This window comes from Schistosoma haematobium, chromosome 1, assembly GCF_000699445.3.
Source record: "Schistosoma haematobium chromosome 1, whole genome shotgun sequence".
Taxonomy (NCBI): Eukaryota; Metazoa; Platyhelminthes; class Trematoda; order Strigeidida; family Schistosomatidae; genus Schistosoma; species Schistosoma haematobium.
In genome coordinates, this window is record NC_067196.1 from 10,102,159 (window position 1) to 10,174,247 (window position 72,089).

The following is a 72,089-nucleotide window of genomic DNA, read 5'->3' on the forward strand; positions in this document are numbered from 1 at the left end:
ATGCTTCTCTTCATTTGTTTTTTTTGCTTCTATGTATTCAGCTTGTGCCTTAATATTCTCTTTTCTCGTTCGACTGTTGTTAATCACTGTCTTCTTTTTCTTCCTTTCTTGAATCTTGTCCAGGGATTTGATAGAGGTCCATTCCTTATGATGATAATATTTGTGGCCCAGAATCTCCTGACACATTGAGGCTAATGCTTCTTTGATTCCTTTTCAGTTGTTCTCCATAGAAGTTTCTTCTTTGAGTTGATCCTGTAAGGCTTGGAACCTGTTGTTGAGAGTTATCTTGAATTCGTTGAGTTTGTCAGTATGTCGAAAGCAGGATGTACTGAATATTTTCTATTCTGTTTTTCCAATCGTCCAGTGCTGCGTTAGCTTCAGTTTCATCTTGGCAACCACCAAGTAGATGGTGATCCGAAGCTGTCAGCTTCCCTTCCGCTTCTCACATCTCCCACTGACCTGAGTTTTTAATGATGCAAGTATGATCTATCTGGTTCTCAGTGGTGTGGTCCGGTGAGATTCATGTAGGTTTGTATATGTATTTATGTGGGAATATTGTGCCGCATATAACCAAACCGTTGAGTGCATATAGGTTCGCAAATCTCCCATCATTTTCGTTTCTTTCTCCTAGTTCATGTCGTCTCATGATGTCTTTAAATCCGGTGTTTTGCACTCCTACTTTGAAGTCTGGGTCTCCCATCAAGATGGTGAGATGGTTCCTAGGCACTTAGTTATGATTGATTGCAGCCTTTCTAAGGCTGATCTTTATTGTCGTCGTTGATATCAATGGTGGGTGTATAACACTGGATAACATTCATCACGATTCCCTACTTCTTTGTTTTAAAGGATTCTTTGATGATCCTGAACCCATGAGATTCTCATCCTATAAGTGCTTTCGTGCTCCTTTGAGCAGTGTCAAAGCAACTATCTGACTTTGCAAAGCATTTTCTTCCTCGTGTATAGAGTACAGCAGCATCTTTCTCGAATCTACTGTTTTCTGTCTGGCTTGAGTCCGATAGGTTTTACTGAGCACAACCAAGTTGTATCTCCTCACTTCTGCAGCTGTTTGATTGGTCCTCCCACATTTTCTGGACATTCTGTGTACTTTTATTAGTTGACGCTCTGGTTGTTAGAATGGACACCGGCCTCTTGACTTCCGAAGAATCTTGACATTCATTTTGAGGCGTAATAATTCTTACTTCAACTCCTGGGACGAAGTTTAAATGGTTCGTTTTGTTTGATCTGGTTGAGGTTTTTTAGTAAGATTTTTTTTCCCACTGGACGGGGTTGCCGACTGCATGGTCGATCCTGCCCCTTTATCTGGGCTTGGGATCGACAGTAACTTTAGAAGAGCTACAGGCGGAGTTAGGCACAGTTAGAAGCAAATCGAGCTGAGAATATAAACACATCTCATCGAGAGATTTGCTCAAATGACAATTCCAGCCAACTGATCGATAACTATGATTCAGACCATGTGACAAAGTTTAAAATCTCATTAGCGGGGTTTTCACGGATGGTTCTGAAGGTCAGTAACACCTTCGATAGGAAGCAACTTTTAGAAACCCTCTGAAATCCAACAGTTTGTTAAGGTTGACTGTTACATGTTGACGTTTTTTAAAGATATGACGCACAATTCTGTCAGATTGTTTGCATCTTAATTTCGTTTGTCTTTTTGGACTTAGAATGTTTACTTATGAAGAGGTTTAAAGCACTCAACACTTAAAAACGTCAAGTTATAGTAGATGATCGCCATTTAATCCAGTGTTCGATGTCGAGTTCATTTTTGTTTTGTAGTGCTCTCTCTATTTTGGGGAAATTTTTTGTCCGTTTTGGGGAAATGGCACAAAACCCCCAAAATTTCTCCAGGTCTGGGGAAAATCCCAAAGCGTTTAGGGAAGTTCAGGGTTTTTTCCGATATAACACGGTTTTTTCTCAAACATTTGGGAAAACCCCAAAGTTTGCCCAAAGTTTCCTCAAAATTGAGAGATTGGGAATGTCTCATTACTTCATCATCTTATGGTTGCATGTCAATTTTAGGGTGTTTCGTATCTTCATTGATTCTAGAATAAATAGTTTAGACGTAAGTAATATGACAAAGTAGTTGATACTCGATTTTCCTAGAGAACTTGCAGTCCTGTCGGATTTCAAGCCCTTTAAACCGTATTTCTAGTAGCAGTATAATATCAGTATGGCCTACAATGTTGGAAAGTATACACGACTTTAGTTGGCGTACATAAATTCCCATCCTTTACATTGCTGAGGAAGTGTGTTTCATGCAAGCTACAACGTTACGAGACTAGTTATAAAGTAAAGTGAATCAGCTTTACAATTCCATTTTCGTTTAGGCACTTCTCATTCTAATCAGTCGTACTGCATCCAACAATAAAGTTCTAAGGGCCCAAATAAGTTTTCAGAATTACGATGGCATCCCAAAATTTACTTTGATACTTTGGATGAAAGTAGCCTTGATATGGACAAGTGTTCATCGGTTATAAAGTTAATAGCAATTCGCAACATTACGATACCAACAACTTTTCTCGTTCAATTAACTAAGACAAAAACATATCGAAAATTCATCGTTATCGATTATATGTATTCTACGTGTTATTTTGACAAACTAAAACATTTACATTACCCAGTATTAAGGACAGGTATTTGCTTTCAAAACATTTTTCATAATTCTGCTTTGTTCCGGCAAGCTAATCGTGTCAGGATGTGCTAAGCCTCACTAGGTACGGTTTCCACACTGAAATAGCACTGAATAATGACTGTGGACTCCTGTTCGTGTTATACTCTGCCTCTTGAAACTTCTAGAGGATATTCAATTGAAGTATCATAATACCTGCATCACCATATTAATCGGGTTTTCCATGTTTCAAGGATTTCTTTTAAGAAATCAGTTTACTTATTTCCAGTAATGTTTTATTGGCGTTATCTGTGATTTACCGAGTAAGGAATTCACTTATTCAGTGGTAATCGGTCCTTATTTTCTTAATAGTTGGGCACTCATTCAGTTGTAGTTCAAAGCTTTAAATTCTAAACGCCAGGTTACATTTTCAATGCGTACTTTGACAGGTTAACCTCCTGTTTGCTTAATTTCTGCTAGCTAAATTAAGTTCCAATGTCGACAATCGCTGTATTATTTGATTACTAATATCATTACGTTGGTAAATGCGCTAAAAAACAATCCGATCAAGTTTAAACCACCGTGTTCACATTCCAGTGAACATTACTTCACAAACAGTGTCTGGTCCTACGTTGTAGCTGACTGACTGACTGCATTGTTTTCTAAACGCTCTCCGAATACGTCAGGCTAAACAACGAGTCTGTTGTCAAGTCTTTTGTATAAGCTACAAACAAGCTACAACTAACAGACGGAGTAACTAAGTGTTAACTTAGGACATTGAATTTTAGTTTAAGAAAGTCAAATAATAGAGTTGAAAACATGAATCGTCTAAATTATTTGGATATCATGTGTGTGTGCTCACCGATACTATAGTGTTTATGGTCCATGAAGTTTAAGATACGTTTCAAGGATACCAAACAATAGTTAAGCGTAGAATTTGCGATGATTAATCTTATTTTTTAAACCAACTCCAATGATCCATTTTTCAATTAATTCTTATCCACCTCAATATTATTTACAATCGCTACTTCAACTTTTTTCTGTTCTTGCCTTATTCTCCTAGTTTATTTTGGTTCGTTTTCTTATGTCATAGAGATAAAAAACAAGCAATCTAAATTCAATTACATGGTAAAAATACTGTTCACTGACGGTTACTATTTGTCATTTGGATCACCTCATTGAAATGCCGTTCTCAACCTTATTATTATAGGTACTTAATACGTTCACGCGCTTCTACAAATATGTGATTCCCACAGTTGGATATAGAAATCAGTTTACCGGGCAAAATGTAGTATTTGATAAATCTGTTAAAGAAAAACAACGCGCACGATCAGCACTTACTGATGATCCTCACATGTATGACTACATACGTGAAGAAGTTGCCGACCGACTAGCTGATCGCCTAAATGATATATCAAGGTTATCATTGTTTTATCTTTGTTCTTGAGAATGTGATTTTGAATGCAGTTTCATGTCATGTTTTTACAGAAGTTGCGTTGTACAATCAAATATTTGTGTTATTTTTAGTTTATGTTGCCTAACTTGACTTAGTTTTCTAACCGTGATTCTCTGTGAATACCTAATTAACTACCTTGTATGACTTCTCAAGATTATTTAAATCTGCCTAAGTTGATTCTAGTCTATAAAAATCAAGATCGAGTCGTTATTGTGTAAAAAAACTTACATAGAATTTAAATTTTCGACTTCTCTGTTCTGAATGACAACCCAAAAGCAACTTACCCACCTATAGTTTTCTCCTTTGAGGCGTCGAAGGCTGTCGAAGAAATAAATGAGATTTCATCCTGATTACAGTAAAAATGAGTTAGACTTTCCAATCAAAATATGAGAAAGGCTAGTGTCATCTCGTCAACTACAGCATTCGTTAAAGAAACAAAAAATACCACTTTGTGAAAACCATTTGTATGTTTCGAAAATTCGGAGTTCAGACCATTGAAGTTTTACACATATTTGGTTAAAAAAGGTCGACATGCAGCCCTGGACCTAGGTTTTGTACTAGTTGTCCCCTATCAGGAACTTGTATTTTCAGTTTTAGACAAAGTGGCATTCTACCCGGGACTCAAGCCTTCCTCATTCGTTATATTGAACAATTGTATTACTATTTAAATTTAGACTAAAGACCATAGTATTGTATGGTCAACATCAAGAATTTCTTTAATTTACAGTATTTAGAACGGAATAATAAAACTATATATTTATGTGATAAATCTACAAATTCTTAATAAAATTGCTGTGGTCATTATTGTTCACCGTTTTGTTGATATATGAATTCTTCAGTTATTTTAATATACGTAAAATCAAACCGCCTGTACAACTCAATTGAACATTGTTGTAAACATGAAATGAAAAGGTACTTTGATTGTTTTTTTTTAAACCATAGAAAATTCGATGTCGCTTTGGATATTGGTTGTGGTCGAGGGCATTTATCTCAGTTTGTCACATCAGATAATATCGGGGTTCTCTACCAACTAGACAGTTCATCTGAGGTTCTAGTATGTCTCCTTTTTGTTAGTTTTGAGTTTGTTTTCGGTCATAACTAATTAATACATACGATGTTTCTATTCTGTCAATCAGTCTATTTTGATCCAAGAGAAATCTTTTTCAGTTTTCATTGTATTTTGAACGGTGGTTGGCAGTTGGAATTCATATTTCCTTTTATTTCGGACTACTTATATTAGTCCCCACTAAAACCCAGTACCCAATCTTCGAAAATCAAGTTGCTTAATTGCAAAGAAATAGATAAATATTTGTAAATAATTATATAAAGTTCTTAAGTCCTGATAACATAGTCACGTAAAAGACCGTAAGGATACCATTATATTTGGGAATTACACTCGAAAGGATTCAAACATTCATAATAGTTAGTGTTTTTGATTATCTGTTTTGGTGACATTTTTTGAGACAAATCTCAACTTAAACATTACATTTGTTCTTTTTAACGTTATCAATCCAACCATGTCGGTTGGAGAGTTGTCCTCCCTAAAAAATACGTAGCTCACTTTGGCAACTTGGACTAATGCATATGTAGCTGATTAACTGACCCATAGGTCTCCAGTGCCAGTAATAGTGTCTGAAAAGTGCGGGGCTTATATAACAAAATTACACACAAAAGTGTATACATGATCCATGTTAAAGAGTTGTCTCAGTGGTCACTCCGTAGGTTGACAAAATGACTTTTAAATCAGTCATTTTATGTCTCCTCAAGAAGAGGTATCCTCCCATAGTGTGAAAAACTCAGAAGTTAACCATCCCATATACCCCCCCAACAACACAGCGGTCTTAGTTTAAAGTATGCGTGAATGATAGTACAGGATATATGTTTCACCGTTTGTACAGGTTCATCAACGAACTTAAAATTAAATTATTCCATCACTAATTAATTTTCTCCTAGTTGCTAGTGTTATTTGCTCAAAGCAATTAACAGATGTCCGTATAAACCTAATTAATTTTGAGAGAGAATTTTTGAAATTGCCCTCTAACTAAACTAGATACAGTTGTGATATTTGTTATAACCTTATTTATTCATTTATTTAAACACATAAACATTGGTACAAGAGGGCATCAAATACGTATGCGCCACACTTCGTCATTCGATCTGTGTGAGAGCTGCCCGGGTGCCCAAACTGAAACATAATTTTCTTGGAGGGTCACTCCCCGAACCTTTTACCGAGAGGTTTAACCCACAAGGCAATGGGGCGTTAGATGTAGTCCCATGATAGCTGGTGACTAACATTAGGTTCATACGCCTTTTGTTTCCCCAGGATCCTGGAGCCCATGTGCACCATTGGTTTGAATTCAGGGTTTTCCTACTCCCCTAGGTGGATCCTCCATAAACACCAACCCGGTTAATGCTACGAGCATTCGATTTTCGACCTCTTAATTTCTTAAACAACAGTAATACTGTGAGAAGATAGTGAGTAGGACTTCTCTGACAGTGGCTGTATACGCGTGGCCATCTGAGAGAATTCAGAGAGAGACCTGAATCTCCCACCCTCTGCCGTACCATGCATTTGGGGGATTGTTATAACTAATTATACTCAATTCATTTACCAATTCCCCTCTTATTTATTTCAAACTGAAATAATAATGAATAGTATACAGTAGTAATTTGACCAATCAATGTGAATTACATGATGTATTTTTTATTCTATACATAAATCTCCATCATTATTTACCTAAATTCCATTAGAAATCATTTCAAACATCAAGGTGTTAGCCACTAGACTAATCAGTTACCAGATGACTTATAGGTTGATAAACCTTTCACTGAAAGCTATCATACTCTATTATTATAACAACATCAAAATACTTCATAGCAAAAACGCCTTATATGTTGACTAGAAAAGAATAAGCCATACCACCTTACGTAAACAATTGAGTATAAGTTCATTATGTAGTAATCTGGTTGGCATTTTGATATGTCAGATGAAAATAAGCCGTGATTGGTCACTATACAAAGATAAATACCCAGTCTGTGATTTGTAACATAAGGAAATTTTTATAGTGTAACCATGATTTCTGCTCTCAGTTTCACCGTGCACGAACTGCTTATATTTGTCTAGCCTACAACTTATTTCCAAATCGGTCAAAATTGTGTATCTGTGCTTCATGTAATCTAATCTAGTGTATTGTCTAGTATCCCCAATCTGTTATCCAGTTTAGTATTAGCCTATCAGGTGGATGAACGTTGAATATATTTTTTAAATGTTATATGACATTGCTACAAAGATTTGAAAGAGATACAGAAGAGGAAATATAGTGAGTATATGAAATTCAAAATTTTCTATCATTTTAAATCTAATATTATTAGGGTTTTTTTATCAAGCACCAATTCATATACTGTAGGCATCAGGTTATTAAATAATTCACTAATCGCTTAATCTTTACCTAATTTATAGTTTATACACGTAACAACAACAACTTTTTATTTTACTAAGTCATCATTCAACTACAATTGTAGTATTTTTAAGCAAAGTTGGGTGATGAGTCCTAAATGAGATGAAACACTTTAATCACTATTCCCTATACAACTTTGCTCAAAAACAATTGTAACTTAACGCTTATATACGTCGAGTCAGCTCGCTAAGGATACACATATACCAAAAGAAATTGATTAATTCCAGTCCTTATCATCAGTAACGAAAAGACTCACACCTGTACAACTAAACCTCGATGATAATAGTTTTAGTCAGTAATTTTATGATATACTTGTAATTAAGGTTTTCTTGATATCCTCCCTTTTGTGATTTTTTTGTTTAGAAACAGATTAAGCCATCTGCAGAAGTTTGTACGTATAACATAAATTGCCATGAATACTGTCTACCCTTTCGACCAAATACTCTAGATTTAGTTTTAAGCTCCATGAGGTAAAGTCGTTTTTATTTTCTTAATCTATGCCAGTTGATTGTGTAGGCATTTCAATTTCCTCTTACAATTAATAATGTATCATATAACGCTGAATAAAATTTTACTGGTTATTTTCACTGAATGGTGCACAATGTTTCAGTGTTCCAGGCGATAGGTTTTGATTCCGAGTTTCTAGTGGGAACATCAATATTGGAATCGGTTTATATCCAAATAATGAGTCTTAAATGAAAGATAAATGCTTTTCTCGAATTTCGCTACCTAACTGCTATTTCGCATTCAACTATACTGACAAGTGTATGTCATTAAATTAATTATATTAAAAAGGGAAAGGACGAAAAGGAACCCATTAAATGTGAATCTAGTTTTCATATTCCCTAGTTCGTTAATTCTTTTTAGTCACTTTTCAGCCTCCCAATGAATTTCAAGTATCCTTCTTACAAGGTTATCTAAACTATGTTATTTAATGACATAGTCATACTATGGTTTGGTGTTTAAAGTATTTGACTTCTATACATAACTGCTTGACGTTATAATAATACATCACTGACTGGGATCATAATTCACTTCTTTATCACTGCCTTTACAAAAAAATATAAACATGAACTCCATTTTTGTTATTACAATTGTTTGCAGCTCGCCAGGTACAGACACGTTTACTTCGATTCGAGCAGCATTCCAAGTATAAGGGCTAGTGACAGTATCCGGTTGTCCAACCGAAGTAAGTAAAGCAGTACTTGAACCTGTGAGCTAGTGGCTGAAAGTCGAGACCCTTAACCAACTGGCCCATTGCTCTACTGCAATTGATTTCAAAACACAATGTAACTGCTAAGGAGAGTTCAGGTTATCTAAGTTTATATTGTTATTACAGGTTGATTCTTTCTTTATAGAAAAGCTTAGATGACATTTTTCGAATTCATATCCCCGCAATAATCTTTATTGTTACGTGTTTGGTTGATATCCCCTTAGTTCGCTAATCCTGTTTTGCCTCAAGGTCGTTGCATGTAACCATATAGACAGAGTTGTTCCTTTTCAATTTTCAACCTCTATACGGTATATAAAGTTTTCTGAAAGTCTCTTTGTCTCTGTTAGCGTTTAGATTATCAGTTCTGACGTGGTTTGTGTGATAGATATCCAGTCTATTCGAGCCCTTATTCGTTACGCCATATTTAAGGGATCCTCAATTGTCTGTAAATAGAATTTACTGTCAACTAACCAGAAATCTCAATAGACATAACTCTTCTTATGCAAATTTGGCAGTTACATAACGTTCTCAACTATTGATTTAGTCTATCTTGTTTATGAACACTGTACAGTTCATATGAACTGATCATTTGTTATATTATGAAGATGTCGAAAGTTATTTCAAAATTCCCCATTTATCCTCGAAAAAAATGTAAAATATTCTATCTAGCCATAGTGGTTACATCCACTTAATTATAAATCATCACTGAGATATCATAAAGCTTGATTTTTATACATTATGTCCATTTATACCACTAAATTATACAAATAAATTTATCATGATACTCAGCTTTTGTGTTATCTTATACCTTTATTCCAGTAAGTGATTATTTTGTCTATCTGATTGTTGTTGTTTTTTTAAAATTCATTTCCATGTAAATTTGAAAGCCTACACTGGATAAACGATCTGCCTGGTTTATTAAAACAAGTAAATATTCTAAAATGAATTATATATTTCGTTTTTATGTTCATTCTTTTTTCATCAATACACTTATATTTATTACCAGTGATATTGAACATTTTACTTTTGCCAATTCATAAAAACCAGATTATAACATTAGTTGATTGTTTGAAGGGGTTTTGTAGAGATTTGTTTGTTTCACAGTTAGTATTCCTCATAAATATTGATCTTATTTGAGGTACTATTGAGAATTGGAGAGCATTGAACAGATTCTTGATCAGAGTTTGATATTATTAAATCTATTTGAGTGTCTGATCACGCTACATGGTAGCGTTCAGAAAATCATAGTTTATCACCAAGATTTCGTTTAGGAAGCGAAAAATAAATGCAAAATAGTTGCGAACTTTAATTTATGGGGTATCCGTGAAGTTTAATACATCAGTGTGCCTAGGAAGGAAAAATACCCATAAATTAGTCACTTAAAGATCGTTTACAACATACGATAATACGAATGACAGCTAGTTGCTGTATCTAAAGTTAACAATGACTGTCAACAATCGAAACGATAGCTTAATAGCTCAAAATATGGGAACTGTTGCATGTAAACAAAGAGTCAATAAATGCACGAAACTTGGTAAGTCACAATTACAATTATATGTATATTGTATGACAAATTCCTGTAAATACTTAAGGAGTTGTTATACAACAAGAAAAAAGCATGGTATACTATGCCTTTAAAATGATGTGAAATTGAACTAGTTACTGAATATTATTCAGTAGTATAATACGCCACAAAAGATCATCGAATATGATACGTATGCAAAATTAACACCTACCAATGGTCAAACCAAAAGTTTGGATACTCTGTATGGACGATACATTCGTCATTATCAAAAAGACTCGGCTAGAAAATTATCACGGTTTGGTCAACAACATTTTCGACGACCTAAACGACACTAAAAACATAATCGAACAACAAACTACGTAATGTTGTCTACCACGTTCTCCTTCGAGGGCTACAGTGATAAAAGACATCCGTCGCAGAATCCCAAAAGTTCCATATCTGATATAATATCAATTAGCACAGAGTGTCTGTTGTTAAAGTTTTGCATAGTAAAGTTCGAGTCACTGAGTTGATTCCATGGTAAATGATGCTAACGAAATATAGATCCTATTAACTTCGTATAGATTCTACCAATCGACCACGTTAACACAACGTAGATAATAAAAATTAAATAAGAAACATATTTCTGGCTAAAAATATTCCAGGCATTCAATTACCCAGTCATCTGACCCGCATCCAGATAGGCAGTGCCGCTTCCTCATAGATCTAAGCAAACGTCATATTATGTAGACCGCGTGTAAAGTACAGGTAAGTGAAACGAATAGAAACATGTACACATACTCATATGTAAAGAACGCTCAAGGTTATCAGTAAATAATTTCCAAGTTCATAATATACGTGATCAGGCTAAAATGATATATTTAGTAGGTAAAAAGTAGATTGAATAGAAGTATAACAAGAACTGCTACAGATTAGTAGGCTAGGCTACAGCCTAGTTTAATTATTCTTTTTAAAATTTTCTTTTCATTCATTTGTTTCCAATTATCCCTTCTTTACTTCAACAAACTCTACTTAGATATTAACATGTTTACGTAATGATGGGTGCTTATTAGGTGTGATGCCAGCAATGGATACATTGTATGAATTGCGTGTATCATTGCAATTAGCTGAATTAGAAAGATTAGGCGGAATCTCATCGCATATCAGTCCATTCGTGGATAGTGTAGATATGGCTAATTTGTTACAATGTGCTGGATTCAATTTAATCACATTGGTAAGTATATTATGTTGATAATGTCTATTTGAACGGTGTTCTTTTTTTCTATTGACCATATTTATTCTGAAGTCACATTCTAACATTTTTGACTGATTTGGAGATACTTTTTTTCATCATATTTTAAACAACATTGGAAGTAATAGAAAATAAGAGTTTTTTTGGGACGGTATAACCATCAATTGACTTATCAAGTACAGTTTTGTGTTTTATGGAGTAGATATGCAAATTTTGTCTGACGTTAAAGTCTAAAATCTTTGTTTCACTTAATTTGAGACTCGTCATCCGGATGTACTTGGATCATAGCGTCGGTGTCCACAGTAAAATTTGAACTTGTTACCTTTCTCTTCAAACCCTAACGTGTTATCCACTGAGCTATTGTGTCCAGATTGATAATCTGCACAGAATGTACATTTACCAACAAAGACTGTTCAAAATTCAGTCTTGAATGTTAACAGCGGGATAAATCAAAACTTTGCTGACAATGATGTAACCGCAAACGCATGTATTTTGCTTTAATTTGTACTGTTTGTTTGAGAGCTAGTTACATTACCTGACTGCTTAAGATGAATTAGGTGAAGCGAGTTTCGAAACTGCGAATTATTGATTAAAAATTGACCGATTTAACCACAAAGTCAGTGGTTTGCAATCTTGATACGAGCTCTTTGTCATTGTAATTTCTGTCAGTTTTTCACAGCTTGTATCTAAGATTGACCTTAATTAGACATCAGTAAAAACTAGAACGCACCAGACATATGTTTTTTCCTACTATGGGGCTCCTCAGTAGTGTGATTCCACGACCACATCGGGGGGTTGGTTGAACGCCAACTCAGGGATATGGAGTTTAGCCACTCATCATAAAACCTGAAGGTTCAAGTTTTAATCCCCGGTGAGGTCATAGATGCATACTGCTGAAGTATCCTATGCTAGTATGTTTAAAGTAGATTTTATCTCATCATCACTAGGTATTCTTAATTAAGATTTACACTCGGTCTTGTTTTACTTGTATTTTCCCATCGTTCTTTAGGACTGCAATTGATCAGTCTCATGTTGGCATATATTCATCCTGTACGGATTGCCTCGATTTAGCCTTAAGTCACAAGCTTAACAATGGAAAGATACAAGTAAAACAACACCAAGTGAATTTAAACTTCACCCCATTGCACAAGCAGGTGGCTATCAGGACTCAATAGCTAAGTGGATAACGCGATGGCGTTTGAAGCGAACGGCACTTGCTTCGAGTCCCGGAGTGAACACCAACTCTGCGATGCAGGTACATCCAGCTGACGAGTCCCAAATAGGACGAAACGCACGTCCTGGATTCCACTGCTAGCCACTATCCACCTTTGCTTAATAAGATTTACACTGTTCAATAACAGACTCAACAGTAAACTGTCTGTCGGATAACCAAGTTAAAGAAAACATTTAACTATTTTATAATTGTAACTATTTGTCAGATTTTATGCTTTTCTTACATCATGTGTTTTTTATCACAACTTTCATTATTAATATCCCCTAATATTATTGTAATGTTATCTTTATTCTGATGAATCTTAGTGAGTAGTTGGCTTTCCCTCTCCAAATAAAAGAAACATCCAATCATTCGAATAATTTCCTTGTACATTTAAGTTATCAACCCGTCGGATTACGTAGCTCTGTTATTCTTTTATTCATATTATTTTTTGTGAACTGATCACTTAATGTGAAGAAATCTGTAATATCGTAGTCCTACTGCTTATAATTTGAAACGGGAATCACTATAATTTCTTCGATGTAAAGTATGGACATGAAACATTAGTGCAATGTAGGGTTATTGGCTCTCCAAAAATACGTCCCCAAATCCAAAACTCACGTCCTTAGTAGACCAAAATACATTTTTATGCTAATCTTTACCTACAATAATATCACATGTAAGGGAAAGTACACACACTTGAATTGATACAGGGAATATAATTATCACACTGAATGAAAGTTCATACTTGTCATATTAAATGAAGTGTATACTGAGTTGATACAATAAATATTAGCCTAAATAGTATAGTCTTTTTATCTCGTCATATTAAAATCCAGTCACTCATTTATCATTTAATGTTATGAATCTTCTTTGATCCAAATTGTTACACCTTGTATTTGTACAGAGAAAATAAGAAACTCTTATCTAACTAATCATTAAAAACAACAAATAATCTCAATCCACAACCAAATGTAGGTACGTATACTTGAATTTAATACCATACTTCATGAAAGCAGCTTGTTATATCATTCGTCCACCTAAACCCGAAGTAGATGGGTTAGAAGGATTCAAATTTGTCGCTTATTAGTATGACGTCATTGTCATTGAAACACCACTTGTATACAACTAACTGTCTAGTAAATAATGTTAAATTTGTGTGTAGAATTCTGGACAGATAACTAAGTGGATAAATGAGACAATTCATGTCTATAGACCCAGACAGAATTCTATTTGTTGCATAAAAATTTGTAATAATGTTAATTTGATAGCCTGACCAAATCATGTCATGTGTGTACGAAATCATTTATTCCTCGAGAAAAACTTGGACCTCAATTTTTAAATGCCTTCATTTGTCTTTTCTCTTATTATCCTTGTTTTTTAAAAACATATATGTTAAATCTTAATAAGAATGATTATATCTGTTGGGGGTCCTGGTCGTTCTTTGACATTTGCAAATTTAGAAGCAATTAAGCTATTTTAATGTGAACGATTCTATTGCAGACTCGATGACGGAAGCTGATACATGTTATAACAAGTATTTTCTATCAGACGGCTAAGACTCAATGCAAGATAAACTTGATGTTCCATCAGAACAACTTGAAATGGCACAACTTATTGTATATAATAACAAGGACGTGACCTTCAAGCACATAAAACTGGCGAACCAGCAGTAATGGCAACCAATTAAAAGATGGTAAAAAGCATGTAGTAAATTGAATTAGTAAAAAAGTATTCATGCTTACTGTTCCCGGTATGAATTTAACATTAATAACAAAACTTGAGTAATTTCGCGGCCACCTTAGAAATATATATTTTTCCTTCCCGTAATTTAATACCTCTTTGCTCCTTGAAACATGTGAAAACTTGAGTCAGTTTATTACATGCATAACACTGCTGTGTATAGAGTTTATTTCTGTTTGTGTATGATATGGCGAGTAATAGCTGAATCGGTTGGGTTCAGAAGACACCAAGTGAGATGAAATACTGCTGAAAGCCAATTATAAAGCTTCAAGTAGATCCAACGAAGAAGACTTATTTTTTTTGAAAGAAGAAAGATGTTGGGAAGATTCAAAGCATTCCTCGAAAAAGTCAAGAGGGGTCATGAAAACTCTGGGAAATATTTTATCCAATCAGCATTGAATATAAGTTTTTCAGAAACATCTAGAAAATGAAGATTCACGTTATCACATTTCTGACTAGATAATTATCTATCCTGCTACTATATTTAGCTTGATTCCAGGTTATTCCAGAAATCTAAATTGCACCAGAAATACTATAAATACTCTCGATTTGCTGTACGTAAACCAGCCATTTCTTTCATGTTCAAGTTGCTGAGTAGATTCAGCTTGGGGTTAAAATAAGAGTTTAAGGGAGTGATTCGAGCGTTCACTTAGAAGACCTATCAGTGCAATGTCATTTTCATTGAATGTTTTTTATCGTTAAATTTCTAAATCTGGACAGCGTTCACGTCCTAGTTCAGGTGCTTTTCTTTATCTTTCATATTACACAATTATTTGCACAACTAAACGTGACATACAAAAAAAATGTAAATCTCCAACATTTAATTACTCAGTCATTTGTCTTTTGTCACTTTTTATCAATAAAAATTTTCATTTCAACTTTCTTAGGATGTTGATGAAATTGTAATTCACTATCCAGATATATTTGCGTTAATGAATGATCTACGATTTATGGGTGAATCTAATGCTACTGTTCATAGACCATTACGTTTGAATCGTGATGTTCTATTTGCAGCCTCTGCAATTTACAATGGTAAATAACGGTTATTGTACTATTATATGTTTTGGTTTAATTGTCTTGTTGTTCGAATGAAATACAATATTCAGATGGACATGTTTTGACAAGATATAAAGTCATCCTTTATTGGAATTATTAGCTGTGTAATTCAAATATAGTTTTCTTGTGAGTTTAAAGATGTTTCTTATACAGGCGTTGTTATACACTTGTTTCTTAATTTCATTTTCTCTAATATTTAACAGAGGAATTCGAGATGTAAATTCCATCTTATAGGGGAATCGACGACTGAAATGTCTATGCCATTATTTAAGGTATAATCAATTTGTAAACGTAGGTTATGTCGAAGTGCCTGTTCAGTTATTCTATATACCAACTAAAATTAATTGAATATAGCTCTTTAGATAGTAGTCACGAAACTATTTACCGTTACACTCTGAGCGGATATTGAATTTACAGCTACGGTTGTGGGTGACTTCATGCATTGCACACGTTTCTTAAGAATTTCATAGGTTATTTAACCAATGTTATATGGAATAAGAATTGTTGACGAATTCGAATCCCTCTCTATTTTGCAAGATTTTGTACAATTCTACTTGATATCATGTTATCATGAACTAATAGATGCAATCATCAATGTATAGTTCTGCTAGAAAGGATTCAAATTGTCTGACCCTTTTTAGTTTTATCAATTAACGGTAATTCTGATGAACAAATATGTTCTCAGTAACTTCTTTTTCAATTCATATCACCCCACTAACCTTTTCTATAGTCTCATTGGTTTCTTTCAGATCTTTAGTTTGCTATATATTTTGAGACTACAGTCGTTACCATATAAACAGAGTTGTTGTATCACAAATTTTACATCTTGTAATATCAAACTCTTCTTAAATTCCTATCTCCTCTCTTCAATTGCCAAGGGGACTTATTGTTGTTGAACTGTCATCTCCAACTCTCTAGAATGCATAGATCACGCTTGTATTCAGTGATATCTTCTAATCATTTATAATTCCAAATTATTGCAATCTATCACAAAATATGATAGATTTTAAATTACTTGTTTTGTACCTCAACTCATCGGTTTCCGTATGTATTTTAAAAGCAAGTTATTCATTTTGCTGTTATGTAATTTTAATTTTCAATCTATCATAGTTAGCCTTGTCATGAATAGGTTTTCAATAAATAACTTTTTTTCCTGATAACACTTGTCAAAGAATTCAGTAAGTTTACAAAGAGAAAGATCATATTTTCATCTTAATTGGATATTCACTGAATTAACAATTCATTCAATTCGTATACATTTATCAATAATATAGAAGTTCAATTTCAAATCCTTCGAATAGCTAACGTCTTTTAACTCACTTGGTGTTGTTTTACTTGTATCTTCTTATTGTTATTTAGGACTGCACTTGATGAGTTTCTTGTTGGCATATGTGCATCCTATGCGGACATGTGTTTTTTTCCTTCCCATCATATATTCTCATGTTTAGTGCTTTCTTTCTTATCGCTTACTAAAAATATGCTTTATTAAGTCACTGATGTTTTAATATACATACTATATTGTCTTTGTGTTTTCTAGAACACTGCAAACCTATTTATACTATTCGAAAATTTTTCTTCATAATAGATTTTTTTGGTAGATCTTAATTATTCTTTTAATTAGTCAAGATTGAACTTGTGTTTTTGGATTATTTAAAGTTAAATGTAGAAAAGAATGAGTAGTTGTATTTTTTTTATTGTGCTTGATAACCATTATTAAAACTATTGCCTGTACTTTTTCTTAGCTATATCACAAACGAAAACGGTAGCCTTAGTTTCTGAAATTGTTGTCCCTTGGTGTCAGTCGTGTGGTTGGTAGTGAGGTAAAAGTTTCACCAATTGAGTGTACGACGCACTCATAACCTAATGGTTAGAAATTTTAGGAAATTGTTATATATATATATATATATATATATATATATATATATATTTGCCCTATTTATTATCATGTGACAAGATCGCCAATCAGAACACCGACTTATAGAACTTGGCCCTGTATCAAACCAACGGCACGTTAACCATCACGAGCAGCCTAGAGTCAACTCTGAGTCTTTCTCGTCTAGCCCTAACCATTGAATCCAGAACACAATCTCAGCTTCCGCTGTATGAATTTTGTATTTCACACATACGCAGTTCATATACAAGCAAAATAGATCGCATCACACCATAAAATGGAAAACAACCATTATACGAGATCAGGCCAATAGTGGCTGTGAGTGTGGGATTCTGTAACTGGCAACTTGGGAATATCTTAAGAATAGTAAATCGTATAATAATAGTCAGTAGGTCAAATAAAAATTTGTAATGAAAGGAATATAAAGATATATAGTCTAGTTACTTCATAGATATGCAACAAAAATATATATATATACCTCTATTGTTTTTCAAATCTTGTATGTTGCTAGTTAATAAATCCAAATTGTATCACTTTTTATAGAGAAATTCAGTGTTCCTCGTGAAGATGAAGAGAATGAACGCTGTATTCCGGCAACCTATCGGCTGTTATATTTTATTGGATGGAAACCTGATCCTTCTCAAGTAAGTGATCATTGTTCGTTATGTGTTGACTGAAGTATTTTAAACTTCTGAGTCCTAGTCGAATACCAAGTAATACATCTTTATGACTGTGAGTCGAACTGTATTTTAAGGTACTCCAAGTCCCTACTAATTGTGAACATATGATTAATTATTCAGCGAAGTGGCAATATCCTCCCTGTTTGCATATTTGTGACTTTAGTGTAATATATGACCTTACCCATTTATAAAATGAATACCCCTCATAAATACTCTTCTTTGTTATGTTTCTTAACTTAATGATAACAACAAATTGTTAAATGAAATTTAATTCAATCCAACTCAGCAATCAAGTACCGATTCTTATAATTGTCTTTCAGTCATACTTTTTGTCCACGAGTTTATAACACTATCCAATTGCCCCATACTAAAATAAGTGAACCGGAGTTTGGACTTGTATCATATTGATTAAAAGCTTAATGACTAAGCTACTGATTCACTTCAATGAGTTGATTGTTTCGACTTCTTCTCTATTCATCTTGTTAATTTTATTTCATCCTGCTTACGTGGTAGTATGACAACTTTGGCTGACGAACATTTGTACTAGGCTCCATGTCTTAATTATGACTCATTAACTCAAACTAGTCCTAAAGCAGTATTTTTTATTTGGAGAAAATTTATATGCACAATATGTTACTGTCAGATAAATAAAAATGAATAAACAGTGATATGATGCTTCATATTTAGGTGTAAAAATACACTGACGTGATTTGGGCAACTTTAATCAATTTTTTAGATTACCGATAGTTTTTATGATCACAAAAATCTTTAATTAGAAAGTCTACATCTCACTGTGCTTAAAACGAAATTCGGTGACCATTTTTTAAACCCATTTTTTAATCTCATCACCTTTAGTCTTTTTTTAAATTTTTAAATCATTAATAAAGTATTAAAGTGCCCTTTTAAAATAGACGAAACAGATAATTTATTGAACTAATAATTACATCATTCCTGTTTCTTTTTTATAGAGTAAACCTCTTCCTCGTGGTAGTGCACAGTATTCCTTGAAGGATCTCCACAGAATTGATGAGTTAATTAAACTACATTTTGAAAAATAAACCGAAGTCCTACCTTATTTTTTCAGTATATATATGTATATAATAAACCTGTGTTACATTAATCTCTTACATTTATGCCGTTGCTCGTTACTTTATGTCACTTGTAATTATTGTCTTCCCCCAACTTTAACTATATTACCTACTGTTAACTCATCATTTTTTTGTTTCAAATATTCATAACCCCTTCCTATCTATGTTGATTTTCTACAATTATGTCATAATTAAAAGACTTGGCAGTTCTACGTAATGCTCTTTCGTGTGATATTGTACTTTGCTTGATCTATTTATAATAAGATGTAAGTAGTACACTGAATGTGATGTAGGTTAGCTGTTGTAATACTCTTCTTCAAACTCAAATTTTTTTCATATTGTATTCAATGAAGGCTTGGGCAGAGGAAATCAGTTATATTATGAAAAATTACGCAGTGTCTGTTTAAAATATGAAAACAACACATTAAATACACTATATGCACATCTTTCTTGAATTGTCTCTTACAAAGTACATTGTTCTTCCATTCATGTTGTTCTTTATTTTGCCTTCTGTGGTGTACAATTTATTTTTTTAGTATTGAAATCGATTGTATATGGGAAGTTGTCTCAATCTGCTTCATTTTCGATCACATCAACAATTCGTCTCATAGTATCATGACTCCTAAATATATGGACTACGTTTCCTGTTTGTTTAATAATCTGTCAATCCTTACTCATTGTTCTTATACATATTCTAATCATTTTGCTCAACCTGAAATTACTTTGTGTCCGTCTTACTTAAGGAACAAGTCACGACTTCTAAAACTGAACTGTTAATTTTCACTCTTTAATGACCGTATTTCCTGTGACAATCCTAAGAAAAAGCTTTCACTTATGTCTCGAGTTTAGTTTGCTAATCATGACTGGGACAAGGAAATATCCTTAAATTTTTCGTTTCACGATATTTTATATTGTGACTTAGTAACGGAACGTTTTTTTATTTTAACACAGATATTGGCACAAGGAGGCACCACATTATATATGCGACACACAGATCTCATTTGATACATGTGAGGGCTGTGATACTGCCTGGGTACCCAAACCGCGGCATGTGGTTTTCTTAGGGGGCCACACACGGAGCCTTCGACCTGAAGGTTTGATCCACAAGGCAGTGGAGCATCGTAAGGAGATGCAGTCCCATGGTAGTCGGTGACCAATAATTGGTTCATACGTCATTTGTTCCTTCAAGGTACTGGAGCCCATGTGCACCATTTGTTTGGAATCAGGGTTTTCCAACTTTCCTATGTGGACCCTTCGTATCCACTAACCCGGTTAAAGCGCCGGACATTCTCTTTTCGTCCTCTCACTTTCGTAAGCAACACCCCGCCACGAGAATGCAGTGAGTAGGACTTCCCTGGCAGAGGCTATATAGGCGTGGCCATATAAGAGCATTTAGAGAGGGAGAGCGAACTCTCGGCCGTACCAGGGCATTTGGGGGCAGTAACGAAACGTACGAGCAAAGAAAAGCGACACTTGCTTCTAGATATTTGAATATGCAGGCTAAGTTCTTGTATCATTTCCTTCTTACAATATGGTGTTTAATCGTTTGATAGGATAGTTCGCTATATATTTATAGTAAATAAAAAATTAGTCAAATTACATCGATATAAACAGTTTTTTTTTGAGAAAAGTCTATCTAGTTTTGAAGGGTTTTTCAGCGTTTGATAGATGGTTTCTTTCCTTTATACTCCTAATTAACTATCGTCTCAGATTTCGTTAAGAATAACAAACATTTATGAAGAATTCACGAATTTGTTTAATTATTATACACGCATAAATCATACAACAGTTTATGGTCATCATTATACAACAATCTTGTTTTCTTTTGCCCATTTCTTCATAACACGTATAAGATATTCTGTCTGAGGGTTATTTGTATTACGCAAGATTTGGATTATCTCTCGAAGTCTTTCCTTGGGTTCTTGTCCATCTATTATGAGCTGGAAGGCACCGACACATGCTCCACGTTTACCCTCCCAGTATTCTGGGTTTTGGTCCAATCTCTCTAGTACATCGAATGCCTTAGCGGCGTAATAAAATTGTGCCATTTTGTAACAGTCGTTAGCTATTAACTGCAGCAGACTGAAGGATTCGGCTGAAGTTTCCATTTTCAGGTATAGCTCCCATGCTAAACGAGCTTGTTTAGTCATTATGTAGCACCTTGCTAGCCAACTTAAATAGGTATATTCGGAACGAATATGTTCTGATTGGATGAGCAAGAACACTTCTTGTGCCTCCTTATAGGCTCCTACAGCTGCCTTAGCTTGAGCATAGTTGAAATTAAATATATCGTCATTATAAAAGTAGCTTTTTATCGAGTTTAAATATATAAGAACATCATCAAACTGTCGAAGAAGAAAAAAACAAGAAGACATACATTGACGTCCAGATATTGTATCACATTCACTGGCTGATCCTCCCACCAGCTGGAAGTACTGTTGAGCCTGCTTCAAGTGCTCACGTGACCCATGCTCTTGACCCATAATAGCATTCACAACTCCTTTTAGTACATATTCTTGTGGTGTGTTAGGGTCGATTTCTTTAGTAAGTTCATATGCTTCTTGTAGTTCGTCATTTTTCAAATGGAAGATGATGAGATTAAGTCTTGCTTCTGGCAGGACGTCTAACAAGGGTGGTAGCACCTAAAAAATATACATATATTCACTGTATTGTAATTTGGTGAGATAATCGACTATTTTAGTGATATGAACTATTAAATGGTTTTCAATAAAATTACCTATTTATATGTGACAGAAAATATCGGATTTCTGCCGTCTTTGAACAGTTTAAATTTATTAACAAGGAAGTATTGAAGATCAGGTAGAAATGAGTCAGTTCCAGTTTTTTTTAAACTTATTAACACAGGGGACAAGCATAACGAAAAGTACAGTAAGACCAAATTGGCCATACTGTTAGGTTGTAAATGTATCTCGAAGTGATGTTACTGGTAAATAGGAAGTCATTGCTAGGACATTTCTTGAATAACATCGGAAAGTTTTCCCACAACAGCACATGGGGAGCTATGGACCGTGTAGTAACTACAAGATTCTTATTCAGGTGTACTTTCCTCACCTAAATCAACGCATTTAACCTTTAAAAAGTATAGTCAGTAGCTCAGCCATGCAAGAATTTTTTTCTAAACATCAATAAGTAAGCGGATATAGTGCCAATAAGCCTTTGGTGCGCGCACACTTGATTTTTTTACGCGACGCACCAAAACTTCATTTAGTATTCGAGTTTCGACTAGGGTCCAGAATCTGTTCCCAGTACCCATTTAAATAGAAGATACGTACATTTTAGAGAGTTTAGTCTTTGATTAAATCACTTACTCCTTGTAAGTAGATGACATGAAGACTTACCATCTAATACGAATTCTGAGCTTCGAATTTGTGTCACCTAACCTGGGGTTTCACTCACAACGATAAAAATCCAAACATGTTCAATAAATTTAAATAAACCGGCCCTTCATTTTAAAAAAATAATGTACTAGGAAGTTGGTCATAAATCAGTTCTTGTAAGGTTGGCAACAAGAAGCTACAAATATAGTAGGATCTTATAATAAGTGACAATATTCATGTATGTTAGAAAACATTATGAAATTTAATTTCAATATTACCTGCAGAGCTCCTTCCCCATTACGGAACACAACTAAATTGTGCTTAATGAGGTCTTGTGCATATATAAATGATGAAGTAGAAACACAGTGAAGAGCTTTTAGTTCCGCTTCGGCTGCCTTGCCATTGTACGACCTGAAATTGATGCACGCTTTTAGATTAATGGCCGTTGCACTATCTGGATAACGTTGCTGGTATATTCCCAATACTTCCTGAGATATATCGTAATAATCCATCTTATAGTAACATAAAGCTATGTTTACATTTAATGCCAAGTATTCTCTATTATCCATTAAGATGCGTTTATATATGTCAATAGCTTCCTGATGGTGGTTTTTAAGGCTGTGAATTGACGCCAGTGATAGTTGATCTTCTGTTGAGTTGTCTAACGAATTGTGGTAATTGAGAAGGGCGCGTTCGTCATTTAATTTATGAGCTATGTGGAACAAAAGTCTACTTTGTAGTTTACATGTTGGGCCATCTTTAGCAGATTTCATTGCTTCCTGGTACATTCCGAGGAAAAAGTAACAACATGCGAGATACGTGTGAACGTCTGGAGGCACATTAGGTTTTTCGAGAAGTTTCCTATACTCATCGGCGGCTTTTTTGTATTCTCCCAAATGAAAGGCCGAGTATGCTACCCATAGGTCTGTCTCAATACTGGAATTACCACAGCAGCGATCAAACTCCGAAAGAGTTAGTGCTCCGGTGAAATCGCGCTTGTCAACGAATTCAATTAAATTCGGAATCTTTCTTGATTGTATTGGAACAGCCTTTTGTTTCTGGAGAGCAGGTTTAGAACGTGAAAGCATCATATTGATGAATATTTTTGTGCAGTTTAATTGTTTATAAACTTAAAGCTGAACTTAAGGTTTCGGTTACTAACAGCAGCTTGAAAAATAACGTGTATAAATTTAGCGAGGACAGTTGCATATATCTGTCTGGAAAATCCGAATATAAAACCCAGGTGCATAACAACGAGAAAATCAATGATTCAACAAACGCCGGACAGATGTAGATTATGGATAATTGTTAACAGTATGATAGTGTTTAAAGTCAAGTAAATAAAGCGCCGTTTATGTTGTCAAGACAACGTACAACAAACAAGTGTTTCTGGAAGGAATGGAAGAAGCTTTCTTCTAACCGGCTTTCATATCTAATATCAGTAGATCACCGAAGCCTCCAGGTATGAACCTGGTTGTATTTAACAACAAACAGAGAAATATTGGTTAACTCTAGTAAAATACCCTTCTGAATTCCTAGGAATATGTTAGGCTTCCACAATATCTTAGATATATTTGTTACGAGCTTGTATTAAACAACTGATTTCTTTAAGGTTGCTGATTGTTATATCAGTACGGATTCAGATACTTAGTTATCTTCAATGGTTGGTAGTGTAACTACGTGACTACATTAATTCTAGTTATTAGTCGATTTGCATACCTGGAGGTTTAAGAGTGTGTGTTTATCTCAGGAGAGTGGAAATTATCGATATCCGCAGCTATACAATTACCAGTCAGGAGGCTGATTGTTCACAATGTGAAAATAATGACAGAATGATAATTTAAGTGTTAAAGAGATTTTTGTTTCACGAATAACAGACAAGTCGAGTAACTTGTGATGTGCGAGAAGACGAAGTTGGAGGAACAAGAGGAAAGCAGGGATGATAACAAGAGGGGCACGATATCGTGAAGCGTTTCGTAGGTTTCAACCATTGAGAGAGACAGCTCCGAGGTATCTACGCATAGTATAGTGAGTTGTGTCTGCTTTGGCTACATCTGCTGTGTACTTTGGACTGGTGTTAAACCTCCCTGTAGTTATAAGCCAGGTATCGCTTATATGAGGCGACCGGGATCTGATTCCTATGGAGGACGTAAGTTAGTCGTATCAAACGAGGCATGACATGCCATCTCAACAGGTAAGTTTTAGTCTGTTGTCTGTTTCCCCTTCTAATGTTGCAACATTCTTTTGAAGCTTAAGTGAATTCTCTTCACGGTTAATGGACCCCTAGATCTTGACGGTGTCTGCATAGATAAGTGCTACAGAGTTAAATTTATCTAAAAAGTCATTAGTAAGATTCAAAATACAGGAATGGAACTGAGATTGTTCTTTTTGAGACTCCTGATTTTGAGACTTTTCAGTTCGTATGTTCTTCATTTATCTTGGTAAGAAATACTTTGGCAATATAGCTGAGCACCTCATATATTCGCCGGGATTGATAAACATTTGACTGCACACTTTCTACTAATTCAGTTCGTAAATACAAAGTCGCACCGCACCCATTCTTGTTTTATCCTCATTGCAAAACGAAGATATGCCGTGTATTACTAGCTCCTGGTCTGCAGTCTCAGATGCTGATATTTAAGATATCTATATCATATGAGTGTTTCCATCGTTACTTAGTTTGTGCTATTCATCCACTTTGTTCCATAAAGTTGGGGCGTTCGTATATAGGCAGTTGGTGCTTTCGATTCGAAAGGTGTGATCTTTCTCATTGTAGTAAAAATTTCAGCTTTGGAAGAACAATTAGCTAGGTGGCCTTTGTTGGTTATAATAACAGGAGTCCTGTAGTTGATTCCAATTTGCCTAGAATTAATCAAGCGTTGAGAAAGTAAGAGATCCACTCAATTTCTTCCGGGCCTGTGGAATTTTTGAGGTTTCCTCACAATTTCTTTTATTTGAAAGACAATAAAAACGAAGGAACATCATATATGAAATTATTAATAAATGACTTAAATATTGTGCTTATAGCTCCTTAAGCCTTTCTCTATAACAATAGGAATAAACACAGTTGAATCAGTCTTTCGTCATAGGACAGCTTTCCAGTTCCAGAAATCAACAGTTTTCCTGATAAAATATTTTCTTGTATAATAATGGTGAATTAGTTCTGCTATAGGAAATGTTTCTAGGTAAAAAACACAAATAGATTAACGCGGGATACTATATTTAGTTTCCAGGATGAAATATCAAGGAATTTGAAATGTTGAATCGACCATGTCCGACAGTATAAAATCCCTACACGTTACTGCTCTCAAAAGGAAGCACTTATAGTCACTACCTCTGAGTAACCAGAAGTTTAAATTTTGAGTTTTACTATTAAATTTATTACTAGGACGTATCCTGCACAAGTATTTCAGAGGATATTCAGGAGCTTTTATAATATTTACTCACCACCGATATGTGAAGATATTGCTTGTAAAGACAGAAAGAAAATTTCCCATAATAATAGCAGTTTACTATAAAGATATCGGTTTTTCACATGTGTTATTCCAGCTGGCAATTGAAAAAACCTAATGGAAGCGGGTTAACTAAACACTGGCGGGCTTTGTGTTTGTATGGATTGTTATAATAGTGTGTTTAGTGGGGTCTGTTTTGTTATGCATATTTTACTATCTCTATGTCGAATTAGTATCTTAGAAGCTAACCCTCTACTAGATATGCTTTCGTTTTATTTACCCGAGTATGAAGATGGTGAAATATAGTTGCTCAAGGATTACCCTAAAGAAATTCCTCGATGTTTTTATACCACATGAGTAATATCGTTAACGTCGTGAAAAATGTTACAGACCTTTTTGTCCAAAGTTCTTTTTTCGTCGTGTTAGGTCTATCTTATTGTATATTTGCAAATCTCACATTTGTCATGTAAATGTGTACATATTCACTCGTGGTTCACATGACCTATTTTAGTACTTAACTGAAAGATATTTCTTGCGTTGGGGTTGTTTCCTTGGTAGTTTTGATGTCATGAGTGCCAGTTCGAGAATATTCCAAATAACCAGATGTTCTGTTAGTATCAAACACTTATGTATTTGTTAGCTCTCCAATCTCCGCTTCCAGTATATAATTGAGTGAGATAAGCTGAAGCGGTATATCAATCCTGTTAGGATAGCTGCATACGTGTTATAGATCTCGAATTATAAGTGTATTGTATTCATATGATGAGTCTGCTTGATTTTATTGTCTAATCCACCCAATGGTAGTTCTCAGTATGACCAGATACCTGTTTGGTAAAAGTCTTTGAAACTAGTTTGCCGTTCCTCATTTACTTGAGCTTAATCAATAAGTTGGGGCTTGTCCATCCGTAATTGTTTCCAGTCGTATATACTTTGTACTGTTTCTAAATAATGATTGAATAACCTATCAATCAGCGAGCAGATTCATCTTATATAATGCCTCATGGAACAATGGTTATTAGCCTACAAAACAAGCTTATATCATTCGGCCACATCACGCTGAACATATCCATATAATTGTTTTTATTTCTTATTTTAAACCCAGTCTAATTATCCGTGGTTGGAGACCCGAAACAACATATATACCATTGTCTGGGCAGCTAGGTAATTTCATTAGTTTCCATACAATCGTTATAAATCACAGCTCCATGTATAAACCTCTTTAATTGCTGAGTTATTTTGCTTAACTGAAAATTTGTGGTTAGTTTTATTGTTTTGTCTTAAATTACCTCTCACTATATATCTTTGATATAAGGCTTTCATAAGTGTTATTTAAATACTGAGTCGTGAATTATCCCTATTTTAGATTGTTTGTTTATGGAGTGTACAGAAGTTTGATAGCGATGTCCAGTGATACACGAAGAGATTTGCTTCTCGGTATAGATAGTATGATTACCAAATTACTCACTGCTATTCGATTTGAACGCAGGATATATGATAATTCTGTAAGTTTTAACAGTTTTAGTCCCTCTTCTTTTCGCAGCTCTCATAAGTGTTTTTATAAATTATGGTATCTGTGGCTTTAGATTGACTCGTATAAGATATAAGAAATTCGGAACAACACTTGATTCCCTTTAAACTTACTCGTATGGAACTGAACTCTTGAGAAATGACACCTTGTTTACTAGTAAATAAATTCTTATTTTAGTAAATATTTACTATATTTCTGAATGACTTTGAATATCATAGTTCATGGTGTGATTTCATGTGCTTAGTATATCAATTTCTAGATACGTTAGCTCCTTAGTTAAAATCTTTCTGATCTCACTTGTAAATTTGTCGAAAATCAAAAGTTCTTAGTTCGTAGGTGATTGTTAATGTATCTTACTTTACAAGATTTGTAGATCAGTGACCTCATTTTGTAGTATTTTCTGTGAATGGAGTCTTTATAGAACACATTTAAGATATTGTTTAACCTGAATTAACTTTCATTTATGTCACTAAAGTCAACATGTGATCAACTATTTTCTGTTTATATCAAGGAAATCCGATCGGTTTTCTTGTCAAATTTCTGTCTTGATGTAACTTGTTACACACTATGATGGTTGTGTAAACAATAAGATGTAGAACATGTTTCTTCCCATTTTATATCCGTAGGGTGGATATTTCACTTTAATAAGTTTCTAATTTTGACTTAGCACGAATCAGTTGATAAAATTATAACTGGACTACAAAGTTTCAATTATCATTTGATAAACAACATAAAAGCTTGCGTGAACTTCTAGTACGGTGAACCAAAAATTCCTGAACAGTTTTTCAAGTTTGTTTTATAATGCTAGAATACAGATCTCGTTTTTGTTTCATAAAATATGACATGTTGATCGTATACAAATTTATGCAAGTAGCTGATATTGTGTACTTTTATCCACTGCATTTCAGTACTAAATTATGCTCGCCAAAGAAAAGTTTTGCTATTTTATTTATTTATTTGAACACATAAATATTGGCACAAAGGGGCACCAAATACGCCACACCATAACAGTGAGAATGTGAGATAGGGAACGTAAAAGGCGTATAAGAAAAAGGAGAACAATAACGAACATAAATTAGTGTATGGTAGTAAAATAATAATGGGAGAGGCGTTTCGGTTAGCAAAGGTACAACCAGAAAGATTTCTTGCAGATAAAGAAGTTACGTCTATTTTTTACAAAAAAAAGTAAACGAAAGTTACAGCAGGATCACCGCTGGCTTCTATTCTGGGCCATTTCTGATAGCGTCTCAAGCCACTGCACCGTCGCCAATTGAATTACTTTCGTTGTGCCCGAACACACGATGCGGAACTTCTGATTTACTAACATGGTGTTGCCACTGGATGTCAGCAATCCTTCGGAGACAACGATGATCAAACGCAGAGAGTCGTCTAACATCCTCAACTCGGAGAAGCCAGGTTTCACAAGCATAGAGCAAAACTGCTCTCACCGACGCGTTGTAGATCTGACCTTTTATGACCATACTAACATCACGAAGGCGCCAACGATGGCCCAGATTGGCATTAGCCGCTCTGGCTTTCATTATAGGTGGGTTGCTCTCATCACTCATGCCACCACCAGCACTTATGCAGCTACCTAGATACACGGACTTCTCAACTACTTCTATCTGCTCACTACCCAGGGTGAGCGCGGGCTCAAGATCCTGCCAGTCTTGTAAAATTAATTTGCACTTCGAAGATGCAAAGCACATACCGTACCTACGGACATTGATTACGAACTGATTATGTGCGGATTGCATGGCTTGGGCATTATCTCACAGTAAGACAATATCCTCGTACTCAAGGTCGAGAAGTCTTTCTCTAGGCAACAGATCCACACTACCAGTACCTATGCATTCATTGAAACAGTCTCTCTTATCTTTCACTTTTATTTGCACTTTAGTTTCATGAAGTTGGAAGTTCACCTGAGATTTCCGACGTAAATAGCAAAGAAAAAAGATCTCCATCAACGACATTTTGTAAAGCTACACAAACTGTACAAACATTTCCAGTATCTTCCGATATATGTGATCCACCAAATAATTTGAGGTTAAACAAAGACTTTGTCTCAAAGTATGCATCATCCGGTTTTACTTCATCTGGACATCGATCATGTGGCTCATCGATAGCGCATCGTTATGAGGAAGATATCAACAATCATTTTACAATAGTGTGTCCCCCACATCCGAGCTTATCATGCTCATGCAGTTGTAAACTATATCAGAATAAGTATTGTTCCACTCCTAAGTAAGTTTATTTTTAAAATAGCATTGCTCAATATGCAGTGATTAGTTTTTAAAGAAAACTAGTTAATGATCGAACAACTATTGGATTATTATTTTTGGTAGTTGTATGTTCCAATGTAATTGAATATTTTAAAAACATCGATTATGCAGTCAATCAATTTTTACATGATAACCGTCTTACTTTCTTTGATAAAAAATCAATTAAATGAACCTTTAAATTTAAAACCTCTTATATCACTGATAGTAATACTTCAGCAATTGTGTCCATCTGAAATGATTTTTTTTCATACTAATTTATAGGGAATATTTATATCCATTTGCAGTAGACTGATTTACAATAGTTTTCTACTGGTTTGTTTCACAGAATTCCAACTATAAAAATGTAGAATGCTACTTAGTGTTATGATCATACTGCACAGAAGTGGACCTAGTGAACAATGAGTCTGAAAAAGCAAATTGGTTTCAAGCCTATCCACATATGATAAATCAACCATTCACTCCTTAACAGGTTCTAGAACATAGAAATACTTACCGACTCCTGATTGCAGTACTGTTTCTTGACATGAAGGTTATGTCTGACTCCAGTCACTGACACCTTGTATCTATCGTAGAAAGTGCACAAACCTACTGAAATCTCTTTACTTACTTGTTTACGCCTGTTACCCCTCGTAAAGGAGCATATGCCGCCCATCAGTTTTCTCAATCGAACTTTGTCCTGGGCAATCCTTTCCAGTTACTATTCGTTGTTTTGATGTCTGCCTCCGATTCCTGGAGTAATATGTTCTTTAGTCCTCCTCTTTTCCTTTTGTGTTCAGAACTCCGAGTTAAGATATTGGTTTACAGTTGCTTTGATTCCTATATACTTTTCAGTTGTAGGAATGCCGTCCTTTTCCAATTTGTGCCTTCATATTTGAGTCAGATCCTCCTTGTTCATCAATGTTGCCCAGATATGTGAAAGTTTCCACCTGTTCCAGAGCTTCTCCATCCAATGTGATTGGCTTGGTGTTCCGTGTTGTATTTGAGGATTTTGGATTTTCCCTTGTGTATGTTGAGTACTTCTTCAGAGTCTGGTGCTACATTGGTTGTATTAACCTGAATTTGTTGGTGCATATGGGATAGAAGAGCTGGTTCATATGCGAAGTCCGAATCGTCTAGTTGCATCCAAGCTGTTTGTTGTATTCTGGGCGAAGGCTCTTTGGTCTAGTTTTTACCGAATCGTCATCTGGACCGGCTACTATATTAAATAATTCATTTGGTTATTGTTAGGTAAATAAAATATCAGTTGACTCGCAATTTTATTCATTATATCGTTCAACATCGTTTTCTTTTGTAACAACTTCTACAAGTATTTTTAAAAAATATAATTTTTTAATTGTTATTTAAATAACTATTATTCTTTAAAAAACGAAGTATTTTTTTGTTTGTCAGGTGCAATAATAATGATCTTAGTCGAACCGGTTATATAACAACTCACTCTAACCATATTATATCAGCAGATGTTAAAGATTCTCGCAACGAACGTCGAACGTCTTCCACAAGTGGTTGTTCCACTGCTTGCTCTTGTCAAAGACATACATGCGGTTTCGCCACTCCAAAGTATCCCTCTGAGTTGTTTCCTAATAAATCTGATTGTTCTTGCTCTTGTCATATGCATGTCTTATCGAAACTCTCTTAATGTTATCTCATAAAATGCATTTGTACAGAAAAACTATGTATTTTGTAAATTTGTGCTATTTTATTTTTCCCTAACCTTGTTACCCCATTTGCAAGTAAACTTGTTTTGTTGAAATTTGTGTGTTCGATTTTTGAAGGTAATCTGGAGAGGAGGCACCAAATATTTATTTAAACACATAAACATTGGTACTATGAGGCACCGAATACATATGTGCCACATATATCACTCGGTTCATGTGAGGGCTGGGATACTGCTCGAGTGCCCATACCGAAGCAGGTGGTTTTCTTAGGGGGGGGCCACACCCCGAGCCTTCGACCTAAAGGTCTGGTCCACAAGGCAATGGAGCATCGTGAGGAGATGCAGTCCCATGGTAGCCGGTGACCAACAATTGGTCCATACGCCATTTGTTCCCGCAGGATACTGGAGCCCATGTGCACCATTGGTTTGGGGTCCGGTTAAAGCGCCAAAGATTCGCTTTTCGTCCTCTCATTTTCGTAAACAACACCCTCGCATCGAGAAGGCAATGAGTAGGACTTCCCTGGCAGAGGCTGTATACGCGTGGCCGTGTGAGAGTATTTCGAGAGGAAGGGCGGGCCCACCCCACTCTCGACCATACCAGGGCATTTGGGGGCAATCTGGAGAGCACTTTTTATATCTAAACTTCCTGTTAAAATAAGTTAAAAAAAAGTTTGTTTACAATTCTACACCAAATCTATAGCCTAATCCATAAATTATTAAGTCATTACCGTACGTAGTTTACTCCAAATTATTTGTGTATATGTTGTGGTACGTTGCAGTTTGATATATTGCATTATCTAATTATCAGCATTATGGATCAGAGTAACAAAAATACTTTTTGACCAAACATATTTTTCTTAGTTTTTAAATACGTTTATGCTACTCGTAAGTAGCTAAATTTGCGTCTTAAAAATTTAAGACAGGCTTTTCCTCATCAAGTCGTATTCGACTGAATAAGCACACCGAATGTTTAGAAATTCAAAATGTTTTAAATCTAACCTTTCGAAATTAATTTTAGTTCAGTTCCTAAACCTCATTATTGATAACTCATCGAGCATACTGGATTCAATCTCACTGTAATCACATCATCAAAATATTACACATATGTACTTATTTGGTCGAAACAAAACATCCATTCGCATGGTAACAAAGACTAAAACATAATATTTTTTTAATTTTAGCACTGAATAAAATGTATTGAAATTCAAGGAAAACAACAAATAGATAAAAAAAAATCTCATTAAATTTAGATACATGAAACATAGAACTTGGTATTGAAATTAATATTCAGTTTCATAATCATAGTGTTACATGAAAAGGATACATAATACTAATTAACAATGGGGAGAAACATCACCAAAATGTAACTGCTATATATGTATATGGAAAATAATTATTATAATGAAACGGTTCCAAAACACCTTCGTTTCTTAGTCAACAGTGATAAATTTGTCTTAGGTAACATATGTTTTGTTGAAAATATTTCACTGCTTCTTGTTTAAGTTGTAAATTATTCTATTTCTAAACAGAAAGTGTCAAGTTATTACTTTGTTGTGATGTTTCACACTAGGACAAAACAGGTGTACATTACTTACTGGTTTCCAATAGTTGATTAACTAAAATTGTCTTGTGATGTAAATTACAAGCAGAGACTGTTAAGTTATCAATAGTTTGCATCACAAATAGATCTTAATTAGATCACCATTGAAAATCAGGAAGCACTAGATTCTATCTCTTATGGTTAAGTCATCAGTGCACATCGATAAGGAGTTCTACTTTAGAACAAAATAGCTATCCTGTAGCTCCTGGTTTTCAATAGTCGTCTAACTACATTTAGCCCATGATGCAAACTATGAAAAGAGGCCGTAGAAAGAATACAGAGTTTTGCACTAAGTGGTTGTAAGCCATATACGAGAGTACCCAGAATCTAGTTTTTCTTATGACCAACATTGATTATGATAATGTGTATATGGAAACGCTCTAAAGCTTATAGCTTTATTGATCAAAGAGGTGAACATTGAATTGCTGAAGCAGAGATAGATGGTGGCTAGTAGTGCGACCCATGATGTCCGTTTCGTCCTATTTCATGCTTGTCAGCCGGATATACTTGCAACCAATACTTGATGTACGCTCCGGGACTTGAACCCAGTGCCATTCTCATTTATGTCAAAAAGACTGGCCAATTGCAATCATAAACATCAACAGGAAGATTCAAATAACCAGTACAAATGAATCAATTCCATATCATCGTAATTTTGTTCAATAATCTAACTCAGTATAATAGTGAAATAAGTGCTGCTAGTAAAAATATACTAAGAAGATTGACTCTGTTAGTTAAAGTAACTTTGTACTATTTCTCTAATATTATTATTGTCATGTGTTTAGCTTATACGTTTATCACGAAATATGATTGTTAATTTAGATACGCTGACTTATAGGACCAAGCCAATGATATATACACCAGTACGGGCAGCCTAGAGTTGTGATTGGTCTTTTTCCACCTAGCCCTGCCTGCTAAGTCTAGAAAGCCAATCTCAGCCTTTGCGATAAAAATCATATTTCAAACATACGTGGTTTATACACAAACAAATCAGACCATAAAATAGAAATTAGCATTTGTACAAGATCAGGCCAAAAGTGGCTGTGATTGTGGGACCTGTTACTAATAAACTGGGAATATCTCAAGAATAGTAAATCGTATGATAATAGTCAGTAGGTCAAATAAAAGCTTATAATGAAAGGAATATGCATATACATATAATATAGTCACTTAATAGTCATACAATAAGAGTATACGTATAATATTGCTAGGTTTGAAGCGGATACGAGTTTCACTTGGACTGCGAACGGAACACAGACTCGGTGATCGAAAACCAATAAGCTAGCTATTTAATGCATCCCAGCCCCGCTAACTAGAGGAAGAAGTCCAAGCTTGGAATAGAAGAAGTATATTCCCCAAACAGCCAGAAACGAGCGATAACAACAAACACAAATCAAAACGTATATCTACAGCACAAAACCGTCCTTGGGCTAGGCGGAAAGCAGGACTCTAGGCTGCTCGTACGTGCTTACGCGTCCTTGGTCCGATTGATAATTCATTGCTCTCTGATTGGCGGTATTATTACGTTATCCATTAACAGGGTACTCAGGCCACAAGTTATAACAAATATTAGTTCATAAGTGATTCCTAACAGTTATCATTCGTTTATTCTCATCTGGATATAACAATTCTTATTGATATAATTACGATAACTTGATAATTGTCAACTTTCATCACCAACGTTTTTTTCTAGATTTGATCTCGCAAAGTGTAATAACTTGAATTGATACCGTTTTGTGTCAAGTCTCGTGTTTTTCTGATAAATTTTTGGTTGAATTTCCGCATTTAATAAGAAAACTTGGCGAGGTTTGTGGCGAAAGTATGAGTTTAACAATTATCTAATAGATAATATGCATCTATGTGATATTTAAGAGTATTTGAATTATAGTACGAACAAATAATCCCAGAAATAACGCAATTGGATCAAGAAGTACTATATAAGCGCTAACGAATGTACTTTATTTGGAATTCGAAATCAAACATTCAACAAGTACGAAGGAATCGTCAGTTTATTCAAACATCACAGTCTCTTAATTTAAAAACATAACGGAGGATTGGTTTTTAGATCATTCAACTTTTAACCGCTAGTTTACATATTTGAACCATTGTCCAGTTAATTCGTTCCGAAGAACCGGGAAGTATCAGTTACCCTTAAAACAAATGTGTATTAAAGTCAAGTACATAGACTCTCTATCTAGATCTTTAATCGGTAGGCAGATTGATAGGCCAAAGATTTCATTATCATAGTGTTAACGGACATAGATTGGATTAAAGCATACTCAAAGCATGATTGCTTTGGCTAGCGCTGACTGGCTAATTTTTTTATCCAGTCAGCGCTAGTCGATGCCTGGAGAACACTCTAGAATCCTCTCATGTAAAAACTATAAATATACTAACGTTTTCTCCTATTGTGCTTCTTTCTTCCATCTAATCTTGTTATTTGGAATATAATCTCTTCCATTTCAATCGTGTTCTGATTTGAGGACTTGTCGAGCGAATTGGTGTCCAAGAATGCTAAGCAATAGGAATAGCTGGGTTGTAATAAGAGAGAATTATAACACATAGATATCTCGAGTATGTTCTGTTTCTCGTACTTCATTCAGAAAAATCTTAGTGTTAGCGTGAATTTGATAATACAATAAAATTCCGTACTTATTTAAATCAAAATGATATTAAATAATTGATCAGAAAAAATTTCCTTTATAGTTCAATTACTTTATATGATATATAGCAAAAATTATACACGTTTCTACTGTTACTATGAGAAAATACCAACGTCTGAAAGTAGGATACAGGGAACAGAAACTCTCATGTTATTAGTTAGTGTACTAAAGTTAATCACATTTCATACCATGTGTATGTAACATAGTGTGATTATGTACTATATCACTGACCAATTTCAAACATTATTATTCACTTTAGTACACAACACCATTTCACATTTGATATTATTAACCTGTTTTATAGTTCAGTGATAACAAGTAAATTATGCTTGTTTGTAATGATTTACACAATGTTACACTCTTTTACAAGTTTCACATACATAAACACAATCACATTCACTCACCTACATACACACGCACGCACACAGATGTCACCATATCCTTCTCTCCTCTGTCGATCGTTTTCACGCTGTGAACTGAATAAATGTCATTTATGTATTATAGATGAATGTAAACAACAGTGAGTGTACTTAATTACTGCTGCTAATCACATTATTATTATCACTAATCGTAGTAGTAGCAGTAGTAGTAAAGAGGAAAACTTAATTATAATGAATGTTACCACAGTTCTTAGTACATTGTATATCATTCTATGCTTGTTAGTCATGCATCATTGTGTGTGTATACAACATAAAGTGGAATCAGTTTACAACGAGAAATTCTTCCGAAAATTCTTATGGAATTCACAAATACTCCATATATGTGCTTGTATACATCAGTGTGCATGTAAACTATGCATATGTGCATGTATCATAGTTCCATCAATTTTCACAACATAAGTCATCAAGAAAACGCAAACACTATGGAGTTTGCTGGATAATATGATTATCGTTAATATTATTAATGGCCTTGTTCATAAATTACATATGAATATGTTAATAGCTTTAATGAAAAAGAAGACGACAATTCTAATTACTAATCTCGTATCATTATTATTATGTGGAAGCAGTACAATTTGACAGATTAATATAATGTTGACTGAAATAGATTGGTAAGTAATTAATTGTAACTATGCTTTGGAGTACACTACAAGGAAGTTTTAATAGTAGTATCAGTGGTATTTGCAGTGGTGGACTTGAACAAGTGGGGTAGTATATGGGATAAATAGTGATAGTGTATTAGAAATGTGCTATGATAATGTGTATGGGTGTGCGTGCGTGAGAGAGAGAGAGGGTAGAAATAAATAAACAGACGACATTGGAGACAAGTAAAATGCAACAGTCAAAAAATGTAGATCCATGAAATCACACGATTTGTGGTGCAGATTTATGAGTGTATTTCGTTCAGGTCAGCAACCAAGTGCCAATACGCTACTAAGTATTATATCTACTTTACTTACAAACACAAACAAACACACATAGATGTACACTGAAAGCAGTCTGTACAATTAGCCAGCCTAATATATATTGTCATTATTAGCTGAGTAATAAACAAACCAGGATGTGGATGATAGTACAGCACTGACGAAAAACAAATTCTATTCACATCAATCTGTGGCAAGCTCTCAAAATCTTTAAACAAAATCAGTAGCGATCTCGATGCAGAATGTATAACAGTTTATGTGTCGACTTTTCATCAATTCAGTCGTAATGATGGTGACTTAATGGCAATATGAAATAACACAACTGGCATTCTCTACAAATACGAATCAACACGCCTACCAACAACAGTATCTCTAGTACATGTTCTAATGACAAACAAGACATTGGTGGAATGCTCACTTGATAATCATTATCAAGTTGTAACTAGGTTGAGTTCATCAGTGGGATAAACGTGGTCAATATTTACACAGAAAATGATGTCTATATACCAATCAGGAACTGCTCACATTGTCACTACAATGTCTGCTGAAATAAAAAGGTCTTCCTTATTGTCAATGAATAACAGTATATAAGAGTATTTCTCAAAATATTACGTACAAACAAACAATCAGTATTATTGGGGACATATTAAGTAAACTTGAATTTCATGATTAGCATAAACAACTACTTGAGTGGTTTCTTGATATTTGGGCAGCATTCACACGTTTTTGGTTCAGATGTGGTCATTCAACTTCGCTAATAGATTAACCAACATAAATATTACGAATGTGATTAAAAATTCACGTTGGATGCAGGCATTTTTTGCAACAACAAATAGTACTGTAATCTGTTGTGATCTCTAACACAGAAATGCATGTGATGAAAGTATTCCCAGTTCTCATAGTACTTGAATGGTTTAATGACAAAGTCTCTGAATGTCATAGTGAATAGGTTAGGTTTGAATCCCATGAGAAGTATTGGTTCCATCAATGGGTATCAACTAACAACCAAACTAGATATAGAACTTCCAACCGACTGAATCCAACCACTTACCATTACAACAGACTTCTGTCAAATGGGACAATTATTATGAAAATGGAAATCGTGATTACATTCAGTAACAGTCGTTCAAGTTAACCGAATTGATGTAAAACGGGTCTAAAATATTTTATGTTCGATTATTTGTTTTCGATATCAACCTTGAACACACAGAACAATTAGTGGTATGAATGTACTGAAGAAACAAGTATTCTTAGGTAGGTTACAGAATACATTCACATGATGAAGCACCAACGGAGAAGTATATAATAAACCGTGTTAATCATAGTCTCAAGCTCATTAGTGTCAAATACAATGGAACACTCATTCGGTTGTTATCACATGGATACTCTAACTAGTTATTAAGTTGTATTGAAAATAGTGGACAGCGAATATATGTCATCTCCATACAACATACCATTTGCATTCAATTATCCCCTTCTAATTTACACTTATAACTACGACATTTCATGTTGAGTCACTCAACTGTTATCACATTCGACACAACTGTCATATTTCCACACAAAATCTTATTCGTATGCACACATTTAACTGTATCCCATGGAGTGCTCATTCAGCATTCACAACACTTTACACTACTGATCACTAGTCAACCATACTCAATGTTCTAAATATCAGTTGAACTGTGGCGAATAACCTCAACTTGTATTCCACCAAGTAATCAACATGGTTAAACTGATCAGACAGTTTTGAGTACGAAATAAAATGGATGTAAAATACTCTGCAGGTATGATCTCGTTTTGTGGTGAACGATTGCAAGAGTCAACAAATGTCACTCAACATTTTTCTCTCTACAATGGGAAATTTCTCCACTGAATTACTCTCAACCAATATATTAATAATAGACAACTTGACAATATGTGTGCATTCGCTTACCATCCTACTCTCATTCTTACTCAGCATTACGAATAACATTCTCTGACAAATTCAACTGTTAAAATGACCGTTATATTGGAGGCGTCAACTGTGATTCTTCCTATATATTCGAAGAAACGAACTTCCAATCAATGATATTCTCTTTTCATACCATGAATATTGGAATGAGACACATAAATTAGACACTCCAATCTACATGTACATTCATACAAACATTCCAGTTCGTGTAAACAAACCCTCACTCCCCACCTCTCCACTACACATGAAACCACTACTTATACACAACAGTTATGACAAAGTATCAAAATGTCCAGTCAACTAAATGCCACATAACCAATTTAGTAGTAATAAACAGAAGTAAACTAAAGTCAACATCATCATCATCATCATCATCACCATCATTAACTTCATCATCACCAACATAGTCATCTTCAATAACGTTTACATTTCAATATAGAAGTGGATAGTGTAAACAAATACAGTTTGTCGATGAGTGTATTTACATACCAATACACAAGTATTCACAATAAATGATACAGGTGTGCACTTCAATGTGTACGTGTGTTTGTGTCTGCTGATGATTGTGTCAACCACAAGATTAAAGGAGATTTGCTGTTTAGCAACAAGTAGAAGAAATAAGTGGGAGGAGAGTATTCAAATGAAATCTTCAAAACTTGGAGACAGCACCATCACTATTTATTTCTACAAGAATTTCGTTCTTCATCACCCACCACTCCCTCTCTCTCTCTCCCTCACTCACTTCCTCTCATTAATATAAGCATCAAGTTAATATGAAGATGAATAACGACGAAAACAAATCATTTCTATCACACTACACACTGCACACTACATCCCACATTCTCTTTCTCTTCACTCTCCAAACACAAACATTATTATTAAACAAAAATTCACTTGTTCATTAAGATTCAATAGAAATGTCACAAATTGTCGCCAAATTATTTCACTTCTTCAAGTCAAATTCTCTCTTTCTCTCTGTTCATTTATGCTTGATATTCTGGTTAATATTTGTAATGGATTTGACTTTTGTCCAATATTTTCTACCAAAAATGTATGGTTTGATGATTGAAATATAATAATAATGTAAACGATTCGGCAACTTGAAATCGACTTGCAATTTTTCTAGCTTCATTCACATTGAACAATCACACTTTATTAATTATAATATTGTGAAGAATGAGACGTACGCGGAACAGACTAATACATACAAAAGTTCAGATTGATATAAATGGTAAACAACCAAGTTGGTCAAACATATTGAACACTGTCTATAAATTATGGGTAGTGGGAATAAAATGAATATTTTGATGATTTGTTTATCATTTACCTCATTGTATATTAGAATTTCATTATCTATCCTTCCCTCCACTTTCCTATCGTCTTCATTTCGTCTAATGTAAATAACATTCAATGTTTACTAAGCATCAAGTGTATGAGAATCAATATGAATAATAAATGGCGCTTATTATGAGAAGAACTGAGAGTTTATACAAACTATTAATCATTAGACCACTGAGCCGGGATCCAAGGGTGTTAATGTCTAACTTCAACCAATCCACGAAGTTGCGCCACCGTACACCATTGTCTTCAGTGAGCTGATATCTCACAACAGACCTGGTTGAACTCCACTGGTAACGGCTTCCCACTAGAACTCCAAATAATTTTAACTGATTAACAATCTACTCTGAAATGTGTTTATATGTATATGCATTATAGTAAAATTTATTAAATATTGAGGAAATGGATTCTTCATGTGAACCTTCATAATTGAACATTTTGTTGATCAATCAGGATAAGATGAATCCATGTTTGCTCAACCCGGTGAAACATGTCATGACATTTTAACATTGATTTTATTCTCAGAATGATATTCTAGTCAGTACGATATCGAGGTTATATTTGTCATTGTAACATAATTTCAAGTCAATATGTCTTGTATCGATTAAGTGTGAACTCCGTTCAGTATGGCGGGTGTGAACTTTCGTCCAGTAGGACTGTTAGCTTTTTTGTACTGTTCTTTGTGAACTTCATATACATTTTACAGTCACCCTTGTGTATCTTCTAATTTATATGATGTTTATTAACTAATCGTAAATTGTATGCAAAATCAAAATATGAATGAGTAAAGTTGGTTTGATGATGACGTGTAGTGTCGTGGATGCGCACTGCTGAAGAATCCCATACTAGAACGAAGAGGCCGTCCAGTGCTTACAGGTTTTCAATAATGGTCTAACATTGATCGATTCATGATTCAAATAAAAAACTCAACAATCTCTACAACCTCATTCTATCAATTTTAGTATTTTGTCTGTTGTAAAACAAAAAAATGATAATTTCTGATTGATAACTGTAGAGGCTGATGAAGGATTTAGCGAAAAAGACTGTTATGTCTAAGCTCTGATACCCTTGGTTTTGTTTTAATTCATTCAATCTGAGCATGAACAAGAAGCTACACTTGGATCTTCATTTCCAGTTCGATGATTCAGTTATTTAGTATTCTTCTCTTAAAGTCTAAACTTTCAGAAATCTGACTAAATTATTGAGTCTTATGTTGCATGCTTACAAAAGTGTAATTTTATTCATTTCTCAGTAGATAATATTATCTTTACCATTTGATCCCTTGAGGCTATTCAAATAGTGCATCAGTATAAATGGTCGAAACTAATATTGAATTGGATTCATGTAAACAAGATTTTCATATTTACCTCCTGTCACAAATATCGCACTTCCGTTTCTGTACAGTTGAGAATCTGAACTGAATATGGATTAGAGGGAGGAGACAATTGAACAGTGAAGGGAGAATTGACAAATTTTATAAATTAGAGTTTCATTGACGTGCTTTGTGCTTATGTCTCTTCTGCACTGTTCCTAAGAAGAACTTTATGGATCCATTCTTCCATCTAATGATGGATAACATTCTAGTTCAAAGATATATATACAGGTAGCAAATGTATTCATCGAAACTTATAAATGTAGCTTTCTGAAGTGCTGAAATCAGTCAAACATAGATTTACATTTAGTATTCCGAATATAGAAAAATAATTTTGATCTTTGATTTGTACATTTAATGGCTTTCCGTAATGTGATATCTTTATGTGCATAAAATACAATATTATGAAAAGATGTTACTCATTGTTACCTCATTGTGGAAATGATCTTCAAACACGGTCATTTTGATTTTGTCTACTACAAACCACATATGATTGATGGATATTGAATTGAAATCGGATCTCAGAATAACTTTCACACTCTTCTCATGGTATTGTTTTAAACGAAGATGGAAATAGTCCATTGTACCAACCTCTTCTCCTAACTGTTCATAATCTTGCAATAATCTGGACATATTGCATGAATTGTTGTCAAACCCATTTGTAATGTAACCCAGTATCATAAATATTTCGACAATTATCATGATTGAATCATAACAGCGAATTATGAAATGTTGTTAAGAAATTCTTCCATGGAAATGTGAATATTGATATCAAAAGATGACTGTAACAGAGAACTAGGTTGGTGAGAACATTGCATGACATATACAATGATGATAATCACAAAATATCTCAAAAGACTGGTAGTCACGCCATACGCTGAAGTGATTTGTTACAATTAGATAGTTCACATAATTGTGTTCGTTGATCATAGTCAAATTGGAGGTATTATTACTAAAATCCGTTAACAAGTAACTATGTTATGTGTAGTGTCCACACTAATATGCTTCCTAATCTGATGTAAAATATAATTTATATAACAATTTTAGATTACGCAGTGTCATCGTCCAATCATAACACTGACATTAATGTTTGTAGGTTACTTAATACTACTTATAACTTAATTCCTTACGCCTGTTACTCCCAATGGAGAATAGGCCGCCGACCAGCATTCTCCAACCCACTCTATCCTGGGCCTTTCTTTCTAGTTCTATCGACTCGTTGTTCATTCTTCTCACGTTTCTCTCCATTTCTCGGCGTAATGTGCTCTTTAATCTTCCTCTTTTCTTTTAGAAACGTGTCACCACTATGATCATTATTGATAAATGGAAGAAGAGAAGCGAATGAAGCAACCAGATGCACATGTTAGTGACGAATAGTACTACCAATTACTAATTATTAATTAATCAACTTATTCAACACAGATTTAAGCATCAGGGTATGTCTTTTATTGTAAACCATGAACATACTTAATTCGGATCATCTCGACAATCTGTTTGATCTCACCAATTCATACCAGATTGTTCAAGTAGATATTCACCAATAATCATTCTCATTTAATGATATGAGAACATGTGAGCATGTACATAGATTTCGATATACACATACATGCATACCATCATCCAGGTTAGTCTGTCTGTGTGTGTCTGTTTGAAAGGGGATGGAAACAGTTTGTCATAAATTGTCAAATAAATCACACATTCCAATTTCACTATGATCATTATATCGTACTTTTCTAGTTTGTCCTCAGTCTAACTCACATATCTCCCATTTATTTCTATAAATCGTCTTATATGAACTGACTATAATCATAAAGTTGGATAGAGGCAACCGATAATGATGACGTTGGTGAGGTGTGTAGTTCAGTTTCTTCAATAAACACGTGTCAACCATCTCAACTACAATCAAGGGCACACACATGACGAGAACCACTTCCCTTCTCAGAAGTCATCTTCAACTCATTAATTCTCTTCTCATATAAATTATATTCAATTATATGCTGTCAGTTGTGAGTTGTATCAATTTCATACCAAACATAATAACACCTACATTCTCAAATTTAACCTTTTGTCATATGAAGAGAGGAAGAGAAACCAATTGAGTAATTAATCATTTTCTGGTTTTATTTATTAATAAGATGTTTTAGTGGAGTAGACGAAAGTACATTAACCAAATAAACATTAACCACGTGTTCTGCTTGCACCTATGTGTTCTGTATGTGAGATATATAAAATGTATTTGACAAGTTTCCTCTTCGGAATGCGTTTGATGAAGTTGTGAATGAGTTTTTATTTAATTCTGCTTGGTTTGTTTGTATGGTTAACGATAGTCTTTAATAGTCTATAATAATGTGTTCACGAGACTGTAGTGTAAAGAATGTAGTGACGGATAATATAGTCTACATTATCAGTTTGAGAGATGATGACACTATATGGTTTACAAGAATTAAGATCTCTCTCATATGAAAAAAACGATATCCTATTTTATTTTAAGTCATAATTACCGTCATCTTTATGATGCGATTACTGATATTGCTCCAGTTCGAATACATAGATAGTTTTTAATAACATGGTAATGCTCATGATAACTAAACAACACCTACTTTCGTTCGTCATGATTTCGTTTGCCATCACTAAGAAACTTCGCTCATTGCATCGACTCTTCCATAAACATTTTCAAATCAGAGTTTGTATCGACTGTAAGGCTCATTTACTATGTTGGAATAAATATAAGGCGAAAGTTCATTGGTACTAGATAGACAGTCTAGGCGACCTAATCAACACTCGGACTAGATTAATGTAACTGCCATCCTGCCTTACAGTCTGATCTCATAGAACCCAAGTAACTAAACAAAATAATCTGTTTATTTTCACTAACATATCATCATGTCACATTTGCTTTTTCTCGATCAATACAATAAGCGAATATCATTTTTACTGACATTCAGTTTCAAGATAAGTGAAATAATCTATTCTGATGATTCCATACTGTTTAAAATTAGGTGAGTTATCCTTCTCAAAGCAACTTTATTACAAGCAAACAAAAAGTAATTCGTAATGGAAGTTGAAAATGACTAAAATTGGTCACAATTATTTTTATTACCGAAGTCACCTTTACTAAAGTGTTTTCTTGAAGATTGACAAACAGAAATTTCACATTGTCTCCTTGGTTCAAACGCAAACGATACGCCTCACAATCAACTAAAGTAAGTATTACAAAACATTATACTGAGTAAAGGCTATATCAGCAATTTCGAAATAGCAATGAAGTAAAATATACAAGCACCCTCAAATATACCCAAGTTTATCATACACCAGAACAATGCGAGGCACATAAAGAGAATTTTGTTGAGATATCAGTCACCAAATTTTACTTTTCAAAGTTTTAAACACCAATGAGATCCTTGAAACACTGGTTGACCGTCTCGTTCTCATGTAGAACAACTCAGTAGTGCTCATTCACAACCCCCAACCGGGAATCGGACCTATGGTCTCCGGTCTCGAACCCTTAACCTCTAGACCATTGAACCGAAGTCTAGCGGTCTTAAGGTCTAATTTCAACTAATAATGTTGCACAATCTTCATCCATTCCCTGTGGTGGATAACTGTCTCACACCCAACACTAACTTCAAGATGTAACTCCTGGAGTCCTATTGATAAGCCACAACCAGTGGAGTTCAATTCGTATTGAGACAGTTACCCAGTGCTCACAAGTTTATAATGATGGTCTAGATAGGATCAATTGGTGATTTAAACTTTGGAAATTCTAGTCTCGACAAATCCATCATACAGTAATAATTTTTTATTTAGAAGATATGGATGTTGTTTCACTATGAGAAAATATGAGTTCCTTACCCAGTTCCAAAAGTATTTCCACCATTTACCTCACAGCTTTATCACTACACACTTTGTCCATTGGTGCGCTATAGACATCATTAACGCTGAATTTTATAAACAATGACGAGACTAGCACAACTATCTTCAATTATATTACCCATTTGAGAATTTATGACGAACATGTGATTGTCATCATCATGTGATTAATCTCACAAAAATTCGGCTAACATGAATGATAATTCATAGATATTTGTTGTTTGGATCTTCCCATTGATGTTGAGGACTGAATTGGTTAATCTCTTTGGCATGTTTGCATCCTATGAGGATTGCCTCAATATTTCAATTAAGCCACAAGCATTGTAAACAAATGGGGTGGGCAATCGCTATCTGAACTCATTAGCTAAGTAGATAACGCAATCGTGTTTATAACAGACGGTTCTGTATTCGAATGTAGGAGTGAACACCAACTCTGGGATGCAGGCAAACCCGGATGACAAGTCTCAAAATAAGATAAAACGCGCGTCTTAGTTTCCATTGCTAGCAGCCATCCATCTCTGTTTAATATGAATTATGTTTACCCTGATAACTTAGACAGTATTTCTACAAATAATACTCAAAAATGTAACATTATTAAACCCGACTTGATTGACTATCAGTTTATGCTGCAGTTTTGAATTGAGTATACTCTTTATTTGATGTAATCTGATTCATATAAGTTTAAATTGTATTACATAATTGATTAACATAGTTGTAGTTTCTATCATTAATCGATATTTCTTGACATCATAACAAAGAGCTACTCAACCATCATTTGACATTTCTCTGAACATTTCATCTCTAACTTATTCTATGATTAAATTTTCTAAATAACATCACAATTAGGATGTTGTATGCAGTGAATTTCGCTTATCTCTATCAAACTATTACATAATTATCAAAAGGGGTTTGTTAAGATTTTAGAAATTTCACAGATTGAAATCATGAGTTAATTGAAGCTAGACCACCATGGAAAACCTGGAAGTATTGGATGGCCGTTTCGTCCTATTGTGGGACACCTCAGCAGTTCGCATCCACGATCCCGTCTCGCGAGATTCGAACCCAGGACATATCGGTCTACCGCGCGAACACTTAACCAGGTCTGTTGTGAGATATCAGCTCACTGAAGACAATGGTGAACAGTGGCGCAACTTCGTGGATTGGTTGAAGTTAGACATTAACACCATTGGATGCCGGCTCAGTGGTCTAGTTGGTTAAGTATCTGGCGCGGGACTGGTAGGCCCTGGGTTCGAGTCTCGCGGGGTGGAGGATCGTGGATGCGCACTGCTGAGGAGTCCTATCACATAATTCCTAATTATTTTTCTACAAATTCGTTACTTAATGATAACCGGCAGCAAATGCTAATAAAATTTACATTGAGTTTTCGTATCTGCGGATTTAAACATCAATCAGTTATATGGTTGTGAAAAAAAGTTAAAATCACATCTTTCAATAAGGAAAATGCCCGATCAATTGAACATTAACTTCTTTTCAAACCAAATTAAACCTATTTTTTCATTCTATCAACCACTGACCAATCTATAAAAAGGAGAAATCATTTGGACACATGATTTGTTCTTTTATCAAAAACTATACTTATTGATAATAATTATTAAATTATCAGTATAGGGTTATGAAGATTGTTGGGTTTCACTTGATATCATGAATGGATGAATGTGAAATCACCATTGAAAACCTGGAAGTATTGGATGGTCTTTTCGTTCTAGTATGGGACTCCTTATCAGTGCATATCCACTATCCTGCACGCGGGACTCGAACCCAGGACCTTCGAACTCGCACACTAACGCTTAACCTCCAAACTACTGAGTTGGCGCCCAACGGTGTTTAGGTCTAACTCCGGGTTCGTGGATGTGAAATTCTGAGGGGTCCCATACTAAAACGAAACGGCCATCCAATACTTCGAGGTTTTCGATAGTGATTTTACATTTATCCATTCATGATATCAATTGAAATTATTTAATTGTCTTTTCTGTCTATCCAACACATATTGATCAGAGATATATCAGCCATAATTTCACTCATATGAAGCAGCATATCAGACATGTCAAGCTTAATTAGTTAAAAATGATTATCTATGTTGACCATTAAACACATAACTTATAATCATAGATTTTTACTAAAGAACATTGATAATGAATGATTGAACTGATAAGTTAATTTGATTAAAATGTAATTTACTATAAATAGTGAGTCCATAATTCGACTATGTTTTCTGTTAATTGATGTTGACTCCTTGACATATTTATGATCATTTCAACAGTATTGTGCGTAAGGCGTGAATTAAATATAATCAATGGTTAACCTGTCAAAAATATTAGCAATTATTTTACTCATGGGAACAATGTACTTTACCAAAATTACTTCTCATACCTTATGAAGCAGTTTACAGCTTTTTGGAAGATATATTGATTTCCCGATGTAGTTCATTAATCATATTAATTAAAAAAAACAACTCAGTTAGAAAATGGAAAATTATTAGATTTCTCAGAGACAAGTAAAACAAAATATAGAGGAATTATATAATAAATGATAAATATAATATTAAATATCTGACAGACTCATTCTAAATGAGGACCGGAATAAACAATGCTGCTTACTCTCGTCCTTCCTCTATTTTCTGGTGGTTGACTGGATAATGAAGATTTCCACATATGAAGGGAAGCATGGAATACAATAATCAGTTTGGATGTAACTAGACGATTTGGATTTAGCAGATGATCTAGCCCTTCTGTGCCATGCACACGAGCAAATGTAGGTCAAGAAAACCAATGTGGCAGAAGCCTCTGTAGCAGTAGGCCTTAATATACACAAGCAAAAAACCAAAATCCTCAAATACAACACAGAGAACATCACATCAATCAAACTGGATGCAGAATCTCTGGAACAGATAAAAACTTTCATGTACCTTTTCAGCATCATCGTGAGCGTGGAGGATCTGATGCTGATGTCAAGTCACGGATTGGAAAATTAAGGTCAGGATTCCTATGATTAAAGAACATATGGAACTCAAAACAACTATCAACCAACGTCAAATTGAGAGTCTTCAACACGAACGTCAAGACAGTCCTACTGTAGAGAGCTGAAACTTGAGTAGCAACTATAACCATCATCAAGAAAGTGCAATTATTTATAAACAATTGCCCACTCAAGGTGCTCAGTGTCCATTGACCGGATGCCGTCAGCAATAACCTATTGTGGGAGAAAACAATCTAACTTTTAGCTGGAAAGGAAAATAGGAAAAGACGTTAGAGGTAGATAGGAAACACACTGAAGAAATCACTAGACTGCATCGCGAAGCAAGCGCTAGTTTGGAATCCTAAAGAGAAATCAATAACAGGAAGGTTAAAGAATACACTTCATTGAGAATTAAAAGCAAATATCAAAAGGAGGAATAGAAACTTGGAAGAACTAGGAAGGATTGCCAGGAACAGTTTCGAATGAAAAATTGTGCTTCACGGCCAGAGAAGCTATACGAGGGGTAATAGGCGGAGGTAAGTAGGCAAACAACTCAGTAAGTAAGTAAGTAAGTAAGTAAGTAAGTAAGTAAGTAAGTAAGTAAGTAAGTAAGTAAGTAAGCAAGCAAGCAAGCAAGTAAGTAAGTAAATAAGTAAGTAAGTAAGTAATTATGTCAAATATGATTCAACTGAGATACGTCCATTATCATCTTCAACAGTATTCATTTCCTTAAACACGAAATGCAAAATAAAATCATAAGTGTGAGACAAATTCCAACACACACCAAACGTAAAGAGTTTAAATAAAAAAATTCATTATTACTATTCCCCCTTTCCTAACTCGTTTGTTTATTCCTTCACTCATTCAGTTGAATGTGTATTCATGTGTGTCGACACATTCACATACTACTACCAAATCAACATCACTGACAATCATGAGAAAATCCCCATTATTAACATGGATAGAAACAGATGGATTAATTTTACAATTCCCTATGGAGTGATTACTATGATTCAAGTATTATGACGGATTCATCTCATCCTATGCTTAACCATTTCTATCTTTCCAATAAATAAAACACACATTGAATACACCATCGAAATTGTTTCACTAACAGTTTACCCACTCATAACTTCCACTTCGAACAGAAATGATTGAGCTTGATTTGTAATTGCGACTGTTTGTTAATATCATTGTGTCAGTCTGTCTGAGTGTCTGTGAGTGTCTCTCTGTCCATCTGACTATCCATCTACGAGAATGGATGAATTTCTATTGCATAAAATGTAATTCACAATTATCATTACACAAGAAGCAACAACGATAACAACAACAACAACGCAGTTTGTTTTTGACATTCCTTATGATGTAGGTTCGGTCAAGCATGCCAACACATACACCATGTGAGCTGAATGAGAGAGTGGGTGAGAAGTGTTGTTGAGCAGAAAAAATAAACGTATAATACCCATTCCAGATAATATGAAGCAAACTACTTGAAAAGTTGTAGAAGATGAATTGGAATGGGGTGGATGGGGTGGAGTGGAGTGGAGTGGAGTGGAGTAGAGTGGAGTAGAGTAGAGTAATGTGAACTGATGTGCATAAGTTGGTGGGGATTTATTCAGAATTCCACTTCATTCATTCACTCATTCATTCGTTCGTTCACTCATTCATTCAACTAATCAAGCGTCCATCCACCCATACATACCAATAACACAACACAAATTACAACACATGACCGATGTAGTGTTGTGATTCACATATTAGGACGATCAACGATTATGTTGATGGTCAACTAGGGAATTGAAATAAACTGTGAAATGAACTACTACAATTACAACAACAACGATAACGACCATAAGAAGTGAGTTGCATAGATGCATCAATTGGAACATTGAATGATGTGTGTAATGATGGGAGTGATTTCGGTCAGTGAGTGAGCTATTCATTTGACAAGTGACCTAATTTCAAATTGTTGTGGTGTGGAAGTTGACTGAATATTTGTTTTTATGTATGTATGTTGATGTGTAATGTTGTGTGATGCAGAGTAGAAATGATTGTATATTTGAGTTATGTAGAACGGGACTTGTGTATGTGTACTCGACCAGAGTTAATCAACTGACACTTATTTGTTTGTAGGGGATTAATGAAATTAATTTTATTTTTCTGAAATTATTTAATTTTATTCTGTTAATAATCTGAGGATTTTTGTCAAACACACAATCTATTATTACCGTTGGCTTCCGGCTCAGTGATCTAGTGGTTAAGCGCTCGCGCGCGCGAGAATGATAGGTCCAGGTTTCGATTTCCGCGAGGCGGCGTCGTGGATGCGCACTATTGCGGAGTTACACAATAGGACGAATCGGCCGTCCAATGCTTCCAGGTTTTCCATAGTAGTCTAGCTTCAATTGATTCCTGATCTCATCTATTGAAATTACTAAAATCTCCACAAAGCCCCTTCTGATATCTCATGTTTATTGAAAAATACTTTAAATTAACGTCTGAGCAGTTGGAATATGCTGGTTTAACTTGATGATTATCTTTCCTTAAAAGTAACATCGCTGTACTAAAAAAATGAAGTTCCTTTATTCGTTATTCGCACTAAAAATACTTCACTAGTTATTACAATCTATTTACATATGAAAAAATAACACTGAATATAGAACAATGCACATTGGTAGCCTTATGGAACTTTATAACAGTACGTACCTATTAGTACACTAGGAATCAAACCTAAAAGCTTTCGTATCCTGTCGTGAACACCTAACTGTTAGAACTACTAAGTCGGTCTACATTAATAAAATTCCAACTTTAATCATTTTAGGATATAATACGATAGTTATCTAATTCATTGACTAATGACTTTCTCACTTCTAACATGTCTTTTGAAAGGCTCCATACTAAATGGAGATACCTATCTAATGCTACTTATTTTTCAACATTAGTTTAACTGAGATTAATCTATGATGAATACAACCTACAAATGAAAAATGATCTCTACAAAATTCCTTCGATTACCTCATCAATTTGTTTATTTAAAATCATAGAAAGAGCACAATATGAAAACATGATTCCTTCAGGAAAACATCATGAACACTATAAAAGCGTGTAGAAATATACACAAAATGATTGGAAACTAAACATCACTTAAATAAAATAGATTTCATTCATATATTACTTCAAACAAATGAAGGTTTGATACAAATTATGGCAATGGTTGAATTATTTTCATGGTTAGTGTTTTTTTAGCGAGTTAGTTTTCTACGGGACAGAGTCGCTAACCCCATGCCCAACCTTTATACTTTATCCGGGCTTAGGACCAGCAGTAGCCCCAGAGGGGTCCTAGGTGAAGTTAAATTATGGAAATGATTATTGATTAATTGATTTGTTATGAAGAAAAGATTACAATAAACAAATCTACGGGAATAATTCATGTATTTTGTCTTCCAGTTTGAATAATGAAACAATAGAACATGTTAAATATTGTTGGGTCACAATCAGTGTGTTTCTTCATACGTATTGAAATTTGTATTCGCCTTTAATTTATTGTAAGTAATAAACTTCAAATGATTATTTTATACCAGTGATAATAATTCTGTATTCAACTAACTTGTTTATGGAATACTGAGTTTTAATTTCACATGGTATTGTTTTTCTTGAATCTTTGAATTGATGTTCAGCACTGCAATTGATCAATCTCTTATTAGCATATGTGCATACTGTGTGCATTGCCCCGATGTTTCCTTAATTCAGGACTTGGTAGTTAAATAGATGATTCGATGACATTTGGAGTGAACGGTACTGGGTTTGAGCCCCGGAATGTAAGTCGACTCATGCAGGTACATCCGGCTGACAAGTCCCAAATGGGACGAAACGCGCGTTCTGGATTTCACTGCTAGTCTCTCTCCACCTTTGCTTATAATGTTGAGTTTCAATGTAATCTTTTTGTTCATATCCGAATAATAATTTTTTATATCTGGTGAATATAAAGATTGTGAATGATTTATTTGAAGGTATCGGTGAAAGATTTAGTGAAGTAAACAAGTAGTAGTTTTACAGATACATTTTAATGAAACTTTTATTGTATGTTAAACAAATACCGGTGCTATAAGGGGAAATGTTATTCGGAAATCAAGTTCTGACGTATAAGTATCGCAAGTCTTTTAAGTGTTTGTCATGAATTTTCATTGAATGTAGTGACTGTAACAGCATAGAAAGTTCTGTCATTAACGTAGTTCAACTTTACTAAACTATTATTATTCTTCTCTAAAATTGGTCTCATCTATTTTAAATTGTTTATTTCATTACAATCGCTTATCAGCTTAACTTACATATTCTTCAGAATAGTGATGTTTTAATAGAGTGAAATTTCACTTGTTGAAATCATGAGTCAATTGAAGCTAGACCACCATGGAAAACCCGGGAGCACTGGATGACCGTTTCGTCCCAGTATGGGACTCCTCAGCAGTGCACATCCACGGTCCCGCGCCCCGCGTTATCCGAACCCAGGACCCATCAGTCTCACGCCAGGCGCTTAACCAACTAGAGCACTGAGCCTGCATCCGACGTTGTTAATGTCTAACTTCAACCAATCCACGAAGTTGCTCCACCGTACATCCATGATTTTTTAATTCTATAGTAGACTAAATTATCGTTTAGTTTCATTGGTAATACACTGGATTTGTAAATATTTTGTTAAATGAATGTTTCAAAGTTGGTCAATTTTGTGTTTTAATAATCAGTAGTGAATTCGCTCATTTCAGCCAAAATCGTTTTTTACAAAACTGTTCTTACTACTTATTAGTAGTATACATTTGTTTTTCAAATAAAGCATTCAATAAGCTGCTAAATGTAGACTATTTAATTTATACGAAGTGATTCAAATGTATTAAACTTATCTCGTGATCTAAGAACCTTTGGTTTGAGGTCATATTGTAGTGTTACGAATTTTCAGTTTTAAAAAGTCTCAAACGCCAGGTTAAAAATTGTTTTGTGATGATTCGATACCGGACCATGCACCGATAGAAGTTAGACATTAACACTGTCGGATAGCGGCTCGGTGATCTAGTGGTTAATTGATCGCGTGTGAGACCGGAGGTTCTGGGTCCGAGTCCCACGTACGGGATCGTGGATGTCCGCAATTGCGGAGTTCCATGCTAGGGCGAAACGACTTTCCGGTGCTACCTGGTTTTCAGTGATAGTCTAGCTCAGATAGACTCATGAATTAAACTATTAAAATTAATACAATCTCCACAAATCCCCATTCTGAAAATATTTATATTTAGTTGCGCATTGGAACAGTGGTCGTTAATAGTCTACTGGGTAAATAAGTTGACTTTTTATAAAATTTGATATTGCTCAACATGTTCAACGGGAATTCACCGCCAAACTTTGAAATTGGACAGAGAGAACAGCGAAAATTCTCAAAAATTAATAACCTTATAGGTCACGTTTTATTCTAATTTGCAAATTAGTGTTTGTGGGTTTTGAATTGAACTGATGCTAGGATCAGTAACTTGTTATGACTTTTCTTATAACTGTAAATTATTTATTTAGGGACATTTAAATATTTATGGATAAATGTTTAATCATAATAAACGATTACACATAATGTAATGAACGAGAACAGAACTGGAACCAACCAAATGTATTTGAATGCAAAATTACAGAATCTCTTAGTAAAATCTGAGGATCATACAGTAAATGCTTCATTTACGAGATGTCCATCAATTGAGTCAGACTTCACTGTTCCTTCATGTCCACATCAATTACTCTCTGTTCTCGTTCTCTTCTCCTCAATCTTCACAACCCTCTGCATCCAGATATTTCACTTTCCATTAGTGTTACATACTATTTATATCTATCGACATCAGTAACACATACCATGATAGTACTTATGTTAGTAGAATGCCTTAAAATATGTTTACAATAGTGCTAGTAATGAAATAGATGGGATTTAATAGAATTAAGGAATGTATGAAACCAAATTATAAATTGTTGTTACTTACTTATTGAAGGTTCGTTATCGTTGATCATTTCAAACTCATCAGCTTGAATTTCAGAATAATACATTTTCTTATTTTCTAAAAAAGGTTCTGGCTGATAATAATAATAATAATAACGATTAGTGAAACCGCTGGATCATTACTATTTTGCTGAACAGAAAAACTGAAAACATTACCTAAGGTAAACTAGTGATTTCATATGCTAAGTATAGTGAAACATCAATAAATGTTATTGCAAGTTATGCAGTGCTCATAATAACGAAAATCTTTTTCAATGTATAACGTTCTTTTTAGATATTCAGACAGTATAATCAACAGATGGGAAAATTATTGAAACAAAGTAGTTTTGTGATCGATATACCTTCCATTCACAAATTTGCAGTATAGTTCGTCAGAAGAGATCCATACGATTGTCATAACCTTCTCACGGACACCATGGTGTCGAAGAAGGTTTCATAATGTTCTCCTGTCCACTTTGTCAAATGCTTTCTCCTAGTCAAGGAAGACAATAGAGTGGTGACGAGTTCCATTGAATTAATTGTTCAAGAATGATCTGTAGTGTTGCGATTTGGTTTGTGAATGACCGGTCATTACGGGACACAGCCTACTGATCTCAAAGTTGGGTGTTTACTGAATCTTTCATCCGGTTCAGCAACACTCTGTTGAAAACATTTCCTGTTAAAAACAGTAGTGTGATGCCTCTGTAAATCACACATTTGCTGAGATCTCCTTCCGTTGGTGTCTTGATGAAGTATCTTTCTTTCTAGTCTGTCCGTACTTGTTCCTCCTCACAAATCTTCCTGAATAGAATTTGGAGCATGTTTACATTTATTCCTATGTCTGACTTCAGTGCTTCAGGTGGCATGTTCTCAGATCATACTGCTTTCCCACTCTTGATTTGTCTGACGGCCAACCCGGTTTCTTCTCTTGTTGGTGGAGTGACAGTCATAGGAAATTATTTGTGTGCTATTTCGATATCCGGTGGATTCAGTGGAGCTGGTCTATTCAAGAGTTCCTCAAAGTGTTCCATCTATCAGTTCTTCCGTTCTTAAGTCTCACTAATTGGCCACTACTCAGTGACAAATCAATTGTAAATTATATTAATGTGCTTACTGTGTAGGTTTTTAACAATAACAAGGTCAATTACTACCGCAGACTAGAAAAAATTGGATAACATTTCATGTATGTTTTCCCAGCTATTTTCCAACTTGTCGAATGTTTACATACTAATGTAATCAACTGATCAGACTATCAAAAGTAACCTTCACATTGTTATACAGTTCAAAACAAGACCTTGGTAGATTTAACAATATATTTTAAAGTAACACATTTGTTTAAATCTGTTTACACTAGACAGAGAATCGTTAAATTAGAGATGAGAGAGAGAGAGGATATAAACAACTAAATGTTTATACTTGAATTCGTGAGTAAATTGAAGCTAGACCACCATGAAAAACCTGGAAGCACTGGAAGGCCGTTTCGTCCTAGTATGAGACTCCTCATCAGTGCGCATCCATGGTATTTCCTGGAGTTCTAGTGAGAAGCAGTGACCAGTGGAGTTCAACCGGGTCTGTTGTGAGATAGTAACTCATTGAAGACAATGGTGGATATGTCGCTCAATTTTGTGGATTGGTTAAAGTTAGATATTAACACCGTTGGATGCCGACTCAGTGGTGTATATTTTAAGCGTTCGCGCGCGAGACCAATAGGTTCTGGGTTCGATTACCACGAGGAGGGATCATGGATGGGCACTGCTGAGGAGTCCCACAATAAGACAAAACGGCCATCCAGTGCTTCCAGGTTCTCTATGGTGGTCTAGCTCCAAATGACTCATGATCTCAACTTTTCGATTACTTAAATCTCCACAAAACCTCTTCTGATAACTAAATATTCGGTGAATATAGCACATAAATATAAATAAAATAAAGTTTAAGTGATTGAAATGAGGAATGTTTGAAGTTATTCAGACAACTCATCATTCTTGTGTATCTTTCACATTTTATTTGACAATATATGCTCATAGACAAATTCGATTATTATGTCAGTAACCATAATATTAATGAAGTTGATTAAATGATTAAATAACTTAGATTTATATATATATATATATATATATATATATATATATATATATATATATATATATATATATATATATATACAAACAAACAAACAAACAAACAAACAAACAAAAGAATTTATAAAACTATCAAACTGTCATAGTTCACCCTTGGGGTTAAGAAGTTCTTTGGTTAGTTTACAGATTCATTGTTCTTTCTGTCTTTCTTTCGTCAATACATCTCTTATCACCAGTTCCTACTTATTATTCCCCTCTCATTCTTTTAAATATAAAACATTCATTCATCTAATATGTTTATAGTTGTATGCATAAGTCTGTTTATATATCTATATGTATCCATTTATCCAATTTCCGCATTCTTTATCTAATTTCATTTAATTACTATATGAACATTGTTATCATTGGTAGAAAAGCTCAATACTATATGTTCTCACTTTGATATGAAATTATTCGAGATGAGAAAAAATGTGATACAAGTTGTTACAGACTAAATAATATTCATAAAGAAAAAGGTGTAACACTGTAAATGTTCGTATAGTTAAAAAAGGTTTGTTCATTATTTCCAGCCTCATAAGTAGTATATTGCATCATCAAATAAACTAGATATAACTTGATCTGTGTATAGGTTTCCTAAACACACTGGTTCCAAAGTTTACGAATTCTACTTTTAATGTCTAAATAATCAGTTCACAGCTTTCTTGAATAAACAGACTTCAGGATGCAGCTCAACATCTAATTCAATTGACCAACGGGGTTTTCGAAAATACAATAGATTAGAATGCTAAAGGAAACAATTACGAGACTAGAGGACGTGTTTGATGAAAGAAGAGTAAACTATCTCATCATATTCTCATAATAATCCCAAATCTTACAACTAATGGTTCTAATTAGTTGTCAGGAGACTATGGTACCTGGTTTCGTGCTATTTGGCATACGTTAGCAAAGCCGTATCTGTAATCTTGACCAATCAACCGTCAGCTTTGAAATTCGAACCCATGTCAATTAGTTTCACAGTCTGAGACGTAATCGGGCCACGACTTACCACCTATAGGATTGAGATGTTAACAGCTGATCGATCATTTAGTAGTAACCAGTTTCCTTTTTGTCTAGTTGTTTAGTGATGATTGAATTCTGTCGACGTGCGACTTGTTAATGAGTGCTGACTAATATTGAACATAAGTAAACGATTTCCAGTAATGCATATCGAACAACCAAAAATCTCCACATAATCCATTTAATATCAAGTCACTAAGGTGAATAGCCCCATCGCAACTTGGTCACTATAATTCTCGTTCTCATATTTATCACTGAGTTAAAATAATTTCACAGAAACGGATAGAATAAAGTCAAAACGAACTACAAAAGTCCAAAAATCAAAGTAATAGTTAATTATTGGAGTCTGGTAAATTATTTCCTAATCATCTCTCAATCATAAACAAGTCAAATCAAAAAATTCATTATTACTATTCCCCCTTTCCTAACTCGTTTGTTTATTCCTTCACTCATTCAGTTGAATGTGTATTCATGTGTGTCGACACATTCACATACTACTACTAAATCAACATCACTGATAATCATTAGACAATCCCCATTATTAACATGGATAGAAACAGATGGATTAATTTTACAATTCCCTATGGAGTGATTACCATGATTCAAGTATTATGACGGATTCATCTCATCCTATGCTTAACCATTTCTATCTTTCCAATAAATAAAACACACATTGAATACACCATCGAAATTGTTTCACTAACAGTTTACCCACTCATAACTTCCACTTCGAACAGAAATGATTGAGCTTGATTTGTAATTGCGACTGTTTGTTAATATCATTGTGTCAGTCTGTCTGAGTGTCTGTGAGTGTCTCTCTGTCCATCTGACTATCCATCTACGAGAATGGATGAATTTCTATTGCATAAAATGTAATTCACAATTATCATTACACAAGAAGCAACAACGATAACAACAACAACAACGCAGTTTGTTTTTGACATTCCTTATGATGTAGGTTCGGTCAAGCATGCCAACACATACACCATGTGAGCTGAATGAGAGAGTGGGTGAGAAGTGTTGTTGAGCAGAAAAAATAAACGTATAATACCCATTCCAGATAATATGAAGCAAACTACTTGAAAAGTTGTAGAAGATGAATTGGAATGGGGTGGATGGGGTGGAGTGGAGTGGAGTGGAGTGGAGTGGAGTAGAGTGGAGTAGAGTAGAGTAATGTGAACTGATGTGCATAAGTTGGTGGGGATTTATTCAGAATTCCACTTCATTCATTCACTCATTCATTCGTTCGTTCACTCATTCATTCAACTAATCAAGCGTCCATCCACCCATACATACCAATAACACAACACAAATTACAACACATGACCGATGTAGTGTTGTGATTCACATATTAGGACGATCAACGATTATGTTGATGGTCAACTAGGGAATTGAAATAAACTGTGAAATGAACTACTACAATTACAACAACAACGATAACGACCATAAGAAGTGAGTTGCATAGATGCATCAATTGGAACATTGAATGATGTGTGTAATGATGGGAGTGATTTCGGTCAGTGAGTGAGCTATTCATTTGACAAGTGACCTAATTTCAAATTGTTGTGGTGTGGAAGTTGACTGAATATTTGTTTTTATGTATGTATGTTGATGTGTAATGTTGTGTGATGCAGAGTAGAAATGATTGTATATTTGAGTTATGTAGAACGGGACTTGTGTATGTGTACTCGACCAGAGTTAATCAACTGACACTTATTTGTTTGTAGGGGATTAACGAGAATAAATTTATTGTTCCGCATAGAATCAACTTCATTACTCAAGATATTCATGTCCAAACTACACCTATAGCATTTCTAGGGTTAATACCGCTCTCTAAACCAGATAAATGAGGAAGGTTAGACATATTGTTAGCAATATTATCCTGGAGAAAACCACATCGCTAAATATGCACTAACTAGAAAAATCTATTTAACCCTCCCTTGGGTGTTGAATGATATTCATTTAGGAGAGTTATAGTGGGTCATGGTGAAAGACGAAATAATTGGGAAGGTACGAGTCCGATGTTACTTCTTACAATTAGAGCAACAAGTAACATGAGTACATGGAATGTCTGCGCAATATAAGAGGTCGAGAGTACTAGTCAAATATCTGAGGAAATGAGTAGACACAACCTTGTGGTGTTCGGAATAAGTGGAACCCAGCGGGACCAAACTGTATGGAAAAGATTAACTTTGACTGAGTTGTTGTTCTTCGATGATGGAGAAGAAAATGTTTTACACACGCACACACACAATGTGTTGCACTGATGCAGTTCAAAGAAGCATGAAAATCATATATAGGATGGTAATCTAATGGATGAAATAAAATCAAAGCAGTTTTCAAAAGAGAAGTGAGAGGATAACAATGAATGTTATCCAGTGTTATGCGTACATATATGTGATAGGAAGGGAGATGATAAATATCAATTTTGTGAGATGCAGCAGTCGATCTTAGAGAAGTACCCAAGGGGAAAGTTTATAATGCAACAATCTAATATACATCGGTTTATCACAAATTCATAGGATCAATTAATATCAACACTTCAGTATATATATATAGGGAGAGAGAGAGGGAGGGAGAATGTGTGAGAGATTTTTAAGCACCTTGATTTGTATCAGAAGGAATTTTTGTGGATATTATGGTAATTTTAATAGTTGAGATCATGGGTCAGTTGAGGTTAGACCACCATAGAAAACCTGGAAGCATTGGACGGCCATTTCGTCCTAGTATAGGACTCCTCAGTAGTGCACACCGATTTGATTTGTATCTTTGCAATAATAAATATCAAATTTTGACTGTCGGATAGTGAAATTAATTTACCTTTGAAAGTCCGAACTTTAAATTTGTTCCTATCTATATCGTAGTTATTTTTTTTCCATAAATCTGGGCTTCTTTTTATCCGTTACATGATTTTGTAACTAGCTGAGTCCCATTTATGGGAGTATCAAATAATATTAATGGTAATCACGTGTAAGTAAAACAGTAAGACAAACTTTTTGATTTCATAATGAAATCTGTCTTATATATATGGTACTAATATCTTGCATTTTAATACATCTATCTATGTAGTACACAACTCGAGTGTTGTGCACAATCCAATGTTTCTTTAAATTTATTCTTCTTATTTATTGATCAGTTTCAGTTGATTAGTATAAATATCTTACGTGATTCAAATCGGATTTCTATGGAAATTTCAATCTTCACCTGAAATGCAAATCACTCACTGTTAATTAATAATGATAACTATAACAGATTCCAAATTAGTATGTTCCTTATGTATATCACATAGTTTAGTTTCTCTAATGAATGATGAATCATAACGATGAGCATGTTTATTTTGTCACCCACATACACATATCTTTCTCTACATATATATTATCGTTCTATAGAACAAGTCAAGTTATTTCCTCGGTTCATAGTCTCAATAAAAAAAACTTAGTAATCTCCACAACCCCTATACTGATGATTAACATGTGCGCTTACTAGTGACTAGCTTCGAGAGGGAATTCTCGAAGTTCCAGTGAGAAGCTGTGACCAGTGGAGCTAATCCATGTCGGGTAGAGACAGGTATCTACCTCAGTACAATGAAAAATGGTCACACAATTTCGTGGATTGGTTGATGTTAGACACTATCATCATTGGATGCCGGCTAAGTGGTCTGGTATGTTAAGCGTTCGCCTGCGAGGCTGGACGCCCTGGGTTCAAATTCCGCGAGTGGAATCGTGAATGCGCACCTCTGAGGAGTCCCACAATAGGACGAAACGGCTGTCCAGTGCTTCCAGGTTTCCAACAGTGGTCTAACATCAATCGATTCATGATCTCAACCAAGAAAAAAACTTAATAATCTCCACAACCCCTATACTGATTATTTCCTCAATTCATAATCACTTTATTATACTAATTACAATAGTATTGCTACTGATAAACATAAAAGGTTGGAATTGATTAAGCATAATATTATGCTCATTTGCATGATGTTTCGAAAATATGATATCAGATATTCAAAAGAATATTAAAAATACGATCCTACCCTTTTCCTTTTCAAAGAAGATATACATACATATATATGGTCCGGTTTACTTCAGGAGAACAAGGAAAATTTACCATAAAGATTCTGTATTCTTCGTGTGTATATTGATAATTTCACATTAACAACGACTGCTATCTACGTTTAGTCTGTACATTTTTCTTTTATTTATCTTCCTTCTTATCTATGTGGATGGTGAATTCTGTGAATATTCTATGATCTTATAAATACGTCGAGGTTTTCATGAACACATATGAGCTGGAGATTTCTTCGCTGATCTGATGCTTATTTAATGAGGCATATAACTGATCAGTGTATATAATATAAGTAAGCTGATTAAACAGTCAAGAGATTACTAAGATTATAGACTGAAAATGAGACATCAGTAATATTTTGATTATATCTAGTAACTGAATGTATACTTTATTGTTCGAAACCTTCAATATGGTAAAGTTGGATTATTTTGTAAATCTTCACCATACGATTTCCCAATCGATACAACCTTTGAATGGGATTGAAGTAGGTGTTGTTTAGTTATCATGAGCATTACCATGTTATTAAAAACTATCTATGTATTCGAACTGGAGCAATATCAGTAATCGCATCATAAAGATGACGGTAATTATGACTTAAAATAAAATAGGATATCGTTTTTTTCATATGAGAGAGATCTTAATTCTTGTAAACCATATAGTGTCATCATCTCTCAAACTGATAATGTAGACTATATTATCCGTCACTACATTCTTTACACTACAGTCTCGTGAACACATTATTATAGACTATTAAAGACTATCGTTAACCATACAAACAAACCAAGCAGAATTAAATAAAAACTCATTCACAACTTCATCAAACGCATTCCGAAGAGGAAACTTGTCAAATACATTTCATACATCTCATATACAGAACGCATAGGTGCAAGCAGAACACGTGGTTAATGTTTATTTGGTTAATGTACTTTCGTCTACTCCACTAAAACATCTTATTAATAAATAAAACCAGAAAATGATTAATTACTCAATTGGTTTCTCTTCCTCTCTTCATATGACAAAAGGTTAAATTTGAGAATGTAGGTGTTATTATGTTTGATATGAAATTGATACAGCTCACAGCTGACAGCATATAACTGAATATAATTTATATGAGAAGAGAATTAATGAGTTGAAGATGACTTCTGAGAAGGGAAGTGGTTCTCGTCATGTGTGTGCCCTTGATTGTAGTTGAGATGGTTGACACGTGTTTATTGAAGAAACTGAACTACACACCTCACCAACGTCATCATTATCGGTTGCCTCTATCCAACTTTATGATTATAGTCAGTTCATATAAGACGATTTATAGAAATAAATGGGAGATATGTGAAGTAGACTGAGGACAAACTAGAAAAGTACGATATAATGATCATAGTGAAATTGGAATGTGTGATTTATTTGACAATTTATGACAAACTGTTTCCATCCCCTTTCAAACAGACACACACAGACAGACTAACCTGGATAATGGTATGTATGCATGTATGTGTATATCGAAATCTGTGTACATGCTCACATGTTCTCATATCATTAAATGAGAATGATTATTGGTGAATATCTACTTGAACAATCTGGTATGAATTGGTGAGATCAAACAGATTGTCGAGATGATCCGAATTAAGTATGTTCATGGTTTATAATAAAAGACATACCCCGATACTTAAATCTGTGTTGAATAAGTTGATTAATTAATAATTAGTAATTGGTAGTACTATTCGTCACTAACATGTGCATCTGGTTGCTTCATTCGCTTCTCTTTTTCCACTTATCAATAATGATGATAGTACTGAAACGTTTCCAGTCTCCACATTAACACTCTCAGTTCAGTCTGCTTGTATTGAGACTTTGTTTGTCGGTGGTGTTTCTGATGTGAATGAACACAATCATGGATATTAATGAAATTCTTATTCGATCTGTTAGTGTAATAGTTGTTGATAGTATATCTTTACTATGGAGATGAGCAGGAAACGCTTGTCCCACTTTGAAATGATATTCATAAGTTTTGAATGAGTGGTATGCGATGTGGTTTGTAACACGAATACGAGTAGGAGAGATGGTGAGAATGCGAATATCGACTAGATGCATCGAATCTTGTTAGTTCGCACTCCTTGGTGAGATACTTGTTCAGAAGATCAATTCCAACGTTTGGCTATGATTCTGTACTAACGATGAGTGACAAAATAAGAACGTCAGTTTATCAGATACATTCAGATTTTCAAAAGTCTGTCAACGACTGCTGAGATTTAAGTGAAGTGCCAAACGTTCTCAGAAAACTCAGACTACTTCAGACGAAAATACCATCGATGTAGCTACAATGATGTGAGTTATTGAGTTCTTTAATATGAATCGATAAACTATTTTGACTTGGACATTAATTTCATACCAAATGTATCTAAATGTTGCTAATAGTTTAACAGAACAATGTGTTCGGTTATGTTCCTTCATAAGGAGACTTTGCGTTGTGGAGCATAAACCAGAAAGTACTAGAGAGAGCACGAATGAGTCTAACAGTGATCTGACTTAATGACTACAGATCCCTCTTAGAACGAACTGTTTTCAGAACATTGAGCGAGTGTTCAGTGTTATATATTCGTGATTTTAGTCAATTTATAACATTACATCATTTCAAATGTGACAAAGTGTCACGAGTATTTGAGTAGAATTAAGTATAATTCACTTGTATTAATTGTTCGAGTTTTCCCATTGATGCCGAGGACAATAATCAATCGGTCTCCTTTCTACCTATATACATCCTGTGAGGATTGCTCCAATATTCCCACTAAGTCATAAGCATTCTCAGCAAAGATGATTGGTGGGTGACATCAACTGTTGGATGTAAGTATATCGAGCTGACAAGTACGAAACAGGAAGAAACTCGCATCCTGAATTCCACTACCAACCACCATCAGTCTCTTCTTATAGATACATATGTAATGAACTGTCAGTTGAAATGAATTTCTCAACTTATATTTTTGTATGTTTTGCTAGAATTTTGGTGTAAACGATTGGTATTATGCAACTTCAATTTGATTGCATCACACTGAGTTACCTATTAAAATTGTGTAAAGCTTCCATATATTTGTGGATTAACATTTTTGTTTGTGGGAATATTTGTTGTTGATATTCACAATATGAAGATTCTCACTTAAATTGATCGGTCACATTTGATTGACACCACGAATGAAACTTAACTTATAAAATAAAATAAAATCTTCGTAATGTGACTGAACAGTTTTAATGCTAAGGGGAAAGCGAACATAGTTGAGTGTGTAAATAACCTCTGATAATTGTTCACTGACGTTATAGATGTCAAGGAAACAAGGTTGAAATGCACTGACTTTTTTGTTACTGAATAGACATCTCAGCTTAAATTTACCATGTCAATATGTTGAGAGGAATGTGGGTGAGAGGACAAATGCAATATGTTGTCTGTCATAGATGAATGTGGTGGTCTGCTCAAACTACCAGACTGCCTATTTTCCACCTGTACGAATATTCCATTGTAAATAGATTCATACTTTATATTTAAATAAATAACGACGACTAATAACCCGATATACCCCAGGCATTCTTAATGAATTTACAAATTATTGTGATGCTAAATATTAAGAGAGTCAAATGGAAACATTGTAGTTGTTGTCAGTATACTGTGATCCTCGTTTACACTTTGAGTGAACAATGACTGGTTAGGTTGTAATTCACGCATCCATTATATATTGGGTGGAAGTATATGTTTGTAGTAAATGAGCTTATAGAAAACGTTTGTGATTAAAGTTGGATGATGGATACTAATCATTGAGAAATACATAGTTCGTAAATCATTACAATCCGAATATGTGTTATGGAGGAATGTTAGCTGCGAAATTGTACAAATCATTCAGAGATTTCCTTGCTGTTACAAGATTTCTAATACTGAATAAAGAAATCATCACTATTATTACAGTATGTGTAGTAAGTGTTGTTCTTGTGTATTCAAAATGTAATCTCATTCACTGGACAAAGCTTTTTGAATAGTAAAGGGAATATTTTGTTTGACTTAATGAAAAATAAACATCCAACAACGGAAAGATTCTTTGTATATTTGATTATATTATTCAGACTGAATAATTTTGTGAACATTAATACATCTAAGTGTTATATTTACTTTATTCATTTGAGTGAAATGTATCAGTGTCAACTTCATCAAATAGTTTTTCTTATATTCCTTCACTTGTTATCTCCCCTTCTTCTTCACTACTACTGGTGATTCAGATTGTTATTTGTTAACTTGAATACATTAGAAATATGCAGTACTAACAAAGAGATTATTCTACTTTTAAAATGATACATATGAGCATCTGGTTGCAAAGTAACATTTTTTTCTGAACATTTGTGTTGACACATCTGTGAAGCATGTAAAGTAGACTTATTTGCATAGTACTGAATATGAAATCATCTGTGTAACGTATTGCTCAATATGCTATCAAACGAAAAAGAGTTGTATGTTCTATGGTCTAGAGTATTATAATTTTGTGTTCTGTGTAATGGTAGACACCCTTGAAGATATACTTTATAGTGTAACTTTCTATCATAAGATTATCCTTCACATGTGTCCTAAGCTTTCACGCAATGAAAACTCAGTCAACTCATTGGATTATCTTTTGTATAGTCTGTAAAGTATAAATAATCTTGTATTGTGCACTTTGATGATTAACTACAAAGATAAAAGCATAACTGTTACATGGTTAAAGTCAATCTACAAGAATCTCACTATTCAAGATTCGTTGCCGTTCAAAATGAGTTTGTAATAGAGAAAGAATTTATTCTACACGAATGTAATTGTGTGTGTGTGTGAAGAAGTAACTTCATCGTAATTCATGTGTCTACGATATAAACACAGAACTAATGTAAAACAATAAACAAATGATATATTATGATTTAAAACATTGGAGGGATGATTGCTTCACTCTCAAAAGAAGACTTATACAATAAGTTAACCGATAAAGATTGATTCACTTGATGTTGTTTACTTATATCTTCACATTGTTAGTTAGGACTGTAATTGATCAGTCTCTAAGTAACATATGTACATTCTGTGAGCATTGCCTCAATATTGCCTTAATTCACAAACTTTATAATCAAAGATTGATAGTGGCTAGCAGTTGAATCCAGTTTGACGCGCGTTTTATCCTATTTGGGACTCGTCATTTGGATGTATCTGCTGAATATCAACTCTGAGATACAGGTACATCCAGCTGACGAATCCCGAATAGGATGAAACGCACGACAAACTGGCTTCCACTGCTGACTACTATCCATCTTTCCGATAAAGATTGAATTTAAAAATTGGGAAAGTTGATGAAAATTCATGGAATAAAAAATTATTTTGCCAGAAAGTAAAATTGTGTATATTGAATGTGTTCTATTGTATCGAATGATAAACTTGATTATTAATGTTGGCTAAGGACCATAATTTCATAGATTAAAACTTTTTATTATGAATATATTCCAATATGTCTACATGAACAAAGTTATGTCCACTATAAGCAACAATGAAAGCATGTTCGGGATACGATTCTCCCCCTCGAAATGCAAAATGTTGCTCCAGGATTGGGTTGTATCGACACCCGAATTAATGATAGGGAGTGAATTAGTTGAGCGTGTCAACCGCTTCACTTATCTTGGGGGTCTCATTGGCTCTCGTGGTCTGGTGTGTAATGAAATCTCAGCACGGATACAGAAGGCTCGACTAGCTTTTGCCAATTTGCATCATTTATAGCGTAGGTGAGATATCCGTCTACCAACCAAAGGACGGGTTTACTGCGCAGCAGTTCGTTCCGTCCTACTTTATGGCAGTGAAACATGGCCGGTAAGAGTAGAGGATATCCGTAGGTTACTAGTATTCGATCATAGGTGTCTTCGAAACATTGCTCGTATATCCTGGGACTACCGAGTAAGTGATGCAGTTGTTAGGAAACGGGTACTAGGTAAGGATGGCAAATCAATTGAAATAGTGAAACTTCATCAGTTGAGATGGCTGGGACACGTGTCACGTATGCCCAACCACCGACTGCCCCGACGTGCGATGTTCAATGGTATAGGAGTAGGTTGGAAGAAAGCTAGGGGTGGCCAAACCAAAACATGGCACAAATCCATAAATTCACTGACAAGTGGACTGAGTTATGTTGATAGGTGCAGACTACCCGGTTGGGATCCGCGAGACGATAGCAACCGATGGTTAGATAACTTGAATGACATGGCTGAAAATGGTTTGCAATCGCGCAGGTGCATCCACTTTTTGTGTTCTCCCAAATTTTAATCTTCTGAATCCTTCATATTCCTTTCTTTTTTTCTTTCCAAATTTATTTCACTGGATTATACTCCTTGAATAACATCTTCAAATCCTAATCTTTCCGATTACTGCTTATACTCTTACTACCTCTACTACTATGGGATTTGAATAGACAATTGCATCTCTGTGCTAATGTGGTATGGCAACTCGAACTGATATACGTACGTACGAACTTCTACGTTGTTAATGACTGACTGATTGATAACAGTATTTAAACCTGTTAAGTTTACAATATGTGATGGTTTGTGTGTGATTTAATGTAATTGGTATCAATGGATATAACTTCATAATTATCGAATTACTAATGAATAACTGATAGTTTCTAAGTTAATTTGAAAAACCGTTTGATTCAAGTTTCTTCCATGATATTGATCAATTTACAAAACCAATAATTATTTTATTATTAGCATAGGGGTTGTGGAGATTATTAAGTTTTTTTATTGAGATCATGAACCGATTAATGTTAGACCACTGTTGGAAACCTGGAAGCACTGGACGGTCGTTTCGTCCTATTTTGGGACTCCTCAGAGGTGCGCACCCACGGTCCCACCCGCGGGATTTGAATCCAGGGCCTTCAGCCTCGCGCGCGAACACTTAACCAACTGGACCATTTAGCCGGCATCTAACGGTGTTAGTGTCTAACATCAACCAATCCACGAAATTGTGTGACCATTTTTCATTGTACTGGGGTAGATACCTGTCTCTACCAGTGCTTCCAGGTTTCCAAGGTTAGTCTAACTTCAATCAGTTCATGATCTCAATCAAAAAATTATTTTATTAATCAATCTATAAAATGATAATACTATATTAATAAAAATAGTTTATCTATACAAATTGACTATGTTATACCTAATGCTTTAGCATATTTTCTTATATGAAATCAGAAACAATATAAAAATTAAAAATTAGTTGTCAAGTATCATGTAGGATAAAACATGGTATATCAAAATTAAACTTATCTGTAAACAAGTGGAAAATATTTTGGTGTTCATTGTTTTATGCTATCGATATACAAATGATTAGAATCACGACAATACTGATTTGTTTATCAATAAAATCGGTGTTGTTATGTACCATAAACATTCAAATCTAATTCATATATGTATATACATTTCAGAGTAGATTGTTAGAATAGTTAAAATTATTTAGATGAATGGTTTGTATAATCTCTCAGTTCTCTTCAATAATTAGCGCCATTTATTATTCGTATTGATTCTCATATACTTGATGTTTAGTAAACATTGAATGTTATTTACGTTGAAATAAATGAAAAGGATAGGGAAGTGGAGGGAAGGATAGATAATGAAATTCTAATATACAATGAGGCAAATAATAAACAAGTCATTATATTATATCCGGACTAAGAATAAGAGAATGATAACTACTAGGATCTACTTGTGGACTGTTATTATATATATTCTTATTGTATAATTATTATGTAACTATATAATATACATTTTCATATTCCTTTAATTATAAGCTTCCATTTGACCTATTTACTACTATTCTCCGATTTACTATTCATCAGTTATTCCCAATTTATTCGTTGCAGTATCTCATGCTTATAGTTACTTTTGGACTGATCGTGTACAACTGTTGCTTTCTATTTTATAGTGTGGTTAGGTCCGCTTTGCCTGCATATATACTAAGTATGTTTGAAATATACAATTCATACAGTAGAAACTATTTTCTGGATTCAAACAGGTAGGGCTAGGTGAGAAGAATCAATCAAGACTCAGTTGACTCTAGGTTACTCGTACTGGTTTATGAGTCATTGGTTTAGTGCAGTAATAAGCTCATATTGCAGTGAACGTAAACACAGAAAATGACAACCGAATGTATTTGAATACTGAATTACCGAACGTCTTAGTATTATCTGAGAAGCACATAGAAAATACGTCATATTCAAAATGTCACTCAATTACTTCAGACTTGGTTGTTCCTTAGTTTCTATACCAATCACTCTTTTTTCTCGTTCTCTTCTTTTCGATCTTCATAACTTTCTGCCTCAAGGCATTCTATTCTCGATTAGTGATAGATACTAATTGTATCTGTCGAAATCGGTATCATACGCTACAATATAAGTTGGTGGTCTACTTGCTGATTTAGTCATAGGGCCATAATAGATCATGACACATAACAATATTCATTTCATTCCCACCACCCGTAATTTTAGGACAATGTTCAATGTTGGATGGTGATTAGCAATAGAGTTCAGGACACGGGTTTCGTCCTATTCGGGATTCGTCAGCTGGGTGTACCTGCATCTCAGAATTGATATTCAGCAGATACATCCAAATGACGGGTCCCAAATAGGATAAAACGCGCGTCAAACTGAATTCCACTGCTAGCCACTATCCATCTTTACTTATGAAGCTTGTGAATTAAGGCAATATTGAAGCAATCCTCACAGGGTGCACATATGCCAATAATAGACTGATCAACTGCAGTCCTATACATCGATGAGAAGATTAAAATAAACAATGCAAAATGAATTAAATGTTCAATATGTTTGACCAACTTGGTTGTTTACCATTTATATCAATCTGAACTTTTGTATGTATTAGTCTGTTCCGTGTTCGTCTCATTCTTCACAATATTATAATTAATAAAGTGTGATTGTTCAATGTGAATGAAGCTAGAAAAATTGCAAGTCGATTTCCAGTTGCCGAATCGTTTACATTATTATTATATTTCAATCATCAAACCATACATTTTTGGTAGAAAATATTGGACAAAAGTCAAATCCATTACAAATATTAACCAGAATATCATGCATAAATGAACAGAGAGAAAGGAAGAATTTGACTTGAAAAAGTGAAATAATTTGGCGACAATTTGTGACATTTCTATTGAATCTTAATGAACAAGTGAATTTTTGTTTAATAATAATGTTTGTGTTTGGAGAGTGAAGAGAAAGAGAATGTGGGATGTAGTGTGCAGTGTGTAGTGTGATAGAAATGATTTGTTTTCGTCGTTATTCATCTTCATATTAACTTGATGCTTATATTAATGAGAGGAAGTGAGTGAGGGAGAGAGAGAGAGGGAGTGGTGGGTGATGAAGAACGAAATTCTTGTAGAAATAAATAGTGATGGTGCTGTCTCCAAGTTTTGAAGATTTCATTTGAATACTCTCCTCCCACTTATTTCTTCTACTTGTTGCTAAACAGCAAATCTCCTTTAATCTTGTGGTTGACACAATCATCAGCAGACACAAACACACGTACACATTGAAGTGCACACCTGTATCATTTATTGTGAATACTTGTGTATTGGTATGTAAATACACTCATCGACAAACTGTATTTGTTTACACTATCCACTTCTATATTGAAATGTAAACGTTATTGAAGATGACTATGTTGGTGATGATGAAGTTAATGATGGTGATGATGATGATGATGATGATGTTGACTTTAGTTTACTTCTGTTTATTACTACTAAATTGGTTATGTGGCATTTAGTTGACTGGACATTTTGATACTTTGTCATAACTGTTGTGTATAAGTAGTGGTTTCATGTGTAGTGGAGAGGTGGGGAGTGAGGGTTTGTTTACACGAACTGGAATGTTTGTATGAATGTACATGTAGATTGGAGTGTCTAATTTATGTGTCTCATTCCAATATTCATGGTATGAAAAGAGAATATCATTGATTGGAAGTTCGTTTCTTCGAATATATAGGAGGATTCACAGTTGACGCCTCCAATATAACGGTCATTTTAACAGTTGAATTTTTCAGGGAATGTTATTCGTAATGCTGAGTAAGAATGAGAGTAGGATGGTAAGCGAATGCACACATATTATCAAGTTGTCTATTATTAATATATTGGTTGAGAGTAATTCAGTGGAGAAATTTCCCATTATAGAGAGAAAAATGTTGAGTGACATTTGTTGACTCTTGCAATCGTTCACCACAAAACGAGATCATACTTGCAGAGTAATTTACATCCATTTTATTTCGTCTTTCAACTGAACTCTACTCACTCTGTTCCTAGC

At 34.4% G+C, this 72,089-nt stretch overlaps 3 protein-coding genes across 4 annotated transcripts; 2 read left to right on the forward strand and 1 right to left on the reverse strand.

Moving 5' to 3' along the window:
• The first annotated feature begins 1,494 nt into the window (after positions 1 to 1,494).
• NDUFAF5 (NADH dehydrogenase [ubiquinone] 1 alpha subcomplex assembly factor 5) lies at positions 1,495 to 19,853 on the forward strand. The gene is made up of 9 exons (XM_012943173.3): positions 1,495 to 1,525; positions 3,837 to 4,045; positions 5,025 to 5,136; positions 7,904 to 8,010; positions 9,641 to 9,680; positions 11,294 to 11,491; positions 15,353 to 15,497; positions 17,956 to 18,056; positions 19,061 to 19,853. The coding sequence occupies exons 1-9, from the start codon at positions 1,514 to 1,516 to the stop codon at positions 19,148 to 19,150; spliced, it is 1,014 nt and encodes a 337-aa protein (XP_012798627.2). The 5' UTR covers positions 1,495 to 1,513; the 3' UTR covers positions 19,151 to 19,853.
• Positions 19,854 to 20,982: 1,129 nt separating this feature from the next.
• On the reverse strand, positions 20,983 to 23,865 carry TTC26 (Intraflagellar transport protein 56; the record flags this gene model as incomplete). Its single annotated transcript, XM_012943174.3, has 2 exons — positions 22,797 to 23,865; positions 20,983 to 21,822 (listed from the first exon to the last, which is right to left on the reverse strand). Exons 1-2 carry the CDS (start codon positions 23,607 to 23,609, stop codon positions 20,983 to 20,985), a joined length of 1,653 nt encoding a protein of 550 aa, XP_012798628.1. The 5' UTR covers positions 23,610 to 23,865.
• Positions 23,866 to 26,093: 2,228 nt separating this feature from the next.
• Positions 26,094 to 31,530, forward strand: MS3_00002225 (uncharacterized protein). Of its 2 annotated transcripts, XM_051209797.1 has the most exons (5): positions 26,094 to 26,159; positions 27,334 to 27,472; positions 29,399 to 29,742; positions 30,612 to 31,007; positions 31,170 to 31,530. In XM_051209797.1, the coding sequence occupies exons 2-4, from the start codon at positions 27,371 to 27,373 to the stop codon at positions 30,694 to 30,696; spliced, it is 531 nt and encodes a 176-aa protein (XP_051073111.1). In that variant the 5' UTR covers positions 26,094 to 26,159; positions 27,334 to 27,370; the 3' UTR covers positions 30,697 to 31,007; positions 31,170 to 31,530. The 2 variants fall into 2 exon arrangements, with proteins under 2 accessions (XP_051073111.1, XP_051073112.1); XM_051209798.1 differs by lacking the exon at positions 30,612 to 31,007 and having other exon boundaries at positions 26,105 to 26,159.
• Positions 31,531 to 72,089: the final 40,559 nt, after the last annotated feature.

What these genes read in the sequence shown, in the direction of transcription:
- NDUFAF5 (XM_012943173.3), top strand. An exon ending in TGCCTGGTTTATTAAAACAA is followed by an intron (nt 9,681 to 11,293) that starts GTAAATATTCTA and finishes AACTCTACTTAG; the next exon opens with ATATTAACATGTTTACGTAA. An exon ending in GATTCAATTTAATCACATTG is followed by an intron (nt 11,492 to 15,352) that starts GTAAGTATATTA and finishes CAACTTTCTTAG; the next exon opens with GATGTTGATGAAATTGTAAT.
- MS3_00002225 (XM_051209798.1), top strand. Translation starts at nt 27,371, where the DNA reads ATGTCCAGTGATACACGAAGAGATTTGCTTCTCGGTATAGATAGTATG. An exon ending in GCAGGATATATGATAATTCT is followed by an intron (nt 27,473 to 29,398) that starts GTAAGTTTTAAC and finishes TTTGCACTTTAG; the next exon opens with TTTCATGAAGTTGGAAGTTC. An exon ending in AAGTATTGTTCCACTCCTAA is followed by an intron (nt 29,743 to 31,169) that starts GTAAGTTTATTT and finishes TTTGTTTGTCAG; the next exon opens with GTGCAATAATAATGATCTTA.